This window comes from Salmo salar, unplaced genomic scaffold (assembly GCF_905237065.1).
Source record: "Salmo salar unplaced genomic scaffold, Ssal_v3.1, whole genome shotgun sequence".
NCBI lineage: Eukaryota > Metazoa > Chordata > Actinopteri > Salmoniformes > Salmonidae > Salmo > Salmo salar.
Window position 1 is genome coordinate 23,234 of NW_025550176.1, and position 71,065 is coordinate 94,298.

General features: G+C 48.3%; 2 protein-coding genes, 1 non-coding gene and 1 pseudogene across 3 annotated transcripts in view; 1 reads left to right on the forward strand and 3 right to left on the reverse strand.

Annotated features, from left to right (window-relative positions):
• The window catches only part of LOC106578917 (uncharacterized), a 5,747-nt gene extending 5,204 nt beyond the window's left edge, over positions 1–543 (reverse strand). The window contains exon 1 of the mRNA XM_014158175.2: positions 481–543. Within this exon, the coding sequence (XP_014013650.1) occupies positions 481–493 (13 nt within the window). The 5' untranslated portion in view covers positions 494–543. The remainder of the gene's footprint in view (positions 1–480) is intronic.
• A 1,034-nt stretch (positions 544–1,577) lies between these two features.
• LOC106578918 (uncharacterized) lies at positions 1,578–5,532 on the reverse strand. Its single transcript, XR_006767646.1, has 5 exons — positions 5,379–5,532; positions 3,672–4,202; positions 2,962–3,162; positions 2,753–2,882; positions 1,578–2,674 (listed from the first exon to the last, which is right to left on the reverse strand). It is a non-coding gene; the product is annotated as an uncharacterized protein (transcript).
• A 10,288-nt stretch (positions 5,533–15,820) lies between these two features.
• LOC106592389 (neurotrypsin) lies at positions 15,821–33,996 on the forward strand. The gene is made up of 9 exons (XM_045713691.1): positions 15,821–16,562; positions 19,796–19,838; positions 32,140–32,382; positions 32,613–32,751; positions 32,866–33,044; positions 33,133–33,280; positions 33,413–33,591; positions 33,692–33,834; positions 33,982–33,996. Exons 1-9 carry the CDS (start codon positions 16,491–16,493, stop codon positions 33,994–33,996), a joined length of 1,161 nt encoding a protein of 386 aa, XP_045569647.1. The 5' UTR covers positions 15,821–16,490.
• LOC106592390 (E3 ubiquitin-protein ligase TRIM21-like) lies at positions 24,162–26,785 on the reverse strand (annotated as a pseudogene).
• Positions 33,997–71,065: the final 37,069 nt, after the last annotated feature.

A 71,065-nucleotide genomic window follows, 5' to 3' on the forward strand; every position in this document is an offset into this window, starting at 1 on the left:
CTCCATCTCCTCCCACTGCCGGCCACTGGGCTTCCTTTCATCAGCATGTGGAAACGCCAACCGGATGCTTAAGATTTTTACATCCGGTGAATCTGGATCATTGTTCAAGCTGTGATGTCATCATCATACCCAACAAGCTAGCTAATTAGCGACAACATCATGCTAATAGGCAATAACTAGCATACAGCTAACACATAAATACATGCATTTGAAATGCAAACAGTCACAAACTCGTTCATTTTCTGACTGGCTAGCAAAGCGAAGCAAATCAAAGCAAGCATCACAAACTAGCTATCGCTTGTTAGCTAGCTTGTTAGCTACTTTGCTAGTACTACAGTTAACTAGCAAACACAGATTGTAACGTTAGCTAACAAACACTTTGTGAAATGTAAATAGTTACGTTAATATTTAGTAAATAATATCCATGCACTCCCAATCGCTAGTAAGTCTATGCGAGGGTGAAATAATTTAGCAAGCTACCTGAGGGCTCCATGTTGATGATGCGCTATAAAATAACGTTGATGTGCGGCCAAAAATATCTGCTGTCTGATTGGTTTGACGCTGAAAATAATAGTGCACAGTGATTGGCTTGAATCTACAACGACCCAATCATATATCTTCAAAGTGAATATAAATGTCCCGTTCACATCAACTTCCAACTCCGGAACTCGGAAATCTCTGACTTGGATAAAACTTCGTAAATGTACATATTACCTCGACTAACCGGTGCCCCCGCACATTGACTCTGTACCGGTACCCCCTGTATATAGCCTCGCTGTAGTTATTTTACCGTTGCTCAGGCATGTGACAAATAACGTGATAATTGGGCATCTTGGTGCTTTCAAGACAAAAGGTCAGAAAGATGCCCGAGTACCCAGTTGTTTTAAACGCTCCTTCTTAAAAATAAAAAAAATGGATTTCCCCTTTATTTAACTAGGCAAGTCAGTTAAGAACAAATTCTTATTTTCGATGACAGCCTAGAAACAGTGGGTTAACTGCCTTGTTCAGTGGCAGAACGACAGATTTGTACCTTGTCAGTTCGGGGATTTGAACTTGCAACCTTTCAGTTCTAGTCCAACACTCTTACCACTAGGTTACACTGCCACCCCACTGAGGTTAAGGTTAGGAAAAGGGTTAGGTAAAATGCTACAGTTGTTAATAACGGTTATCCCAGACAACTAGATGGAGCAGTACTGGTAGCCACAACCGTACAAACCACCAGTATCATAAAACCGGCTTGCCCGTATGTCAAGCACGTGGAGTTATGACTTAAGATTCCAAGGTTTCACATGAAAAACATTTTTGCTGTCGTGATAAAAACACATGATGTACTTTATCTGCCTCCTCAATGAAAATTATTTTGAAAAGATGCACCATGTTTCTGAATGCTGCTGCCCTGTTGACAATATGACCGGGCGGCACAGATTACTATTCAATTTGAGATGGGCGCTCCTTCCTTATCGCTTTTTCCCAGTCACGTCACAGGCCACCCCGGTTCAGCTTAGTCAAACTCCCTCAGTGAAATAGATCAGAAACTATGCCATTGATTCTGTCAGAAATAAAGAAATTCATGCTGGTTAATAAAATGAAAGCTTTAATACAAGTATTTCAGCAATCCAGGTTTCAATATAAACATACAATCATTGACAAAGTACTGGCATGATGTGTTCCCCATGTTAGAATCATGGAGATTGAGAGAGGGCTATAACTAGTCCAGTCATGATAGAAATAAACAGGGCTATCAAATACCAGATGAGTAGGTGGAATGAAGGGATTGCCTTAACCAAAGACCAGAATTAAGACTAATTTCTACATTGTAGGTTTTTCAATATAATCACTTATCTTTGGATTGACTTGAATTCCACTTCAACAAAGCTGCGTTCATCACCTCTGTGCTAACTGACAAAAAAACTACATTCAACTGATTGAATTATCAGTAGGCAAGAGCTGCAACACTCAAAAACAAAACTCTAAACTAGAATGCTGTGACATCACTGAATGCCTCCCTCTCAGTGTTTGGGGTTCTGTGGGCCAGAGCAGAGTTGCGTCTAAACATCACAACGTTCCACAATGTTCCACAACGTTACTAAGACAGTTCTGCTCCCAGCTTCCCCATGGGAAAATATTAAGCAAAGTCCGATTCTCGCGTTAAGCATTGTTTGTTCAACCGTTAAACATCTTTAGATCTGCCCTGTGGCATTGAGCCCACTGGAGATGGTCTCGTAACCAACAGAGACGAGTGTGAGAACACTGCTCTCCACATCCTCCGGCTGACAATGCTCTTGATCCTGCTGCTGGGTTGTATCCATGGCAACACCAACTGGAGCTCCAGACTCCTGCAGCCGCATCTTCTTCCTGCCTCTGCCCCTCCCTTTGCCCTTCCCTGACCCTTTGTCTTGACCTTTAACCCCACCCAACGACCGGTGCGGTTTGTCGTTGCCGGTGTCTCGGGGCTTGCGGTGGCGGCGGCGGATGCGTCTCATTGGAGGGCCGGTGTCGACGGGATCGGTTGCCGCAGCACCGGACAGGATGCGAATTTGTTTGTCAATCACCATGGTAATCATGTCGAGGGGCGGCGTCGAGCATCCCGAGGCCCAAGCCATGAGTCACGTTGTCGAACGACGCACTGTTGACCGGGTCACGAAAACACTTTCTCATCGCCTCCAGGTGGCTCCTATCGCAGAACAAAGGTGTGTTAGGGTCTGTCTCACATAGTTAACTCGTGATTACACCGTGCTGTAACCACACTAACCTGGTTTCTATGACCTTGGACCAGTGTTGGACAGTGTTGGTCTCTGGAATAAGCTGCTTTGCCATGTTGCCAAAGTCTATGTAGTCATGGGCAAAGTCCTTCATGTCATTACACAGGGCTTTGGTGTCACCTGGAAAACACAACAATCTATAAAGCACGAGAGATGCTCACACACACACACACACACGCACACGCACACAGACGCTTACCCTCTGTGAGCTTGGAAAAGGAAGAGGACACAGAAGTAGTAGTACCAGGAGTAAGGCCCAGTATATTTAGAGACTCCTGCAGGGTTTTCTTGCTGGCCGGGCCACGGCTGACCCTGGTGTAGGCTGCTAGGGAACGCAGAGACATCTTCTCTGGAGCCTCCAGACGACGCTTGATCTCGTCATAGGGTATCAGGTACTTACCTAGGACCAGAGGAACAACAGACACATTGTGTTGAGTTTTCTACTTATTCCATACTACAGCAGGTGAGGCTAACCTTCCACCTGGAGAGCTACTGGGTGTGCAGGGTTTTGCTCCAGCACTGCTCTAACAACTGATTCAGGTAATTATGGTCCTAAGAATCAGCTGATTAGTAGAACCAGGTGTGTTCGAGTAGTATTTTTTTTATTTTCAATTTAACCTTAATTTAACTAGGCAAGTCAGTTAAGAAAATATTCTTATTTACAATGACAGCCTACCCCGGACGATGCTGGGCCAATTGTGCACCCCCCTATGGGACTCCCCATCACAGCCAGATGTGATACAGCCTGGATTTGAACCAGGGACTGTAGTGACACCTCTTGCACTGAGATGCAGTGCCTTAGACCGCTGCGCCACTCGGGAGCCCAAGAACATCCTGCAGGAAGAGAGGTCTCCAGTAGGAGGGGCTACACCTGGCCTGATTCCCTCCGTCTCTGGCTGTGGTACTTACGGGCCTTGGAACTCTTCATGTTGGGGTCCAAGAGAGACGACACCTCTGCAAACGGAACATGGGGTACGTGGTTGTGGTTCGGAGCGGCAACCTGGGTCTGGGACATGTCCTCTGCCGGGATCTGAATCTGGGCTTGCATCTGGTTCACGTCCCCCATTCGCTGTTGGCCCTGACCCTGTCCATCCCCCAGCACCATGGAGGGGAGGTTGGATAACCCTTGTAACCCCGTCAGCCCCCCAACCATCATCTGCTGCGACCCTCCCTGTCCGACAGAGTTGGTCTGTTCTGAGGACACTTGGAAGATGCCCATGACAGGTTTAACCACTCTGAACACCATGTTGCCCTGGGAGTCCACCCCCGCCAGGCTGGGATTTGATTCCATCTGCTCTGATGTCACTTCCTCTTTAATTCCTGGGTGACTGTTTTGGAGTGTGGAAGAGTTTCTCCTGAACCTTTCTGTATTTGTCGCAGTGTCCGGGGTAGGATGAGAATGAGCTTACACACTGCTCTAAGATCAGTTATGGGTAAAGTCTATAGGACAGAAAAAAACAGACATCAAACTGTAGTCTACAGATTAATAGTCATCATTAATAAGCCATTACAATAATTAAAAAATAGATTCCCCAAGTACCTCACATCCAGAATAGGGTTGTTGTTTTTATGAATCTCTGTCTCATCGAGTCGCTATGCAGTCGATGCATCAAAAATGTGAATTCTTAAACCTTACGTTAGCTCGCCATTTTTTGTTTGCTGAAATCCATACCTTTTAAAACGTTAATAAAATACAACGACCGACTATTTCCTTGTTGATTTTCAATTGGCAAGTTGCCATCTTAGAGGAACAGCAATGAGAAAGCAGTCGGTGGTTGTTTTTGAATAACGGTTTATTAAAAAGTATGTATTTCAGCAAACAAAGGCACGCAGATGAGAAACATAGGTACATAATAAGAGTTTAAGAATTTTCACTTTCGAAGTATCGACTACACAGCGAGTCGGAGGTTCGTTTCAAGAACTCTAGTCTGTGCCCAACTCGTGAATCATCATGGAGTTGAGGTACTCAACTACCAATTAAATAAATCATTCCCACCAGTCGCAGATATTTATCCTCTTTCCCACCCTCTCCAATTCAGCAATGTATATTACTTATATTTAAGATTTTATTCTGGTAAATAATGAATGTCTATAACATTTGTATGACATACTGTGGGCTCGTAATAAGAACGATTTATCGTCATGCAAAAAACAACATTAGGAGTTTTGACGTCACATTCTAAATCGCCCTCTGTTGGTCACCCACGCGCACACCGGAGGCGCTCCGGCCGGACGTTGCCAGCAAGCTAGGTATCTTCTATTTGGCAAGGACACCTGCTTCCTATGTAAATCCGACACAGTGCATTCATTAAAAGCATGTAGCTAGCTATTCAGATGATAGATTGGGCCCAATAAAGTTTGTTATAACTCCACAGTAACTGCTACCGTTGCAAGTTACCCGAACCACAGTCGCAATTCTGTTTAGTGAAAAGTAAACCGTCAAAATTCGCTATTTTCGTCTAAACCTAAACATGGCTGGCTAGGCCTCAAAAGGGGAAGGTTGCGCCTTTGATAAGGCCCAATCGAAATTATAATATAACACATTCAGAACAGGTTGCGCAACATTTTCGCGCAAACCTTCACTGCAGTGCAACTAGTGAGGGTTTTCCGACTCACCACTTTACTGTTTGCGTTTTCCTAACGGCCAGCTGATCCTAGAACGGTGCGTGTGGAGACAGGAGACATTTTCCTTCTTCTCCAGACCTGCTTCGGCGGGTTGCAAATCAGCTCTAGATCTTATTCTTCTTCTTTGATGAGGTTTAACGGTGGTTGGCATCCAATAAAGGTTGCATTACCGCCACCTACTAGACTGGAGAATAACGCCCTTATACTTTGCTTGAAAAAATAAGTGAATATGCAAATACCCTACCATCTAACACAACACTCACAATATATATACATATATTCAGTACCAGTATAACGTTTGGACACACCTACTCATTCAAGGGATTTTCTTTATTTTTACTGTGTTCTACATTGTAGAATAATAGTGAAGACATCAAAACTATGAAATAACACATATGGAATCATATAGTAACCAAAAAATTGTTCAACAAATGAAAATATATTTTAGATTTGAGATTCTTCAAAGTAGCCACCCTTTGCCTGATGACAGCTTTGCACACTCTTGGCATTCTCTCAACCAGCTTCACCTGGAATGCTTTTCTAACAGTCTTGAAGGAGTTCCCACATATGCTGAGCACTTGTTGGCTGCTTTTCCTTCACTCTGCGGTCCAACTCATCCCAAACCATCTCATTTGGTTTGAGGTTGGGTGACTGTTGAGGCCAGGTCATCTGATGCAGCACTCCATCACTCTCATTATTGGTCAAATAGCCCTTACACAGTCCGGAGGTGTGTTGGTTCATTGTCCTGTTGAAAAACAAATGATAGTCCCACTAAGCGCAAACCAGATGGGATGGCGTATCGCTGCAGAATGCTGTGGTGGCCATGCTGGTTAAGTGTTCCTTGAATTCTAAATAAATCACCGACAGTGTCACCAGCAAAGCACCCCCACGCCGTCACACCTCCTCCTCAATGCTTCACGGTGGGAACCACACATGCAGAGATCACCCATTCACCTACTCTGTCTCACAAAGACACAGTGGTTGGAACCAAAAATCTCAAATTTGGACTCATCAGACCAAAGAACACCGGTCTAATGTCCATTGCTTGTGTTTCTTGGCCCAAGCAAGTCTCTTTTTCTTATCGGTGTCCTTTAGTAGTGGTTTCTTTGCAACAATTCGACCATGAAGGCCAGATTAACGCAGTCTCCCCCGAACAGTTGATGTTGAGATGTGTCTGTTACTTGAACTCTGTGAAGCATTTATTTGGGCTGCAATTTCTGAGGCTGGTAACTCTAATGAACTTATCCTCTGCAGTAGAGGTCATTTTGGGTCGTCCTTTCCTGTTGCGGTCCTCATGAGAGCCAGTTTCATCATAGCGCTTGATGGTTTTTGCGACTGCACTTGAAGAAACGTTCAAAATTCTAGAAATTGTCCGCATTGACTGACCTTCATGTCTTAAAGTAATGATGTGCTGTCCTTTCTCTTTGCTTATTTGAGCTGTTCTTGCCATAATATGGACTTGGTCTTTTACCAAATAGGGCTATCTTCTGTATACCAACCCTACCTTGTCACAACACAACTGATTGGCTCAAACACATTAAGAAGGAAAGAAATTCCACAAATTAACTTTTAACAAGGCACACCAATTAATTGAGATGCATTCCAGGTGACTACCTCATGAAAATTGTTTATAGAATGCCAAGAGTGTGCAAAGCTGTCATCAAGGCAAAGGGTGGCTACTTTGAAGAATCTCAAATATAAAATATATTTTGATTTGTTTAACACTTTTTTGGTTACTACATGATTCCACATGTGTTATTTCATTGTTTTGATGTCTTCACTATTTTTCTACAATGTAGAAAATAGTAAAAATAAAGAAAAACCCTTGAATGAGAAGGTGTGTCCAAACTTTTGACTGGTACTGTGTATTTTGGGGGATTTCCATTAACTTTAATACATAGTCCTTCGAAAGAAGTATTGTTCACATTGTTTTTACATTTATATCTAAAAGCACAATAGATATAATTCATATTTTGGCATATTTATGACATTTTGGCAATACCCAGGCCTTCTTTAAGACTCCACAGTATTTCATCTGTAGGTGCTACAAAGCAGATATTGGTCTAATAAATATATATGTAATATGAGTAGCATTTTTATTTCAATAACAATTTTCTTACATTAATTAATGACATATGTCAACAATCCTTCCTCCATATTACCATTCTGTGAATTAGATTTCCTGAAAATCCCCCAAATCATGGTATTTTTTTGTTGTTGTCCTGGTTTCGTGTGGACTCACCCCATTTCCTGTTGTGACTACCTGGGGCTCATAGTACAGTGTTAGTGTGTTGCCCCATAATCATACAGAATTTCCGGTTCAGTCAGAGGTTACATTTGGAAAGTAATGGTTATGTATGACATTGACCTTAAAATGGGTGTGGCCACACTTTAATCTCCACTCACTCAAGCTTACACACACACACACACACACACACACACACACACACACACACACACACACACACACACACACACACACACACACACACACACACACACACACACACACACACACACACACACACACACACCTCTTCTCATCGCTGACTCCATATGGAGGGGGTGGAGATGCCGGTGGAAGAGAGAGTTCCTGTAAACATCTCCTGACAGACACACACTCTGCGGTGGATGATATCGCTGAACACCATCCGTGCCGGTGGCAGGAGATGATAAACGATCTGTCGCTACACAGTGCTGCTGAAGACAAACACCCCCCTCGCTCTCTGTTCATCTCTGTACCTGTCTGTTTTCCTGTCTGACTCTCTATCTGTCTGTCTGTCTGTCTGTCTGTCTGTCTGTCTTTATGTCCCTGTACCGCCTCGCTCTCTGTTCGTCTCTGTACCTGTCTGTTTTCCTGTTTTCCTGTCTGACTCTCTGTCTGTCTGTCTGTACCCCCCTTTCTGTCCCTGTACCCCCTCGCTCTCTTTCTCCCTCTCTCTAGCAGTGCAGCATATTCACACATCCTTACAACCCACACAGGGAGGGTTAGTTCTGTGTGTGTCTGGTTGCCTGAGAGGGAAGGGTGTTAAAAAGGAGAGACTTGGAGTTTTACTGATCCGTTACCATAACAACTGTCTTAGCTGTGGGAGCTGGCTCGTTTTTATGGGACGGTTTGGGGATGGGGTAATGGGATTGGTGTGCTGTCATCACTCAGCCTGTGTGTTAAGTGAAGTTAAATCTTCAAAGCTCCGCCTATTATGGCCCAGTGACTATATCCATCAGAATAGGACAGAAGCCGACTCATGGCCTGATTCCACGTCTAACTCTAATTCTGCCGTCTAATTCTAAATTCTAATTCTAATGTATTCTATACGGGATTATCCCTGGTCACATCCTCCCCTGTCGAAGAGTATGAGTGCTATTGTAGGTTCTCAAATTAGCAATAGGAACTGGAGAGCGCTCTGTCAACCACTCAGACATGTAGTAACCCTTGTGTTGCCATGACAACTGGGAGTTTGTAAAATCAGCACTGTACCATGTGACTCTTGTGTAGTAGGCGAGGTACAAGATGGGTATGGAACAACAGCAACAAAGAAACATGGACAGGTTGTGTGTGTGAGTGTGCCCTGTTTTGCTGAGTAGTAACAAGGTAATAGGTAGTTGTGATTCAGCCCGATTCCAATCCCCTCACTAGCCTCCATCATAAGGAGAGTCAACAAGAGCCAAAGGAAGGGTGCAAATGATATGATTTGAACCATGCCTCTTCTTTGGCTGGAGGAGGTGAAGGAAAGGAGACAAGGAGAGTTGGATGAGAGAGAGAGAAGATAATCATCTACACATTGCATTGGCTTACAGCTCAGCACAGAGCTAACCAGAGAGTCAGCAGTTGCCTTCTCAGTACACACACACACACTCACACAGGCAGAACAGAGATTTGGGTTAGAGATAACAAACCGTTAACAATGAACACCAAACTTCAAAGTCTTGTGAAGACAAAAACACATTTAGCTTTTAATTTCATGAGGGATCTTATGCCCTGAAGTCGGTAGATAAACAAAGTCTAAAAAAGAGGAGTAGTTTTACTAATCTCTCTACAATCTAAGAAAAAAACGTTCCATAAAGAACCGAAAAGGGTTCTATTGCTTGCTTCATACCCCTTAAAGTTCTAGAACCCTTTTGTAGGGTTCTTTCATCAGAACCCTAGGGATTCTTCTTCACTGAACCAAAGGTAGCCCTATTTATAAGTGCAATTTAAATTGCACCTGTATGGTGCAATTTATTAATTAAGGCTACTACTAATGAATAGTAATATTTCTCGCAAAGAATATATTAAAATTAGGACTGTCAAATGATTAAAATGTAATTGAGTTAATCACAGGATTTATTACGATTAATCGCAAATTCTGAAATTAAGATTTTGTTCATATAAAAACATTACACTAATATTGACATATTGATGTTGTCTAAAGAAACGGTTAGCAAAATTAGGTCAATTGAAAAAGCACACTTTCTTTAACCTCAATGTCAACTTGTTTTTACATGGTGTTGTTTTCAGTGTGTTTTCAGTGTGTTTTCAGTGTGTTTTGAACACTTTCAGACAACGTGATTAATCACGATTAAACAAAAATAGTGCACTAAAATTGCAAAAATATAATAAAAAATTAAAGAATGGACAAAAGACTACCAGCATAGTTTTTAGATTGTATTGTCATCACAGTCACATTCAAACACAGATCAGGTAATGCTAACATAATTTGGAAACATGTACTGGTGGCCAGGGAGCCATCTCTTTGTTTGAATGATGGCCCATGCGAATCTTGGTACAAACGCTGGCTGACTTCTTTATGGAACAGTAGGCCTGCAGTATGGGTTGTTGCCTGGCCTGAGAAGAAAAACGGAGCAAAAACATGAGTTAATCTTTAGAAATAAACATGAGTTCATCGGCCAAAATTAAGACAAAATGCCATGCAGATACAGTTGAAGTTGGAAGTTAACATACACCATAGCCAAATTCATTTAAACAACATTTTTCACAATTCCTGACATTTAATCCTAGTACAAATTCTGTCTTGGGTCAGTTAGGATCACCACTTTATTTAAAGAATGTGAAATGTCAGAATAATAGTAGAGAGAATTATTTATTTCAGCATTTATTTCTTTCATCACATTCCCAGTGGGTAAGAAGTTTACATACACTCAATTAGTATTTGGTAGCATTGCCTTTAAATTGTTTAACTTAGGTCAAACGTTTCAGGTAGCCTTCCACAAGCTTCCCACAATAAGTTAGGTGAATTTTGTCCCATTCCTCCTGACAGAGCTGGTGTAACTGAGTCAGGTTTGTAGGCCTCCTTGCTTGCACACACTTTTTCAGTTCTGCCCACAAATGTTCTATGGGATTGAGGTCAGGGCTTTGTGATGGCCACTCCAATATCTTGACTTTGTTGTCCTTAAGCCATTTTGCCACAACTTTGGAAGTATGCTTGGGGTCATTGTCCATTTGGAAGACCCATTTGCGACCAAGCTTTAACTTCCTGACTGATGTCTTGAGATGTTGCTTCAATATATCCACATAATTTTCCTGCCTCATGATGCCACTTATTTTATGAAGTGCACCAGTCCCTCCTGCAGCAAAGCACCCACACAACATGATGCTGCCACCCCCCGTGCTTCACTGTTGGGATGGTGTTTTTCGGGTTGCAAGCCTCCCCCTTTTTTCTCCCAAAATAACTATGGTCATTATGGCCATTATGGCCTATTTTTGTCAATGTAAATTATCCGGTGGTGATTTGTATTAATTGTTCAGCAGTCTAATGGCTTGGGGGTAGAATCTGTTGAGGAGCCTTTTGGTCCTAGACTTGGCGCTCCGGTCCAGCTTGCCGTGTGGTAGCAGACAAAACAGTCTATAACTTGGGTGACTGGAGTCTCTGACAATTTTATGGGCTTTCCTCTGACACCGCCTATTATATACCGTAATTTCCGGACTATAAGCCGCTACTTTTTTCCAACGATTTGAACCTCGCGGCTTAAACAATAACGCGGCTAATATATGGATTTTTCCGCTTTAAAAAAAAAAAATATATATACACATTCTGTGACGTGCTCAGTTTTTTGGCGGCATGAAGCTTTCATTAGACCAATGAAATTGCCGAACGGGTTAAGGTCAAACAACTTTTTGTTTACTGTTTAGATTAAATCAGCGCGCTCAAACTTCCCATCATTCTGATTACAGCAGTCATTTTGTCACCCTCATCATGGCAAAGACACGGAGAAATGCATATGATGCAGCTTTCAAGTTGAAGGCGATTGATCTGGCTGTTGGAAAAGGAAATAGAGCTGCTGCACAGGAGGTTTAAAAATTCAGTGGGTGCAGCTTATATTCAGGTGCGCTCAATAGTCCGGAAATTACGGTAGGTCCTGGATGGCAGGAAACTTGGCCCCGGTGATGTACTGGGCCGTTTGCACTGCCCTCTGTAGCGCCTTACGGTCAGATGCCGAGCAGTTGCCATACCAGGCGGTGATGCAACCGGTCAGGATGCTCTCAATGGTGCAGCTGTAGAACCTTTTGAGGATCTGGGGGCCCATGCCAAATCTTTTCAGTCTCTCCCAAGCCGTTGGGGAGTTGCAGCAATGAGACAAGATCGTAAATACCAATTGACTAAAATGGGGGTAAAATTTTATTTAAAAAAAAATTGAGATAAAATAGGAAAATCATTAAAGTTACACTATCAGAAGTATTACATTTTTCTTTAAGGAAATATTAAAGTTTAGATTGAATTAGCTTCCCCGTTCTTGAAAGGAAATTTGCCTTGAAAATATTAAAACCATAAATCAATGATCAAGTTTAGATGAATAGGAACAGACAAAACATTGTTCTGTAAAACAGTTGAAAAACAACATTGAATGAACATCACAACATTCTATGTGATGTGAAAATTAAAATGTAGGTTCATATCGGATTAGAATTTGGCAAACTTATGTGTGCAGGTGTCTGACTTTGGTTTCAAAATGATTTTCATGTTCTCAACAGACAGGTCATAAAAGTTTCTAATAGTATGGGTACTCAAGTGGCGCAGGGGTCTAGGGGTGCTGCATCTCAGTTCTAGAGGTATCACTACAGTACTTGGTTTGAATCCAGGCTGCATCACATCTGGCTGTGATTGGGAGTCCCACAGGGTGGTGCACAATTGGCTCAGCATCATCCAGGTTTGGCTGGGGTAGGCCGTCATTGTAAATAAGAATTTGTTATTAACTGACTTGCCTGGTTAAATATAAACTTCTAAACCAGTAAGGGTCATGCAACTAAAATGTGTTCAAATCTATTAACAGAAAATAGAGACATTGCTGCATCTTCAAACATGGACTAAATGGTTTCTGTAACCAAGTCACTGTTGTGTTTCTGAAGACAGAGTTGTGGAATGCAACAAACATAACAAAATCACATTCAAAGATATGCAATAAACTTTGGGACTGAGATCCAAACCTCACTGACTGCTTTTGTAAATCAGATATCAATATGAATTCCATAACTTGTAAGTCCTATGTGCCAGGTTCAAGGCAACGCCAATTCATGACAGATATTCATATTTGCATTTTAGTAATTTAGCAGATACTCTTATCAAGCACGACTTTAGGGGTGAAGCAATTAGGGTTAAGTGCCTTGCTCAAGGGCACGTAGACAGATTTGTTTTAGTCGGCTGGGGATTTGAACCAGCGACCTTTCAGTTACTGGCCCAATGCTCTTAACCACTAGGCTACCTAAAGAAGTTAGGCAGTGACAACAGGCAGATTTAACCATATGCACCATTTCAACACAAAGAGATCCTTTGCACATTCCCATATTTGTCTAGCATTGTGTGTGACATCAAAGGGAGAAGAGTATGATTTCATGTGGACACCGCGCATGGATTTTATGTTGTTGTTGGCATCACCTAAAGCAAAACTTGTTAGCTTCTTGTTGAAAAAACGTCAGGGTTATTCTACAAGACAGTACACATTAATCAAGTAAGACATAAGTCAACAAGGAACATATAGCATGGACAACCATAGGCCTATATGGGACATAGAGGAGGAGTTGTCTGGTCAAGGTCTTCTGTAAAAGTCACTTCAAAATGGGGGATAACCTCTCATTCACAATACTAAAATCCAATGGTTTCATTTCAGAGCCGAGTATGGTATAGAAAACCAGCCAGGCTTACATGTTCCCCTACTAATGTGCACATAAACAGGAGCATCGAGCTGATGCCAAGAAATCCATCCAAAGACTCAGCTTTCTGTAGAGCCAGTGACGAGGCATAATGTCAGAAAGAAAACCGACAGTAAAAGGTTGTCACAGAGTTGAAATCGGAAATGATCAGAACAGTTCATCTTCGCTGTGTAAAAGAGTGAATCGTCATTAGAACAACAAGCATACAAATGTTAATATAGTCAATGACATTAGACTATCCTGTGTAGGCTATCAATAAACAGCCACCCAGGTAGCTACTGGCTATCAGAGGGGGTGAGATAGAGACATGCAACATTGTCATAAGAGCGCAAGCTACAAACCAAAGATCATGTAGCCTATAAAACAACGGCAAGTGTGGGTGTTCTAAAGCTAAGATGACGATAATAGGAGTTTATCATCAACATCCTAAGGGCTGTACAGTGCCTAGATCAGGACTGGGGTCAATTCCAATGGTTCCAATTCTAACTCTGCAGTGGTTTATGGGACAGTTCTCAACTGAAAGTGGTGCTCGTCTCCTCAAGGTGCAGTGGTGGTGTGTTATTTGATTAGGATCTCTTTCCGGCCTGTTTTGGACTAATCTTCCAAGAGTCCTTGTGTTTCTGTTCAGTAGAATGGATGTGAGAGGCTCTGGCTCCAAACCCAGTACCACCCCCCACACTCCCCATTCCCAAACCGTCTCATCGAAATGAGCCAATCCCCACGCTAAAACCGTTGGTATGGAAACGGACAAGTAAAGCTCCAAATCTCTCATTTTTAACATCCCCTTACTGGCACACAGGCACGCACACACACAAAAGAACCAAAGAGTTCTATATAGAACACTATATAGTTCTATATAGAACACTATATATACAAAAGTATGTGGACACCACTCCTCTTTCTGTTTACCTGTCATTGATCTGTATATCTTATTTTGTATTATATATATATTTTTTTTACCTATAACTCTCTTTTTCTGTCTTACTGCTCTTTTATGTTTATATAAGAATTGTATACTTGTCTTTACTACAAGGTACCTATACACCATTCTTGTGTGCGTTCAATAAAACATATTTAAGCAAGGCTACTGATCACATACTGTATGCTTGTTTCAGCTCTGTGAAGTCTTCAGCGTCAAGCGTTCTCGTGGCCCTGTAGCTTGGTCCGGGCTGGTAGGCCCTGTAGCTTGGTCCGGGCTGGTAGGCCCTGTAGCTTGGTCCGGGCTGGTAGGCCCTGTAGCTTGGTCCGGGCTGGTAGGCCCTGTAGCTTGGTCCGGGCTGGTAGGCCCTGTAGCTTGGTCCGGGGCTGGTAGGCCCTGTAGCTTGGTCCGGGGCTGGAAGGCCCTGTAGCTTGGTCCGGGCTGGTAGGCCCTGTAGCTTGGTCCGGGCTGGTAGGCCCGAATCCACTAATTTGAAGGGGTGTCGACATACTTTTGTCCTTGCTCCTGAGTGGCGCAGCGGTCTAAGGCACTGCACCTCAGTGCAAGAGGCGTCACTGCAGTTCTTGGTTCGAATCCAGGCTGCATCACATCCAGCCGTGATTGGGAGTCCCATAGGGCGGTGCACAATTGGCCCACTGTCATCTGGGTTTGGCCGTCATTGTAAATAAGAATTTGTTCTTAACTGACTTGCCTAGTTAAATAAATAAAAACATGTGTATGACCTCTGATGTAACCAAATTAACTGTATTTTAGTTCAGCGATTTAAATAAACAGGAATATCAAAGTTATTTGTGACAGGACACTAGCGATATTCATAAAAACAGTGAAATAATACTTTTTTTTTTAAAATCCACTTTTAAAATAAAATAATGTGCAGTACCTCTGTAGACCCCTAGGTGCCCGCGGACCCCTGGTTAAATACCCTTGATTTAGTCACCATAATTCTGGCCATCCTACAAAGGTAAAAACTCCAATAACTTTTGAACTGATTATGATAGAGACATGAGGTTTGGACCGTTGGTTTTCTTAGAGGATTATTTACACAATTAACCAATGGTCAAAATATGCTTTTGTAATTGGACATCCTTTTAATTATTTTGATTCATTCTACGAATATATATTCTCTATGGCATATCTATTGATATTCATTTCCGGAGGGGGCTCTGTGGCTTCATCATAGGCAACTTTAGCCGAAACTCTCACCACAAAACAGTTTTTTACGCCAGAACTGCAAAAGTGATGTGCACCGCAGTGTTCGTCTGGTCCATACTCGGGTCAAAAGGCTGTCCTGATGTTAGGCTAGTCTTCCTTTGAACTGACAGCAGTACCAGTGGTAATAGACCTCACAGCAGTAGGGGTGAGATGTGTTGAGACACTCGAACTCTTTTTCATATTGTCCGCTCACGTCATGTAGTAACCCAGGTACGTATCGTGTCCGTAACCCAGGTATGTCTCGTGGTCCTCGGTCGAGTGTTGTCCTGCAGGGGAAGCGGTGGGAATCGCCGCGGCGACGCTGGATTCAATCGCCTTGTGCTTCACCTTCTTGCCTCCGGTGGCGGCGCAGAGAACGCTCAGGGGGTCCAGGTATATGAGAAGCAGCAGTAGGCGCCGTATCCCCATGGTGTGGTTAACTTGTCAGTTTGAGAGTCAGGATCAACTCATGGAACAATTAGATCTCAACCGAAAGTGGCGCTAGTCGCCTCCTCCACTCAAGGCGCGGAAGTGGTGTGGGTGTGTGTTCACTCGAAGGGTGTGTGTGTTTTTTTCCCCCCGACACCTCATATCATCAGAGAGAGAGAAAAGAAAAGGAGAGGTTTTGGTTGAAACGGGAGATGTTTCTGTCGTATCATTCATAAAACCAGTTTACCAGGCCTACACCTTCGCGCGCTCTCTTGGCATCCTCTGTCGAGTCCGTGCGCGGTGGTGAATAGCGATCCACCTCGCGGTCAGTTTGTGACAGAGATGGGAGAGGGGTGTCATTTCTTTACCAGGCTGTGACACTGACACAGCGGCCAGGATGGATCCAAACACCCGGAAAATGATGCTTCTCATCGGCCTCAGCTGCCTCTGGCTCCAAGTGCTTTCAGAGGTAAGCTACTACGATCAGTAGCCAATTTAGTGGCCCCTATGTGCTATAATTGCGTTCCTTTTCAAGGTGAGCCCTTTTTCCTCACACTTTCATATCCCGTACGTAGACTATGTTTACTCTTGCGGATATCTTGGAAAAAGCATATCTTGCAAAACAGATTTGATCTAAATGAAATTAACCTTGAGAAATACGGTCAAATAAAACAACAGTGCCTCTTTTTGAAGGTGCGCCCCATATTTTCTCCACCGACATAACGGTCATTAGGCTAGGTGCTATAGGCTACGTTTCATAATGGTTGGAATCACATACTTCATTCAAATGGAACATTATTTACGTTTTGTTGCGTTTTTCATTATCATTTCATTCAACAATACTTCGTTTTAGCCTATAGGTACCACAAGGGGTACAGAGAGGCTCATTGTGCTGGACGAAGCAGTTTGAATGTAGGTGCATGCATGCCTTAGCCTTTATTATTAGTCAGGCATTAATAATATACATTATTGTTCTGCGTCAGTGTTTGCACACAGGAGTCTGCTTGATGTCTTTGTCTAATTGAGCGGATAAAGCGAGGCGCGACACACACACACACACACACACACACACACACACACACACACACACACACACAACACTCACGGCGGGGTATCATAGGAACCAGCCCCTGCCTGTTTTCCCCTGGTGGCGCGTGGATGTACAGTTGCACCACGCGCTGTTTCCCGTTGTCGCAGCAATTCAATCACTCCCCCGTCAGCCCTCCTCAGCCCCCCTCACCCCAGTCAGCCCTCCTCAGCCCCCCTCACCTCCGTCAGCCCTCCTCAGCCCCCGTCAGCCCTCCTCAGCCCCCCTCACCCCAGTCAGCCCTCCTCAGCCCCCCTCACCCCAGTCAGCCCCCCTCACCCCCGTCAGCCCTCCTCAGCCCCCCTCACCCCCGTCAGCCCCCCGTCAGCCCCCCTCACTCCGTCAGCCCTCCTCAGCCCCAGTCAGCCCTCCTCAGCCCCCCCTCACCCCCGTCAGCCCCCCTCACCCCCGTCAGCCCTCCTCAGCCCCAGTCAGCCCTCCTCAGCCCCCCCTCACCCCCCGTCAGCCCCCCTCACCTCCCGTCAGCCCCCCTCACCCCCGTCAGCCCCCCCCTCAGCCCTCCTCAGCCCCCGTCAACCCTCCTCAGCCCCCCTCAACCCAGTCAGCCCTCCTCAGCCCCCCCTCACCCCCCGTCAGCCCTCCTCACCCCTGTCAGCCCCCCCTCAGCCCTCCTCAGCCCCCGTCAGCCCCCCCTCACCCCAGTCAGCCCTCCTCAGCCCCCCGTCAGCCCTCCTCAGCCCCCCCTCAGCCCCCCCCGTCAGCCCCCCTCACCCCCGTCAGCCCTCCTCAGCCCCCCTCACCCCTCTTCAGCCCCCCTCATCCCCCGTTAGCCCTCCTCAGCCCCCCCTCACCCCCATCAGCCCTCCTCAGTCCCCCTCACCCCCGTCAGCCCTCCTCAGCCCCCCTCAGCCCCCCTCACCCCCATCAGCCCCCCTCACCCCCGTTAGCCCTCCTCAGCCCCCCTCACCCCCCGTCAGCCCTCCTCAGCCCCCCTCACACCCCGTCAGCCCCCCTCAGCCCCCCTCTCCCCTCCAGCAGAACATCAGCACCATCTGTATCTGCAATATGTATTATGTTGTATTGAGACACAATGTAGCCTATTGCCTATATAGGCTTACGAGTGAATCATTTCTCAAATGGCCTAGAACTGTTGGTCCAGATTCGCAGATAATTCCGAGTTGGTACTATATTACTGTCTCATGGATCCCTCAACAAGCATCTTTAAGTTAAGGAAATTGGACGGGCGAGGTGAGGTGGGTTGTGGCTAGATGGTTTACAGCTATGGATGGAAATGACTTTTCGTAGTAGGTTAGTAGAGCATTTTAGCTAAACCAAATCATTTTCCTAACCTTGACCCAATTCTCCTAACCTGCTGCTTAAGTTCTCCTAACCTGCTACAAATAGTAACTTCTGTCTGTTGAGGTGTGTGTAGGCCACGACTGGTTGTGGGAGGGTCAGGGGGGAAGCCAGTGTGGTGTTAATGATACACAACTGGTTTGGTGAGTCATGTGAACACTCATGTGAAGAGAAACCTTGCCTGAGTCCTGAAGACTTGTGTTAGCTCCCAGAGCTATTGCTTAGGCTTTAGCTTAGCGGGCTCTGCTGACTGTCTTATGGTGGATATCTGTGTGTGTCTGTACCTGTTCTGTAACCCTGTCTCTGTGTGTGGTAGTATACAGGTTTGAGGCTATCGGTTCCAATACCAACACAATTTGACCATTTAGAATGCATGTCCAGTACACTGATTCATTCTAAGTGGCATGTTAGTGTGAAAATTGGATGTGTTGGTTTGGTCTCGGCCGTGCTGTGGTAACATCTGATCTGCTGCTGTAACAGTATGGTAACTGGGAGATTGATATGAGTGGAGAAATCATCAGCATGTTAGGTTTTCATCAGAAACACCTGTTCACTGTGTAATATGATTAGCCAGGGCATTACCACTGGGAGATGATGTGTGTGTGTGTGTGTGTGTGTGCGTGTGTGCGTGTGTGTGTGTGTGTGTGTGTGTGTGTGTGTGTGTGTGTGCCTGTGTGTGCCTGTGTGTGTGTGTGTGTGTGTGCCTGTGTGTGTGTGTGTGTGTGTGCGCCGTGTGTGTGTGTGTGTGTGCGCCTGTGCTTGCATTCTAACTCCCTTGAGTGGAAATGAACTGTCGAAATCAAGGTGAAGAGGATGAAATGTTTATAGATGTTATCTGAGTCCTCTTTTATCCAGTTTCCTCTCCTCTTCTTGTCTCTCCTCTCTGACCTGGTTTCTGTGACTATGAGAAACTGTACTACACAGCATTCTGTCAGATACTATCTGAAACTGTCTAATACTTGCTTCTTCATGACCCAGGTCTCTGTATTCTGCATGTCTGTGTGTCTGAAATGTTTGTACGTGTGACAGGACGGGATTTAACCTGCATCGTCTGCATATCACAAGACAAGCCCACTGAGCTAAAGCCTCTTAGACAAGGTCATTCATCATGCGAGCGGGGTCCAACAAACCACTTTGGTTACTTTTGTCTTTTATTGGTGGTAAACCCAATTTTCCCTCTGAGGGTCAATATAGTATTTATTTGTTGTGTAACAGATATGATGTGAAATGTTGACAGTAGGTTGTGTTATCTGACGTTGTGTGAATCTGAAACAATGTCTGTGTTCTTCTCCTCTCAGGTGATGGCTGATGACAGTTATTTAAACGAGGTGCAAAACGCAGGTAGGCTAACAATCCCTTCTATTCTCTTCTTCCTATTCTCCCCATTCCCTCTCCTATTCCCCTCCCCCTCTCCTATCCCCCTTTCCCTCTCCTATTCCCCTCCCCTCCCCTCTCCTATTCCCCTCCCCCTCTCCTATCACCCTTTCCCTCTCCTATTCCCCTCCTCCTCCCCTCTCCTATTCCCCTCCCCCTCTCCTATCCCCCTTTCCCTCTCCTATGCCCCTCCCCCTCTCCTATGCCCCTCCCCCTCTCCTATCCCCCTTTCCATCTCCTATTCCCCTCCCCCTCCCCTCTCCTATTTCCTCCCCCTTTCCCTCTCCTATTTCCTCCCCCCTTTCCCTCTCCTATTTCCTCCCCCTTTCCCTCTCCTATTTCCTCCCCCTTTCCCTCTCCTATTTCCTCCCCCTTTCCCTCTCGTATTTCCTCCCCCTTTCCCCTCTCGTATTTCCTCCCCCTTTCCCTCTCCTATTTCCTCCCCCTTTCCCTCTCCTATTTCCTCCCCTTTTCCCCTCTCCTATTCCCTCCCCCTTTCCCTCTCCCCATTTCTTTGTGTTCCATAAAATGTCCCACCCCTTCTTCCCCTACTCATATAGTCTCCATTCCTACCCACCCATGTCCTTCTAGACTCTTTTCCCCTCCTCCCATTTACTCCATCCATCTCTATTCCCTCTTTCTCTCTGTGGCTGGTGGTTGTGATGGGGTGGGGTTCTCTCGCTCACTGCAAAGACCAGCTGATTCATCATTTCTGGTCTCACTCCAAGTGTCAAAATCCACAAAGCACACATACTGTATGCACACACACAAGCAGCCAAATCCCTGCAGTGCGAATGATTCATTGAGACCTTTTGATGATAAACCCCTCCCACTGTCCTCTGGCCAATCAGACAGAAGAGTCTTTAAAAATTATTATACTTTTTTTAAAATTAACAATTGTTTATTTACAACACACAACAAATCACACTAAACCAACATCAAAACACACTGCATGTAAACGCATAACAACATTTTTCTCCCTCATCCTGGTCTAAATCATTTTGTTAAATCATGAAGGCATGAGTCTCTAACTGGGCAGGGGATGGTTCTGATTGGATGAAATGTGCGTGAAGATTTGTCTGGGATATGATGATGCAAAAGGCCCTCCTTGGTTTGATTAGCGTCCAGTACATCAGTATGCTTTACTATTGTGTGCACAGACACACACCAACCCCCCCCATATGGTCTCAACTCTCTGTGTGTTAGAGCACAGACACACACCAACCCCCCCCATATGGTCTCAACAGACACACACCAACCCCCCCATATGGTCTCAACAGACACACACCAACCCCCCCCATATGGTCTCAACTATCTGTGTGTTAGAGCACAGACACACACCAACCCCCCCCCATATGGTCTCAACTCTCTGTGTGTTAGAGCACAGACACACACCAACCCCCCCATATGGTCTCAACTCTCTGTGTGTTAGAGCACAGACACACACCAACCCCCCCATATGGTCTCAACTCTCTGTGTGTTAGAGCACAGACACACACCAACCCCCCCATATGGTCTCAACAGACACACACCAACCCCCCCATATGGTCTCAACAGACACACACCAACCCCCCCCATATGGTCTCAACAGACACACACCAACCCCCCATATGGTCTCAACAGACACACACCAACCCCCCATATGGTCTCAACAGACACACACCAACCGCCCCCATATGGTCTCAACAGACACACACCAACCCCCCCCATATGGTCTCAACAGACACACACCAACCCCCCCCATATGGTCTCAACAGACACACACCAACCCCCCACATATGGTCTCAACAGACACACACCAACCCCCCCATATGGTCTCAACAGACACACACCAACCCCCCCCATATGGTCTCAACAGACACACACCAACCCCCCACATATGGTCTCAACAGACACACACCAACCGCCCCCATATGGTCTCAACAGACACACACCAACCCCCCCATATGGTCTCAACAGACACACACCAACCCCCCCATATGGTCTCAACAGACACACACCAACCCCCCCACATATGGTCTCAACAGACACACACCAACCCCCCCATATGGTCTCAACAGACACACACCAACCCCCCCCCCATATGGTCTCAACAGACATACACCAACCCCCCATATGGTCTCAACAGACACACACCAACCCCCCCCCCCCATATGGTCTCAACAGACATACACCAACCCCCTATATGGTCTCAACAGACACACACCAACCCCCCCCCCCATATGGTCTCAACAGACACACACCAACCCCCCCATATGGTCTCAACAGACACACACCAACCCCCCATATGGTCTCAACAGACACACAACAACCCCCCCAAATGGTCTCAACAGACACACACCAACCCCCCCATATGGTCTCAACTCTCTGTGTGTTAGAGCACAGACACACACCAGCCCCCCCATGTGGTCTCAACTCTCTGTGTGTGTTTGTGAACCGTGTCAAATGCTCATTGAGAACGTTAAATGGATTATGGGAGCTGAGAGAATGGTGATGGTTCCCGTAGCGATGGAGGAGAGTGTGGTTGTCGTAGCAACGCAGTATTGTTGTCGTAGCGATGGTGTGTATAGCAGGCTAGAGAGTAGAAGTTTTTAGTCATTTAGCAGACGCTCTTATCCAGAGCAACTAAGGTTAATAAGTGCCTTGCTCAAGGGCACGTCGATGATTTTTCACCTAGTCGGATCAACGTTTTGAACCACAGATCCTTCCAATGGGGCTATCATTGTACCGTAATAATTATCACAGGGATTGAAATACGGATAAAGTTTCTCAGTGAAGGTGTAGCCAGTAAAATAGTAGATATAAGACCTGGCCTCCACATTTATAGTTATATAGTCATATTTCAACCCAGTACATACCCATTTATCTATAGACTATAAACAGTTGAAGTCGGAAGTTTACATACACTTAGGTTGGAGTCATTAAAACTTGTTTACCAACCACTCCACAAATTTCTTGTTAACAAACTATAGTTTTGGCAATTTGGTTAGGACATCTACTTTGTGCATGACACAAGTAATGTTTCCAACAATTGTTTACAGACAGATTATTTCACTTATAATTCACTGTATCACAATTCCAGTGGGTCAGAAGTTTACATACACTAAGTTGACTGTGCCTTTAAAAAGCTCAGAAAATTCCAGAAAATGATGTCATGGCTTAATAAGCTTCTGATAGGCTAATTGACATCATTTGAGTCAATTGGAGGTGTACCTGTGAATGTATTTCAAGGCCTACCTTCAAACTCAGTGCCTCTTTGCTTGACATCATGGGAAAATCAAAAGAAATCAGCCAAGACCCCAGAAAAAGAATTGTAGACCTCCAAAAGTCTGGTTCATCCTTGGGAGCAATTTCCAAACGCCTGAAGGTACCACGTTCATCTGTATGAACAATAGTACGCAAGTATAAACACCATGGGACCACGCAGCCGTCATACCGCTCAGGGAGGAGACGCGTTCTGTCTCCTAGAGATTAACGTACATTGGTGCGAAAAGTGCAAATCAATCCCAGAACAACAGCAAATGACCTTGTGAAGATGCTGGAGGAAACAGGTACAAACGTATCTATATCCACAGTAAAAAGAGCCATATATCGACATAACCTGAAAGGCCGCTCAGCAAGGAAGAAGCCTCTGCTCCAAAACCGCCATGAAAAAGCCAGACTATGGTTTGCAACTGCACATGGGGACAAAGATCGTACTTTTTGGAGAAATGTCCTCTGGTCTGATGAAACAAAAATAGAACTGTTTGGCCATAATGACCATCATTATGTTTGGAGGAAAAAGGGGGAGGCTTGCAAGCCGAAGAAAACCATCCCAACCGTGAAGCATGGGGATGGCAGTATCATGTTTTGGGGGTGCTTTGCTGCAGGAGGGACTGGTGCACTTCACAAAATAGATGGCATCATGTGGAAGAAAAATTATGTGGATATATTGAAGCTACGTCTCAAGACATCAGTCAGGAAGTTAAAGCTTGGTCGCAAATGGGTCTTCCAAGTGGACAATGACCCCAAGCATACTTCCAAAGTTGTGGCAAAATGGCTTAAGGACAACAAAGTCAAGATATTGGAGTGGCCATCACAAAGCCCTGACCTCAATCCTATAGAAAATTTGTGGGCAGAACTGAAAAAGTGTGTGCGAGCAAGGAGGCCTACAAACCTGACTCAGTTACACCAGCTCTGTCAGGAGGAATGGGCCAAAATTCACCAAACTTATTGTGGAAAGCTTGTGGAAGGCTACCCGAAACGTTTGACCCAAGTTCAACAATTTAAAGGCAATGCTACCAAATACTAATTGAGTGTATGTAAACTTCTGACCCACTGGGAATGTGATGAAAGAAATAAAAGCTGAAATAAATCATTCTCTCTACTATTATTCTGACATTTCACATTCTTAAAATAAAGTGGTGATCCTAACTGACCTAAAACAGGGAATTTTTACTAGGATTAAATGTCAGGAATTGTGAAAAACTGGGTTTAAATGTATTTGGCTAAGGTGTATGGTAACTTCCGACTTCAACTGTACATAACACCATATTACTCCAGATGTTATTTCTTCTCATCATTGCGCCATGGGATTACATGTCCATACTAATTACAGATAATATCATGTGCTAAAGTACAACATTACATTCAGTCTGTGTGATTGACAGGACAGATTACGAATGGGGCTAAGTTTGGACCAAGTTCATTGTCACAGGTGTTGAAGTATGGATAGAGTTTCTCAGCGAAGGTGCAGCCAATGAAAGAGTAGATATGAGCCCTGGTCTCCACATTGTAGAAGGAGACCCGACCCCCCTCATAATCCACAAACACCCCCACTTTCTGGGGCTTCTCTCTCAGGGAGAGAGGGACATGGGGAGAGGTGTAGGCCTCATAGATATCCTCACCCCTCATATACACAGTCCAGAGGCCATCGACAGGGCTCATATTTATGTCAGCCTTCCTGTTGATGGACTCCCTGGCCACTCCTAAAAGCCACTCAGCTTTTCCCTTCACCTGCACCTCATAGTAGAATCTCCCTGAAGAGAAACTCTCTTTTCCCAGGACAGAGAGGTGATTCAAGAACCTCTCTGGGTTACAGAATTTCTTTGCGTTGTCAGGGAGTTTCTGCCATGTGCTTCCATATCTCACTTGTTTCCGGTCCCTAGACAAGATGAGGAATGGATGGGCTGTATCAGGGTCCAGGGTCACATCCGCTGACCACTGCTGAATTGTCTTCAGCTCAACATCACACAACCTCTTCACCGCTCTGTCTAGTTCTTCCTGAAGTGTCCGCTCCAGCTCAGACACAGCCCTCCTCAGTCCCCCCCAAACACATATCACTGTGAACACTGACCTCAGACCAGTCCTTTGTGTGTTTCGGGTACACAGGGATGGGAAGCTCTGGAGGAGGTGGAGGTGGTCCTCAGTGTGTGAGTGCTGCTCCAGCTCAGTGCTTGTCCTCTGTAGCTCAGTCATTTCCTGCTCCAGCTCTTTAATGAGCCCATCAGCACGACTCTCTGCTGCTTTCTGCTTCTCCTCAACCACTTCCATGAAATCAGCCTGGCTTCTCTGAATGGAATACACCAGAGCAGTGAAGACCTGCAGGCCGTCCGCTATTTCTCTCTCTGCGTCTCTCTTGTTGAGCTCTACTGAATGTTTGACCTCCTGAACCTTCTGCATTCGCTCCTGGATCATCTGCCGTATCTGTCGCCCGTCTTCCCCAGCTGAACCTTCCTCTCTCCACACTCTTCCTCTAGAGGGACAGTGTGGTGATTCTTGTGGTCTGTCTCAATGCAGAACTGACACACACACGTCTGGTCGGTCCTACAGAACAGCTCCAGCAGTCTGTCATGCTTCTTACACATCCTGTCTTCCAGATTCTCCACGGGGTCTATTAACTTGTGCCTTTTCAGGCCGGTGACTCTCTGATGAGGCTGCAGGTGAGTCTCACAGAAAGAGGTCAGACACTCCAGGCAGGACTTCAGGGCCTTGAGCCTTGTCCCAGTGCAGACGTCACAGGACACTTCTCCAGCCTCGGCAGGGGACTCGTCTGTGTCTCTGATTCTGATCATCTTAAAATGCTCTACAACATCTCTGAATGCTGTGTTGGTTTTTAGCTCTGGTCTTTGGTGGAATATTTGTTTACACATTGGACACGGGCACAGGTCAGTGCTATCCCAGTATCCGCTGATACAGGCCTTGCAGAAGTTGTGTCCACATGGAGTGGAGACAGGCTCAGTGAACACATCCAGACAGATAGAGCACTGGAACTGCTCTTCAGACAGGAGACGGCTAGGGGACGCCATTTCTGGAGCACAATAACAGAGCAAACACAAGTCCTAGAATGAGTCAGCATTTAGACCGTAAACTGGTGCGGTTTTTTTCTCACTCTCACAGTGACCTCGGTATCCTGAATGGTAGTTGTGGTCCTGTTGTCAAGGTTTTTCCATCTCCCTCTGTCTCTATTTCTCTTACTCACCTAAAAATCTTATATTTTCCTTTAATTTCTCTACAAAGGTAGACTCTTAAGCTCCAATGTTGTCTTTCTGAGGAACAGGATAATGGTTGTTTCTGTGTGCAGTTTCCTCATCTATATTTAACTTTCACTTCAGCAAAGCGATGTCAGTCAACTCTTTCCTTATCTGCTCTTTGCATATCTTTGCTCTTAAAGGGACAGCGTTGATATTTCATATGCCTGTCTAAAGTCTCTGCTGAGGGTTTTCACGTTCTAGCACGTTCTAGCATTCTGGGGGCCCTACGTGACATTTGGTTGGGGGCGGGGCAAACTCGTGGCAAATTTTACAGTAGAAAGAAACATTTCCAGTTTGAGTTGATTTCCTGCAATTCTACACATTCTCCCATGGGGCGTAGAGAAAACTGCAGTTGTATAACACATTTCATAAAATTCAAGTCATTTTGCCATAGTAAGTTGAGAACCCGACTGAGTTTTCTAGACAGTCTACTTAAACGGAGCTGACGGAGGTCCGTTGGCATCGCGTTCCAAAAATTCAGCCGCACAAACGTACATAGAACTACGTAGAGAGTGATGCAAACGGATCTCCGCCGGCTACGTTTGTATAGATTGTCTAGACCCCTTAAGCAACCGCTTATGCCTGCAACCGGCTCTGTCAGATTCTCAGAAACCAAGGTTAACGTGTCAATTGCTTTAATAAGCCATTGACGTTTTGAGGAATACAGTCGGAAAAATAAAACAGAATCTCTGTTACTGACAAGATGATGGTTTAGCTTCTAACATAACAGGCCGTTTTCCTGGATACAGATCAAGCCTAGTCTTGGACTAAGAATCACTTTCAATGGAGAGTCCATGTCTCTCTATTCCAGGGCTCTTTATTCCAGGGCTCTTTATTCAATGGCTTTTTATTCAATTTATTTTATTCCGGGGCTCATTATTCCAGGACTCTTTAGTCCGGGGCTCTTTAGTCCGGGGCTCTTTAGTCCGGAGCTCTTTAGTCCGGGGCTCTTTAGTCCGGGGCTCTTTAGTCCGGGGCTCTTTAGTCCGGGGCTCTTTAGTCCGGGGCTCTTTAGTCCGGGGCTCTTTAGTCCGGAGCTCTTTAGTCCGGGGCTCTTTAGTCCGGGGCTCTTTAGTCCGGGGCTCTTTAGTCCGGAGCTGTTTAGTCCGGGGCTCTTTAGTCCGGGGCTCTTTAGTCCGGGGCTCTTTAGTCCGGGGCTCTTTAGTCCGGGGCTCTTTAGTCCGGGGCTCTTTAGTCCGGGGCTCTTTAGTCCGGGGCTCTTTAGTCCGGAGCTGTTTAGTCCGGGGCTCTTTAGTCCGGGGCTAGGCTGCTTTTTCTTTGACTCCCCTTGCTCTTTCTCTCTTCCTCTTTCACTCTCTTCCTCTTTCTTCCTCTTTCTCTCGCTTCCTCTCCCTCTTTTGCTCTCTTCATCTATCTTCCTCTTCCAGATTGGAATGAGGTATGAGGGGTACAGCCTCTGGGAAAGACTGTGTGTGTGTTTAGCATGGTTAGATGATGTTCAAGGAAAGCCAAGCTGTGTTTTTGTGAGAGATAACTATTGCAGCTCCTCTCTCTGCCCTGGCCATTAATCACAGGGTGTGTGTGCGTGTGCACGTGTAAGTGTGTCAGCCTGCATGTGTGTGTGTCTGGCAGAGTGTGTGCTGCATGAACTCTGTAGTCAGATTCAGCTCAGTGACAATAGAGTCTGATCCTGCTACTCTATGGAACGTCTGCTACATCTCTCCCTGTCTCTCTCTGCCTCTCTCTCTCTCTCCCTGCCTCTCTCTGCCTCTCTCTCTCTCTCTCTCCCTGCCTCTCTCTGCCTCTCTCTCTCTGCCTCTCTCTCTCTCCCTGCCTCTCTCTGCCTCTCTCTCTCTGCCTCTCTCTCTCTCTCCCTGCCTCTCTCTGCCTCTCTCTCTCTGCCTCTCTCTCTCTCTCTCTCTCCCTGCCTCTCTCTGCCTCTCTCTCTCTGCCCCTCTTTCTCTCTCGCTCTCTACCCCCCTCTTTCTCTCTCTCTCAATTCAAGGGCATTATTTACATGGGAAACATGTTAACATTGCCAAAGCAAGTGAAATAGATAATAAACAAAAGTGAAATAAACAGTAAAAATTAACAGTAAACATTACACTCACAGAAGTCAGAAAATAGTAAAGATATTTCAAATGTCACATTATGTCTATATATACAGTGTTGTAACGATGTACAAATGGTTAAAGTACAAAAGGGAAAATAAATAAACAAATATGGGTTGTATTTACAATGGTGTTTGTTCTTCACTGGTTGCCCTTTTCTTGTAGCAACAGGTCACAAATATTGCTGCTGTGATGGCCTACTGTGGTATTTCACCCAGTAAATATGGGAGTTTATCAAAATAGGGTTTGTTTTCGAATTCTTTGTGGATCTGTGTAATCTGAGGGAAATATGTGTCTCTAATATGGTCATACATTTGGCAGGAGGTTAGGAAGTTCAGCTCAGTTTCCACCTCATTTTGTGGGCAGTGTACACATGGCCTGTCTTCTCTTGAGAGCCAGGTCTGCCTACGGCGGCCTTTCTCAATAGCAAGGCTATGCTCACTGAGTCCGTACATAGTCAAAGCGTTCCTTAAGTTTGGGTCAGTCACAGTGGTCAGGTATTCTGCCACTGTGTACTCTCTGTTTAGAGCCAAATAGCATTCTAGTTCGCTCAGTTTTTTTTGTTAATACTTTCCAATGTGTCAAGTAATTATCTTTTTGTTTTCTCATGATTTGATTGTGTCTAATTGTGTTGCAGTCCTAGGGCTCTGTGGGGTCTGTTTGTGTTTGTGAACAGAGCCCAAGGACCAGCTTGCTCAGGGGACTCTTCTCCAGGTTCATCTCTCTGTCGGTGATGGCTTTGTTATGGAAGGTTTGGGAGTCACTTCCTTTATTTAGGTGGTTGTAGAATTGAACACTTATTTTCTGGATTTTGATAATTAGCTAGGTATCGGCCTAATTCTGCTTTGCATGCATTATTTGTTTTTTACGTTGTACACGGTGAATTCTGCATGTAGAATTCTGCATACAGAGTCTCAATTTGGTGTTTGTCCCATTTTGTGAATTCTTGGTTGGTGAGCGGAACCCAGACCCAACAACCATAAAGGGCAATGGGTTCTGTAACTGATTCAAGTATTTTTAGCCAGATCCTAATTGGTATGTCAAATTTCTGTTCCTTTTGATGGCGTTGAATGCCCTTTCTGCCATGTCTCTCAGATCGTTCACAGCTTTGTGGAAGTTACCTGTGGCGCTGATGTTTAGGCCGAGGTATGTATCGTTTTTTGTGTGTGTTAATGACAATGCAGAGGATTTTCCCAAGGTTGCTGTTGCTGACGCATATCCCACAGTAGTTATTGGGGTCAAATCTGTCTCCACTTTTGTGGATTCGGGTGATCAGGCCTTGGCTCCAAATATTGGGGAAGATGCCAGAGCTGAGGATGATGTTAAGGAGTTTAAATATTGCTGATTGGAATTTGTATGTGTGTGGGGGGGGGGTGTATTTTGAGAGAATTCCAAGAGTGTGCAAAACTGTCATCAAGGCAAAGGGTGAATACTTTGAAGAATCTAAAAGCTAAAATATATTTTGATGTGTTTAACACTTTTTGGTTACTACATGATTCCATATGTGTTATTTCATAGTTCTGATGTCTTCACTATTATTCTACAATGTAGAAAGGTTTTTCTGTATTTCTGTATTGTTTTAGTGATTCACCATAGTGAAGGCGTAGACTCAGGTTTTCTGGGTATCTGTTTTTGGTTGGACAGGTTTCTCAAATTCTTTCTTAGGTTTTTGCATTCATCAAACTATTTGTCATTGTTGTTAATTTTCTTAGGTTGTCTACTTGACATTTTTAGATTTGATAGGGAAGCTGAGAGGTCAAATATACTGTTGAGGCTTTCTACTGCCAGGTTTACACCTTCACTATTACAGTGGAACGTTTTGTTCAGGAAGTTGTCTAAAAGGCTTGAATTTGTTGTTTTTTGGTAGGTTTCTACACTGCTTTACTTCCATCTATAGCATTTGTTAATATTATTCAGTTCCTTTGGCTTTGATGCTTCTCTCTCGGCCCTTCTCTCTCTCTCTCTCTCTCGGCCCCCCTCTCTTTCTCGGCCCCCCCTCTCTCTCTCTCTCTCTCTCTCTCTCTCTCTCGCTCTCTCTGTCTCTCTCTCTTTCTCTTCTCTCTCTCTGCCTCTCTTTCTCTCTCATCCTCTCTTTCTCTCTGTCTCTCTCTCTCTCTGCCCCATCCTACTCTCGGCCTCTCTTACTCTCTCTCTCTAGGGACACTCTCTCTTTCGGGCCTCTCTCTCTGGGCCTCCCTCTTGGGCCTCTCTTTCTTGGCTTCTCTCTATCTCGGCCTCTGTCTGACTCGCTCTCGCTCTCTGCCTTGCTCTCTCTCTCTCTTTGCCTCTCTCTCTCTGCCTCTCTCTCAGCCTCAGCCTCTCTCTCTCTCTCGGGCCTCTTTCTCTGTCTCTCTTTCTCTGCCTCTCTGTCTCTCTATGTCTCTCTCTCTCTCGGCCTCTCTCTCTCGTCCTCTCTCAGCCTTTCTCTCTCTGCCTCTCTCTCTCTCTCTCGGCCTTTCTCTTTCTCGGTCTCGCTCAGCCTATCCCTCGCTCTCTCTCTGCCTCTCTCACGGGCCTCTCTCTCTCTCTCTCGGGCCTCCCTCTATTTCTCTCGGCCTCTCTCTCTGCCTTGCTCTCGCTCTCTGCCTCTCTCTCTCTCTCTTTACCTTTCTTTCTCTCTCTCAGACTCTCTCTCGGGCCTCCCTCTCTCTTTCTCTTTCTCTGCCTCTCTCTCTTTGCTCTCTCTCTGTCTCTCTCTTTCTCGGTCTCTCTCCCGGACTCTCTCTGACTCGCTCTCTCTCTCTCGCTTCCTCTCTCTCTGCCTCTCTCTCAGCCCCTCTGTCTCTCTCTTTCTCTGCCTCTCTCTTTCTCTGCCTCTTTCTCTCTCTTCCTCTCTCTCTTTCGCTGTCTCTTTCTCTCTCAGGCCTCTCTCTGCCTCTCTCTTGCTCTCTCTCTGCCTCGCTCTTGCTCTCTTTCTGCCTCTCTCTCTCTCTCTCTGCCTCTCTCTCTCTGCCTCTCACTCTCTGCCCCTCTTGCTGCCTGTGTGTGTGTATGTGTGTGTGTGTGTGTGTGTCTTTGGTTCAGCATTATGTTTGCATCAGCAGCAGTTTCATTTAGCCTTTGTTTGTTGTTTATGCCTCCTCCACTAATTCCACCTGTAAAGTACAGAGTGTTTACTCCTAAGGGATTCTCAGACTACAGAGTGTATAGGGTGTATAGGGTGGGAGTGGGAGGTAGTGTGTTATAGACGTCTCCTGCTGTGTCCATTTGATAGTATGTATTAATACGTAACTGTCTGTACATGAATATAGAGGAACCAAGGGGATTTTGAATAAGGACATTTTCACTCTTCTCCTGACTCTCCTCCTATGCTTTTCTCCTTATCTCCTCTCCTTATCTCCTCTCCATATCTCCTCTCCATATCTCCTCTCCTTATCTCCTCTCCTTATCTCCTCTCCTTATCTCCTCTCCATATCTCCTCCCCATATCTCCTCCCCATATCTCCTCTCCATATCTCCTCTCCATATCTCCTCTCCATATCTCCTCTCTTGCTATAAACCTCCCATCCCATCTGTCTCTCTTGTTCAGAGGGAGTCATAGTTATGACAGTATCCTCTCTCTCTCTCTCTCTCTCTCTCTCCTGTTTTGAAGGGTTTCCAGATAGAGTTGAGAGAAAGAACAATGTTACACTCTCTGTCTTCATTAATTTTCTCTTTCTCTCTCTCTCTCTCTCTGTCTTGTCAGCCCCTCTCTCCTGTTCGGAGGGTTTTACAGAGCTGGGTTTCTATAATGGCTCTGTGTCTCAGACGGACTCTGGCGCCCCCTGCCTGCGGTGGGCAGAGTTTCCAGACTACGTGCTGCAGTACCCTGGTCGAGGCCTTGGGGAGCACAGCTACTGCCGTAACCCTGACAGAGAGTCCAACCCCTGGTGCTTCTTCAGACAGACCTCTGGGGCCATCGGCTGGGCCTACTGCGACTGCCACCAGGGTAGGTTTATAGCAAACATACTTTATGTATACATCAAGACAATATACTAAGCAAATCCAGTATTATATGCTGGGCCTATGGCGACTGCCAGGGTAGCCCTGTAGTAATAACACTGAGCCCGTCCTCCTAGAGCTCCTCCCATCAGCCTCCTCTGCTGTGTACAGAGTATCTACTCTATTTTTCCAGACTATTGATTGGCTGATGTACCTGTCCTTCTCCCCCTCTCTTAGGTGCAGCTCGGCTGGTGGGCGGGACATCGTCAGGAAGTGGACGTGTGGAGGTGTACCTGAATGGTCAGTGGGGGGCGGTGTGTGACTCTCATTGGACAGACAGAGATGCCAGTGTGATCTGCAGACAGCTGGGGTTGGGGTAAGAGAGTTGTAGGAGTGTGTATGTTTGTGTGTGTGTGCGCCTCCTCATTGAGATTGGCATTGTAGCATCGCAGCATTTCCGTTTCAACTGTAAGACTGTGTGTGTCCTCAGTGAGATCGGCACTGCTTTGCAGCAGTCCAGGTTCGGCTCGGGCTCTGGCCTCTTCCATTACGAGCGGCTGAGTTGCCGTGGTGATGAGAGCTCCGTCAGCCAATGCCAGAGCAGGACATTTGTTACCGGGGACTGTAGCCATGGAAACGAGGCGGGAGTTGTGTGTGCTCCACCAGAAGGTCAGTAGGAAGCTAGAGAGAAGGAAACACAGTGTGTACCTCGTGCCCCTACTCAGCATGCATATTGTGCTATTGTTTCCTCCCCCAGGCAGTGGTCTTCCTCTACGATTAGTTGGAGGAGAAGAATACTTTGAGGGGCGTGTGGAGGTGTTCCACAGTGGTAGGTGGGGCTCTGTCTGCGATGACCAATGGGACGACAGAGATGCAGAGGTGATCTGTCGACAGCTGGGCTTCGGGTGAGTGTGTGTGTGTGTGTGTGTGTGTGTGTGTGTGTGTGTGTGTGTGTGTGTGTGAGAGACACTGTAGGAGTAAATATATTGAAGCTGGAGGAAGAGTCATTATTGTTGTTTTGACCCATGTGTGTTTAGGGGTGTGGCGAAGGCCTGGTCGTGGGCCCACTTCGGACAGAGCTCAGGTCCCATCCTATTGGACGCCGTGAGGTGTACAGGAAATGAAGTCTTCCTGGACCAGTGTCTTCATGGAGACTGGGAACAACACAACTGTGACCATATGGAAGACGCTGGGGTATCCTGCAGCCCCTACACAGGTACACACACACATAATTCATCCACGCACGCATGCACACACACACATCCCAAAAACGGATATAACGTGCACACATATGATTTAACGTGTGTGTGTTCCAGACGGTGTGGTGCGGTTGGTAGGAGGAGATAGTCCATGGGAGGGTCGTGTTGAAGTGTTCCACTCTGGGTACTGGGGTACGGTGTGTGACGACCACTGGACTCAACAACACACACAGGTGGTCTGTCGACAGCTCGGATACAGTGTGTGTGTGTGTGTGTGTGTGTACTTTTCCCTGCGGGCATGATATGGGCTGTTGTGGTGACCATATAACCGCCACACCGGCTATCATGAGTCATGACCGCAGTAAAATTTCACGTGACAGTTATGCACTCTGGACATGTGTTGGTAGTACCCATCTCGCTAATCGATCATAAGATCCTAATGGCTTGGTACTTAGGGCTCTATTGTCCCTCCATCAGGTACTAATGGCCTGGTACTCAGGGCTCTATTGTCCCTCCATCAGGTTCTAATGGCCTGGTACTCAGGGCTCTATTGTCCCTCCATCAGGTCCTAATGGCCTGGTACTCAGGGCTCTATTGTCCCTCCATCAGGTCCTAATGACCTGGTACTTAGGGCTCTATTGTCCCTCCATCAGGTGCTAATGGCCTGGTACTCAGGGCTCTATTGTCCCTCCATCAGGTTCTAATGGCCTGGTACTCAGGGCTCTATTGTCCCTCCATCAGGTCCTAATGGCCTGGTAATCAGGGCTCTATTGTCCGGCTCCATCAGGTCCTAATAACTTGCTCTTGTCCCTCAATCAGGTGGCTCAGGGCTCTATTGTCCCTCCATCAGGTGCTAATGGCCTGGTAATCAGGGCTCTATTGTCCCTCCATCAGGTCCTAATGGCCTGGTACTCAGAACGGTCTATTGTCCCTCCATCAGGTCCTAATGGCCTGGTAATCAGGGCTCTATTGTCCCTCCATCAGGTCCTAATGGCCTGGTACTCAGGGGGCCTCTCTATTGTCCCTCTAACCACTCTGACATCAATACAGATGCTTTTGAAAATCACATCAAACACTTATTGAAAACAGTATCATGCTTTTAGAACTCACCTCGACTTGATCAATTTGAAATTTGAACAGGTTGAAACTGAGTGCAAAAACATGGTTATGTGGATGTTCTTTTCAAAACCTTAACACAACGAAATGGACTGCACTTTCTAAGGTGATGATTAATAGACTAATGATGAATGGACTCCATGAATGGGGATCCTAATAAAATACCTAATAAAATATCAAATACGAAAAATTCTAAACAGCCAGAACATATTAGAGTTTACCCATAGGCCTATATGTGAACCCAAGCCCAAAAAGAAAATCTGAATTAAAATAATTATTGTGCCGTTATACAATACATATCCTTCACGGCCGAAAAACATTTAAAAAAATGTATTTTGTTAGAGAGCTCTCATGGCATACAGAGTTAGTACAAAGTTATAGCGCTCTCACGGCATACAGCGTTAGTACAGAGTTAGAGCGCTCTCGTGGCGACAGCGTTAGTACAGAGTTAGAGCGCTCTCACGGCATACAGCTTTAGTACAGAGTTAGAGCGCTCTCACGGCGTACAGCGTTAGTACAGTGTTAGAGCGCTCTCACGGCATACAGCTTCAGTACAGTGTTAGAGCGCTCTCATGGCGTACAGCGTTAGTTCAGCGTTAGAGCGCTCTCATGGCGTACAGCTTCAGTACAGTGTTAGAGCGCTCTCATGGCGTACAGCGTTAGTACAGAGTTAGAGCGCTCTCACGGCATACAGAGTTAGTACAGCGTTAGTACAGAGTTAGACCGCTCTCATGGCGTACAGAGTTAGTACAGAGTTAGAGCGCTCTCATGGCGTACAGAGTTAGTACAGAGTTAGAGCGCTCTCATGGCGTACAGAGTTAGAGCGCTCTCACGGCGTACAGCGTTAGTACAGTGTTAGAGAGCTCTCACGGCATACAGCGTTAGTACAGTTAGAGCGCTCTCACGGCATACAGCTTCAGTACAGTGTTAGAGCGCTCTCATGGCGTACAGCGTTAGTACAGAATTAGAGCGCTCTCACGGCATACAGCGTTAGTACAGCGTTAGAGCGCTCTCACGGCGTACAGCGTTAGTACAGCGTTAGAGCGCTCTCATGGCGTACAGCGTTAGTACAGTGTTAGAGCGCTCTCACGGCGTACAGCGTTAGTACAGAGTTAGAGCGCTCTCACGGCGTACAGAGTTAGTACAGAGTTAGAGCGCTCTCACGTGCATACAGAGTTAGAACAGAGTTAGAGCACTGTCACGGCGTACAGCATTAGTACAGAGTTAGAGCGCTCTCACGGCATACAGCGTTAGTACAGTGTTAGAGCGCTCTCACGGCATACAGCTTCAGTACAGTGTAGGAGCGCTCTCACGGCGTACAGCGTTAGTACAGCGTTAGTACAGCGTTAGAGCGCTCTCATGGCATACAGCGTTAGTACAGTGTTAGAGCGCTCTCACGGCGTACAGCGTTAGTACAGAGTTAGAGCGCTCTCATGGCGTACAGCATTAGTACAGAGTTAGAGCGCTCTCACGGCGTACAGAGTTAGTACAGAGTTAGAGCGCTCTCACGGCGTACAGCGTTAGTACAGAGTTAGTACAGAGTTAGAGCGCTCTCACGGCATACAGAGTTAGTACAGAGTTAGTACAGAGTTAGTACAGAGTTAGTACAGAGTTAGTACAGAGTTAGTACAGAGTTAGAGCGCTGTCACGGCGTACAGCGTTTGTACGGAGTTAGAACGCTCTCATGGCGTACAGCGTTAGTACGGAGTTAGAGCGCTCTCATGGCGTACAGCGTTAGTACAGAGTTAGAGCGCTCTCATGAAATACAGCGTTAGTACAGAGTTAGAGCGCTCTCATGGCGTACAGCGTTAGTACAGAGTTAGAGCGCTCTCATGGCGTACAGCGTTAGTACAGAGTTAGAGCGCTCTCATGGCGTACAGCGTTATTACAGAGTTAGAGCGCTCTCATGGTGTACAGCGTTAGTACAGAGTTAGAGCGCTCTCACGGCCTACAGCATTAGTACAGAGTTAGAGCGCTCTCACAGCGTACAGCGTTAGTACAGAGTTAGAGCGCTCTCACGGCATACAGAGTTAGTACAGAGTTAGTACAGAGTTAGAGAGCTCTCACGGCGTACAGCGTTTGTACAGAGTTAGAGCGCTCTCACGGCGTACAGCGTTAGTACAGAGTTAGAGCGCTCTCATGGCGTACAGCGTTAGTACAGAGTTAGAGCGCTCTCATGGCGTACAGCGTTAGTACAGAGTTAGAGCGCTCTCACGGCATAAAACATTAGTACAGAGTTAGAGCGCTCTCACGGCGTACAGCATTAGTACAGTGTTAGAGTGCTCTCACGGCATACAGCTTTAGTACAGAGTTAGAGCGCTCTCACGGCGTACAGCGTTAGTACAGTGTTAGAGCGCTCTCACGGCATACAGCTTCAGTACAGTGTTAGAGCGCTCTCATGGCGTACAGCGTTATTACAGCGTTAGAGCGCTCTCATGGCGTACAGCTTCAGTACAGTGTTAGAGCGCTCTCATGGCGTACAGCGTTAGTACAGAGTTAGAGCGTTCTCATGGCGTACAGCGTTAGTACAGAGTTAGAGCGCTCTCGCGGCGTACAGCGTTAGTACAGTGTTAGAGAGCTCTCACGGCATACAGCGTTAGTACAGTGTTAGAGCGCTCTCACGGCGTACAGCGTTAGTACAGTGTTAGAGCGCTCTCACGGCATACAGCTTCAGTACAGTGTTAGTGCGCTCTCATGGCGTACAGCGTTAGTACAGAATTAGAGCGCTCTCACGGCATACAGTGTTAGTACAGTTTCAGAGCGCTCTCACGGCGTACAGCGTTAGTACAGCGTTAGAGCGCTCTCATGGCGTACAGCGTTAGTACAGTGTTAGAGCGCTCTCATGGCGTACAGCGTTAGTACAGAGTTAGAGCGCTCTCACGGCGTACAGAGTTAGTACAGAGTTAGAGCGCTCTCACGGCATACAGAGTTAGTACAGAGTTAGAGCGCTGTCACGGCGTACAGCATTAGTACAGAGTTAGAGCGCTGTCACGGCGTACAGCGTTAGTACAGAGTTAGAGCGCTCTCACGGCGTACAGAGTTAGTACAGAGTTAGAGCGCTGTCACGGCGTACAGCATTAGTACAGAGTTAGAGCGCTGTCACGGCATACAGCGTTAGTACAGAGTTAGAGCGCTCTCACGGCGTACAGCGTTAGTACAGTGTTAGAGCGCTCTCACGGCGTACAGTGTTTGAGCGCTCTCACGGCGTACAGCGTTAGTACAGTGTTAGAGCGCTCTCATGGCGTACAGCGTTAGTACAGTGTTAGAGCGCTCTCACGGCATACAGCTTCAGTACAGTGTTAGAGCGCTCTCATGGCGTACAGCGTTAGTACAGACTTAGAGCGCTCTCACGGCATACAGCGTTAGTACAATGTTAGAGCGCTCTCACGGCGTACAGCGTTAGTACAGCGTTAGTACAGCGTTAGAGCGCTCTCATGGCATACAGCGTTAGTACAGCGTTAGAGCGCTCTCCTGGCATACAGCGTTAGTACAGTGTTAGAGCGCTCTCATGGCATACAGCGTTAGTACAGAGTTAGAGCGCTCTCACAGCATACAGAGTTAGTACAGAGTTAGAGCGATGTCATGGCGTACAGCGTTAGTACAGAGTTAGAGCGCTGTCACGGCGTACAGAGTTAGTACAGAGTTAGAGCGCTCTCACGGCGTACAGAGTTAGAGCGCTCTCACGGCGTACAGCGTTAGTAGAGTTAGAGCGCTCTCACGGAATACAGAGTTAGAGCGCTCTCACGGCGTACATTAGAGCGCTCTCACGGCGTACAGCGTTAGTACAGAGTTAGAGCGCTCTCACGGCGTACAGAGTTAGTACAGAGTTAGTACAGAGTTAGATCGCTCTCATGGCGTACAGCATTAGTACAGAGTTAGAGCGCTCTCACGGCATACAGAGTTAGTACAGAGTTAGTACAGAGTTAGAGCGCTGTCATGGCGTACAGCGTTTGTACAGAGTTAGAGCGCTCTCATGGCGTACAGCGTTTGTACAGAGTTAGAGCGCTCTCATGGCGTACAGCGTTTGTACAGAGTTAGAGCGCTCTCATGGCGTACAGCGTTGGTACAGAGTTAGAGCGCTCTCATGGCGTACAGCATTAGTACAGAGTTAGAGCGCTCTCATGGCTTACAGCGTTAGTACAGTGTTAGAGTGCTCTCACGGCATACAGCTTTAGTACAGAGTTAGAGCGCTCTCACGGCGTACAGCGTTAGTACAGTGTTAGAGCGTTCTCATGGCGTACAGCGTTAGTACAGTGTTAGAGTGCTCTCACGGCATACAGCTTCAGTACAGTGTTAGAGCGCTCTCATGGCGTACAGCGTTAGTACAGAGTTAGAGCGTTCTCATGGCGTACAGCGTTAGTACAGAGTTAGAGCGCTCTCGCGGCGTACAGCGTTAGTACAGTGTTAGAGAGCTCTCACGGCATACTGCGTTAGTACAGTGTTAGAGCGCTCTCACGGCGTACAGCGTTAGTACAGTGTTAGAGCGCTCTCACGGCATACAGCTTCAGTACAGTGTTAGTGCGCTCTCATGGCGTACAGCGTTAGTACAGAATTAGAGCGCTCTCACGGCATACAGCGTTAGTACAGTGTTAGAGCGCTCTCACGGCGTACAGCGTTAGTACAGCGTTAGAGCGCTCTCATGGCGTACAGCGTTAGTACAGTGTTAGAGCGCTCTCATGGCGTACAGCGTTAGTACAGAGTTAGAGCGCTCTCACGGCGTACAGAGTTAGTACAGAGTTAGAGCGCTCTCACGGCATACAGAGTTAGTACGGAGTTAGAGCGCTGTCACGGCGTACAGCATTAGTACAGAGTTAGAGCGCTGTCACGGCGTACAGCATTAGTACAGAGTTAGAGCGCTCTCACGGCGTACAGCGTTAGTACAGTGTTAGAGCGCTCTCACGGCGTACAGCGTTAGTACAGTGTTTGAGCGCTCTCACGGCGTACAGCGTTAGTACAGTGTTAGAGCGCTCTCACGGCGTACAGCGTTAGTACAGTGTTAGAGCGCTCTCATGGCATACAGCGTTAGTACAGTGTTAGAGCGCTCTCATGGCATACAGCGTTAGTACAGTGTTAGAGCGCTCTCACGGCGTACAGCGTTAGTACAGTGTTAGAGCGCTCTCACGGCGTACAGCGTTAGTACAGTGTTAGAGCGCTCTCATGGCATACAGCGTTAGTACAGTGTTAGAGCGCTCTCATGGCATACAGCGTTAGTACAGAGTTAGAGCTCTCTCATTTCATACAGAGTTAGTACAGAGTTAGAGCGATGTCATGGCGTACAGCGTTAGTACAGAGTTAGAGCGCTGTCACGGCGTACAGAGTTAGTACAGAGTTAGAGGGCTCTCACGGCGTACAGAGTTAGAGCGCTCTCACGGCGTACAGAGTTAGAGCGCTCTCACGGCGTACAGCGTTAGTAGAGTTAGAGCGCTCTCACGGAATACAGAGTTAGAGCGCTCTCACGGCGTACATTAGAGCGCTCTCACGGCGTACAGCGTTAGTACAGAGTTAGAGCGCTCTCACGGCGTACAGAGTTAGTACAGAGTTAGTACAGAGTTAGATCGCTCTCATGGCGTACAGCGTTAGTACAGAGTTAGTACAGAGTTAGAGCGCTCTCACGGCATACAGAGTTAGTACAGAGTTAGTACAGAGTTAGAGCGCTGTCATGGCGTACAGCGTTTGTACAGAGTTAGAGCGCTGTCATGGCGTACAGCGTTTGTACAGAGTTAGAGCGCTCTCATGGCGTACAGCGTTTGTACAGAGTTAGAGCGCTCTCATGGCGTACAGCGTTTGTACAGAGTTAGAGCGCTCTCATGGCGTACAGCGTTAGTACAGTGTTAGAGTGCTCACACGGCATACTGCTTTAGTACAGAGTTAGAGCGCTCTCACGGCGTACAGCGTTAGTACAGTGTTAGAGCGCTCTCACGGCATACAGCTTCAGTACAGTGTTAGAGCGCTGTCACGGCGTACAGCGTTATTACAGCGTTAGAGCGCTCTCATGGCGTACAGCTTCAGTACAGTGTTAGAGCGCTCTCATGGCGTACAGCGTTAGTACAGAGTTAGAGCGTTCTCATGGCGTACAGCGTTAGTACAGAGTTAGAGCGCTCTCGCGGTGTACAGCGTTAGTACAGTGTTAGAGAGCTCTCACGGCATACAGCGTTAGTACAGTGTTTGAGCGCTCTCACGGCGTACAGCGTTAGTACAGTGTTAGAGCGCTCTCACGGCATACAGCTTCAGTACAGAGTTAGAGCGCTGTCACGGCGTACAGCATTAGTACAGAGTTAGAGCGCTGTCACGGCATACAGCGTTAGTACAGAGTTAGAGCGCTCTCACGGCGTACAGCGTTAGTACAGTGTTAGAGCGCTCTCACGGCGTACAGCGTTAGTACAGTGTTTGAGCGCTCTCACGGCGTACAGCGTTAGTACAGTGTTAGAGCGCTCTCACGGCGTACAGCGTTAGTACAGTGTTAGAGCGCTCTCACGGCATACAGCTTCAGTACAGTGTTAGAGCGCTCTCATGGCGTACAGCGTTAGTACAGAATTAGAGCGCTCTCACGGCATACAGCGTTAGTACAATGTTAGAGCGCTCTCACGGCGTACAGCGTTAGTACAGCGTTAGTACAGCGTTAGAGCGCTCTCATGGCATACAGCGTTAGTACAGTGTTAGAGCGCTCTCATGGCATACAGCGTTAGTACAGAGTTAGAGCGCTCTCACAGCATACAGAGTTAGTACAGAGTTAGAGCGATGTCATGGCGTACAGCGTTAGTACAGAGTTAGAGCGCTGTCACGGCGTACAGAGTTAGTACAGAGTTAGAGGGCTCTCACGGCGTACAGAGTTAGAGGGCTCTCACGGCGTACAGAGTTAGAGCGCTCTCACGGCGTACAGAGTTAGAGCGCTCTCACGGCGTACAGCGTTAGTAGAGTTAGAGCGCTCTCACGGCATACAGAGTTAGAGCGCTCTCACGGCGTACAGCGTTAGTACAGAGTTAGAGCGCTCTCACGGCGTACAGATTTAGTACAGAGTTAGTACAGAGTTAGAGCGCTCTCATGGCGTACAGCGTTAGTACAGAGTTAGTACAGAGTTAGAGCGCTGTCATGGCGTACAGCGTTTGTACAGAGTTAGAGCGCTCTCATGGCGTACAGCGTTTGTACAGAGTTAGAGCGCTCTCATGGCGTACAGCGTTGGTACAGAGTTATAGCGCTCTCATGGCGTACAGCATTAGTACAGAGTTAGAAACGCTCTCATGGCGTACAGCGTTAGTACAGAGTTAGAGCGCTCTCATGGCGTACAGCGTTAGTACAGAGTTAGAGCGCTCTCATGAAATACAGCGTTAGTACAGAGTTAGAGCGTTCTCATGGCGTACAGCGTTAGTACAGAGTTAGAGCGCTCTCACGGCATACAGAGTTAGTACAGCGTTAGAGCGCTTTCATGGCGTACAGAGTTAGTACAGAGTTAGAGCGCTCTCATGGCGTAAAGAGTTAGAGCGCTCTCACGGCGTACAGCGTTAGTACAGTGTTAGAGAGCTCTCACGGCATACAGCGTTAGTACAGTGTTAGAGCGCTCTCACGGCGTACAGCGTTAGTACAGTGTTAGAGCGCTCTCACGGCGTACAGCGTTAGTACAGAGTTAGAGCGCTCTCATGGCGTACAGCGTTAGTACAGAGTTATAGCGCTCTCACGGCGTACAGCGTTAGTACAGTGTTAGAGCGCTCTCACGGCATACAGCTTCAGTACAGTGTTAGAGCGCTCTCATGGCGTAAAGCGTTAGTACAGAATTAGAGCGCTCTCATGGCATACAGCGTTAGTACAGTGTTAGAGCGCTCTCACGGCGTACAGCGTTAGAGCGCTCTCATGGCGTACAGCGTTAGTACAGTGTTAGAGCGCTCTCATGGCGTACAATGTTAGTACAGAGTTAGAGCGCTCTCACGGCATACAGAGTTAGTACAGAGTTAGAGCGCTCTCACGGCATACAGAGTTAGTACAGAGTTAGAGCGCTGTCACGGCGTACAGCATTAGTACAGAGTTAGAGCGCTGTCACGGCGTACAGCATTAGTACAGAGTTAGAGCGCTGTCACGGCGTACAGAGTTAGTACAGAGTTAGAGCGCTCTCACGGAGTACAGCATTAGTACAAAGTTAGAGCGCTCTCACGGCATACAGCGTTAGTACAGAGTTAGAGCGCTCTCACGGCGTACAGCATTAGTACAGAGTTAGAGCGCTCTCACAGCGTACAGCGTTAGTACAGTGTTAGAGCGCTCTCACGGCATACAGCGTTAGTACAGTGTTAGAGCGCTCTCACGGCATACAGCGTTAGTACAGTGTTAGAGCGCTCTCATGGCGTACAGCGTTAGTACAATGTTAGAGCGCTCTCACGGCGTACAGCGTTAGTACAGCGTTAGTACAGCGTTAGTACAGCGTTAGAGCGCTCTCATGGCGTACAGAGTTAGTACAGAGTTAGAGCGCTCTCACGGCATACAGAGTTAGTACAGAGTTAGAGCGCTGTCATGGCGTACAGCGTTAGTACAGAGTTAGAGCGCTGTCACGGCGTACAGAGTTAGTACAGAGTTAGAGCGCTCTCACGGCGTAGAGTTAGAGCGCTCTAACACTGTACAGCCGTTAGTACAGTGTTAGAGCGCTCTCACGGAATACAGCTTCAGTACAGTGTTAGAGCGCTCTCATGGCGTACAGCGTTAGTACAGCGTTAGAGCGCTCTCATGGCGTACAGCGTTAGTACAGTGTTAGAGCGCTCTCACGGCGTACAGCGTTAGTACAGTGTTAGAGCGCTGTCACGGCATACAGCTTCAGTACAGTGTTAGAGCGCTCTCATGGCGTACAGCGTTAGTACAGAATTAGAGCGCTCTCACGGCATACAGCATTAGTACAGCGTTAGAGCGCTCTCATGGCGTACAGCGTTAGTACAGAGTTAGAGCGTTCTCATGGCGTACAGCGTTAGTACAGAGTTAGAGCGCTCTCACGGCATACAGAGTTAGTACAGCGTTAGTACAGAGTTAGAGCGCTCTCATGGCGTACAGAGTTAGTACAGAGTTAGAGCGCTCTCATGGCGTACAGAATTAGAGCTCTCTCACGGCATACAGCGTTAGTACAGTGTTAGAGCGCTCTCACGGCGTACAGCGTTAGTACAGCGTTAGAGCGCTCTCATGGCGTACAGCGTTAGTACAGTGTTAGGGCGCTCTCATGGCGTACAGCGTTAGTTCAGAGTTAGAGCGCTCTCACGGCATACAGAGTTAGTACAGAGTTAGAGCGCTGTCACGGCGTACAGCATTAGTACAGAGTTAGAGCGCTCTCACGGCATACAGCGTTAGTACAGAGTTAGAGCGCTCTCACGGCGTACAGCGTTAGTACAGCTTTAGAGCGCTCTCAGGGCATACAGTGTTAGAGCGCTCTCACGGCGTACAGCGTTAGTACAGTGTTAGAGCGCTCTCACGTCATACAGCGTTAGTACAGTGTTAGAGCGCTCTCACGGCGTACAGCATTAGTACAGTGTTAGAGCGCTCTCATGGCGTACAGCGTTAGTACAGAATTAGAGCGCTCTCACGGCATACAGCGTTAGTACAATGTTAGAGCGCTCTCACGGCGTATAGCGTTAGTACAGCGTTAGTACAGAGTTAGAGCGCTCTCACAGCATACAGAGTTAGTACAGAGTTAGAGCGCTCTCACGGCGTAGAGTTAGAGCGCTCTCACTGCGTACAGCGTTAGTAGAGTTAGAGCGCTCTCACGGCATACAGAGTTAGAGCGCTCTCACGGCGTACGTTAGAGCGCTCTCACGGCGTACAGCGTTAGTACAGAGTTAGTACAGAGTTAGAGCGCTCTCACGGCGTACAGCGTTAGTACAGAGTTAGTACAGAGTTAGAGCGCTCTCACGGCATACAGAGTTAGTACAGAGTTAGTACAGAGTTAGAGCGCTCTCATGGCGTACAGCGTTTGTACAGAGTTAGAGCGCTCTCATGGCGTACAGCGTTTGTACAGAGTTAGAGCGCTCTCATGAAATACAGCGTTAGTACAGAGTTAGAGCGCTCTCATGGCGTATAGCGTTAGTACAGAGTTAGAGCGCTCTCATGGCGTTCAGCTTCAGTACAGTGTTAGAGCGCTCTCATGGCGTACAGCGTTAGTACAGAGTTAGAGCGCTCTCACGGCATACAGCGTTAGTACAGAGTTAGAGCGCTCTCACGGCGTACAGCGTTAGTACAGCTTTAGAGCGCTCTCAGGGCATACAGTGTTAGAGCGCTCTCATGGCGTACAGCGTTAGTACAGTGTTAGAGCGCTCTCACGGCGTACAGCATTAGTACAGTGTTAGAGCGCTCTCACGGCGTACAGCGTTAGTACAGTGTTAGAGCGGTCTCACGGCATACAGCTTCAGTACAGTGTTAGAGCGCTCTCATGGCGTACAGCGTTAGTACAGAATTAGAGCGCTCTCACGGCATACAGCGTTAGTACAATGTTAGAGCGCTCTCACGGCGTACAGCGTTAGTACAGCGTTAGTACAGAGTTAGAGCGCTCTCACGGCATACAGAGTTAGTACAGCGTTAGTACAGAGTTAGAGCGCTCTCATGGCGTACAGAGTTAGTACAGAGTTAGAGCGCTCTCATGGCGTACAGAGTTAGAGAGCGCTCTCACGGCGTACAGCGTTAGTACAGTGTTAGAGAGCTCTCACGGCATACAGCGTTAGTACAGTGTTAGAGCGCTCTCACGGCGTACAGCGTTAGTACAGTGTTAGAGCGCTCTCACGGTGTACAGCGTTAGTACAGAGTTAGAGCGCTCTCATGGCGTACAGCGTTAGTACAGAATTAGAGCGCTCTCACGGCATACAGCGTTAGTACAGTGTTAGAGCGCTCTCACGGCGTACAGCGTTAGAGCGCTCTCATGGCGTACAGCGTTAGTACAGTGTTAGAGCGCTCTCATGGCGTACAGCGTTAGTACAGAGTTAGAGCGCTCTCACGGCATACAGAGTTAGTACAGAGTTAGAGCGCTCTCACGGCATACAGAGTTAGTACAGAGTTAGAGCGCTGTCACGGCGTACAGCATTAGTACAGAGTTAGAGCGCTGTCACAGCGTACAGCATTAGTACAGAGTTAGAGCGCTCTCACGGCGTACAGAGGTAGTACAGAGTTAGAGCGCTCTCACGGAGTACAGCATTAGTACAAAGTTAGAGCGATGTCACGGCGTACAGCGTTAGTACAGAGTTAGAGCGCTCTCACGGCGTACAGAGTTAGAGCGCTCTCACGGCGTACAGAGTTAGAGCGCTCTAACACTGTACAGCGTTAGTACAGCGTTAGTACAGCGTTAGTACAGCGTTAGAGCGCTCTCATGGCATACAGCGTTAGTACAGTGTTAGAGCGCTCTCACGGCGTACAGCGTTAGTACAGTGTTTGAGCGCTCTCACGGCGTACAGCGTTAGTACAGTGTTAGAGCGCTCTCACGGCGTACAGCGTTAGTACAGTGTTAGAGCGCTCTCACGGCATACAGCTTCAGTACAGTGTTAGAGCGCTCTCATGGCGTACAGCGTTAGTACAGAATTAGAGCGCTCTCATGGCATACAGCGTTAGTACAATGTTAGAGCGCTCTCACGGCGTACAGCGTTAGTACAGTGTTAGAGAGCTCTCACGGCATACAGCGTTAGTACAGTGTTAGAGCGCTCTCACGGCGTACAGCGTTAGTACAGTGTTAGAGCGCTCTCACGGCATACAGCTTCAGTACAGAGTTAGAGCGCTGTCACGGCGTACAGCATTAGTACAGAGTTAGAGCGCTGTCACGGCATACAGCGTTAGTACAGAGTTAGAGCGCTCTCACGGCGTACAGCGTTAGTACAGTGTTAGAGCGCTCTCACGGCGTACAGCGTTAGTACAGTGTTTGAGCGCTCTCACGGCGTACAGCGTTAGTACAGTGTTAGAGCGCTCTCACGGCGTACAGCGTTAGTACAGTGTTAGAGCGCTCTCACGGCATACAGCTTCAGTACAGTGTTAGAGCGCTCTCATGGCGTACAGCGTTAGTACAGAATTAGAGCGCTCTCACGGCATACAGCGTTAGTACAATGTTAGAGCGCTCTCACGGCGTACAGCGTTAGTACAGCGTTAGTACAGCGTTAGAGCGCTCTCATGGCATACAGCGTTAGTACAGTGTTAGAGCGCTCTCATGGCATACAGCGTTAGTACAGAGTTAGAGCGCTCTCACAGCATACAGAGTTAGTACAGAGTTAGAGCGATGTCATGGCGTACAGCGTTAGTACAGAGTTAGAGCGCTGTCACGGCGTACAGAGTTAGTACAGAGTTAGAGGGCTCTCACGGCGTACAGAGTTAGAGGGCTCTCACGGCGTACAGAGTTAGAGCGCTCTCACGGCGTACAGAGTTAGAGCGCTCTCACGGCGTACAGCGTTAGTAGAGTTAGAGCGCTCTCACGGCATACAGAGTTAGAGCGCTCTCACGGCGTACAGCGTTAGTACAGAGTTAGAGCGCTCTCACGGCGTACAGATTTAGTACAGAGTTAGTACAGAGTTAGAGCGCTCTCATGGCGTACAGCGTTAGTACAGAGTTAGTACAGAGTTAGAGCGCTGTCATGGCGTACAGCGTTTGTACAGAGTTAGAGCGCTCTCATGGCGTACAGCGTTTGTACAGAGTTAGAGCGCTCTCATGGCGTACAGCGTTGGTACAGAGTTAGAGCGCTCTCATGGCGTACAGCATTAGTACAGAGTTAGAACGCTCTCATGGCGTACAGCGTTAGTACAGAGTTAGAGCGCTCTCATGGCGTACAGCGTTAGTACAGAGTTAGAGCGCTCTCATGAAATACAGCGTTAGTACAGAGTTAGAGCGTTCTCATGGCGTACAGCGTTAGTACAGAGTTAGAGCGCTCTCACGGCATACAGAGTTAGTACAGCGTTAGAGCGCTTTCATGGCGTACAGAGTTAGTACAGAGTTAGAGCGCTCTCATGGCGTAAAGAGTTAGAGCGCTCTCACGGCGTACAGCGTTAGTACAGTGTTAGAGAGCTCTCACGGCATACAGCGTTAGTACAGTGTTAGAGCGCTCTCACGGCGTACAGCGTTAGTACAGTGTTAGAGCGCTCTCACGGCGTACAGCGTTAGTACAGAGTTAGAGCGCTCTCATGGCGTACAGCGTTAGTACAGAGTTATAGCGCTCTCACGGCGTACAGCGTTAGTACAGTGTTAGAGCGCTCTCACGGCATACAGCTTCAGTACAGTGTTAGAGCGCTCTCATGGCGTAAAGCGTTAGTACAGAATTAGAGCGCTCTCATGGCATACAGCGTTAGTACAGTGTTAGAGCGCTCTCACGGCGTACAGCGTTAGAGCGCTCTCATGGCGTACAGCGTTAGTACAGTGTTAGAGCGCTCTCATGGCGTACAATGTTAGTACAGAGTTAGAGCGCTCTCACGGCATACAGAGTTAGTACAGAGTTAGAGCGCTCTCACGGCATACAGAGTTAGTACAGAGTTAGAGCGCTGTCACGGCGTACAGCATTAGTACAGAGTTAGAGCGCTGTCACGGCGTACAGCATTAGTACAGAGTTAGAGCGCTGTCACGGCGTACAGAGTTAGTACAGAGTTAGAGCGCTCTCACGGAGTACAGCATTAGTACAAAGTTAGAGCGCTCTCACGGCATACAGCGTTAGTACAGAGTTAGAGCGCTCTCACGGCGTACAGCATTAGTACAGAGTTAGAGCGCTCTCACAGCGTACAGCGTTAGTACAGTGTTAGAGCGCTCTCACGGCATACAGCGTTAGTACAGTGTTAGAGCGCTCTCACGGCTACAGCGTTAGTACAGTGTTAGAGCGCTCTCATGGCGTACAGCGTTAGTACAATGTTAGAGCGCTCTCACGGCGTACAGCGTTAGTACAGCGTTAGTACAGCGTTAGTACAGCGTTAGAGCGCTCTCATGGCGTACAGAGTTAGTACAGAGTTAGAGCGCTCTCACGGCATACAGAGTTAGTACAGAGTTAGAGCGCTGTCATGGCGTACAGCGTTAGTACAGAGTTAGAGCGCTGTCACGGCGTACAGAGTTAGTACAGAGTTAGAGCGCTCTCACGGCGTAGAGTTAGAGCGCTCTAACACTGTACAGCGTTAGTACAGTGTTAGAGCGCTCTCACGGAATACAGCTTCAGTACAGTGTTAGAGCGCTCTCATGGCGTACAGCGTTAGTACAGCGTTAGAGCGCTCTCATGGCGTACAGCGTTAGTACAGTGTTAGAGCGCTCTCACGGCGTACAGCGTTAGTACAGTGTTAGAGCGCTGTCACGGCATACAGCTTCAGTACAGTGTTAGAGCGCTCTCATGGCGTACAGCGTTAGTACAGAATTAGAGCGCTCTCACGGCATACAGCATTAGTACAGCGTTAGAGCGCTCTCATGGCGTACAGCGTTAGTACAGAGTTAGAGCGTTCTCATGGCGTACAGCGTTAGTACAGAGTTAGAGCGCTCTCACGGCATACAGAGTTAGTACAGCGTTAGTACAGAGTTAGAGCGCTCTCATGGCGTACAGAGTTAGTACAGAGTTAGAGCGCTCTCATGGCGTACAGAATTAGAGCTCTCTCACGGCATACAGCGTTAGTACAGTGTTAGAGCGCTCTCACGGCGTACAGCGTTAGTACAGCGTTAGAGCGCTCTCATGGCGTACAGCGTTAGTACAGTGTTAGGGCGCTCTCATGGCGTACAGCGTTAGTTCAGAGTTAGAGCGCTCTCACGGCATACAGAGTTAGTACAGAGTTAGAGCGCTGTCACGGCGTACAGCATTAGTACAGAGTTAGAGCGCTCTCACGGCATACAGCGTTAGTACAGAGTTAGAGCGCTCTCACGGCGTACAGCGTTAGTACAGCTTTAGAGCGCTCTCAGGGCATACAGTGTTAGAGCGCTCTCACGGCGTACAGCGTTAGTACAGTGTTAGAGCGCTCTCACGTCATACAGCGTTAGTACAGTGTTAGAGCGCTCTCACGGCGTACAGCATTAGTACAGTGTTAGAGCGCTCTCATGGCGTACAGCGTTAGTACAGAATTAGAGCGCTCTCACGGCATACAGCGTTAGTACAATGTTAGAGCGCTCTCACGGCGTATAGCGTTAGTACAGCGTTAGTACAGAGTTAGAGCGCTCTCACAGCATACAGAGTTAGTACAGAGTTAGAGCGCTCTCACGGCGTAGAGTTAGAGCGCTCTCACTGCGTACAGCGTTAGTAGAGTTAGAGCGCTCTCACGGCATACAGAGTTAGAGCGCTCTCACGGCGTACGTTAGAGCGCTCTCACGGCGTACAGCGTTAGTACAGAGTTAGTACAGAGTTAGAGCGCTCTCACGGCGTACAGCGTTAGTACAGAGTTAGTACAGAGTTAGAGCGCTCTCACGGCATACAGAGTTAGTACAGAGTTAGTACAGAGTTAGAGCGCTCTCATGGCGTACAGCGTTTGTACAGAGTTAGAGCGCTCTCATGGCGTACAGCGTTTGTACAGAGTTAGAGCGCTCTCATGAAATACAGCGTTAGTACAGAGTTAGAGCGCTCTCATGGCGTATAGCGTTAGTACAGAGTTAGAGCGCTCTCATGGCGTTCAGCTTCAGTACAGTGTTAGAGCGCTCTCATGGCGTACAGCGTTAGTACAGAGTTAGAGCGCTCTCACGGCATACAGCGTTAGTACAGAGTTAGAGCGCTCTCACGGCGTACAGCGTTAGTACAGCTTTAGAGCGCTCTCAGGGCATACAGTGTTAGAGCGCTCTCATGGCGTACAGCGTTAGTACAGTGTTAGAGCGCTCTCACGTCATACAGCGTTAGTACAGTGTTAGAGCGCTCTCACGGCGTACAGCATTAGTACAGTGTTAGAGCGCTCTCACGGCGTACAGCGTTAGTACAGTGTTAGAGCGGTCTCACGGCATACAGCTTCAGTACAGTGTTAGAGCGCTCTCATGGCGTACAGCGTTAGTACAGAATTAGAGCGCTCTCACGGCATACAGCGTTAGTACAATGTTAGAGCGCTCTCACGGCGTACAGCGTTAGTACAGCGTTAGTACAGAGTTAGAGCGCTCTCACGGCATACAGAGTTAGTACAGCGTTAGTACAGAGTTAGAGCGCTCTCATGGCGTACAGAGTTAGTACAGAGTTAGAGCGCTCTCATGGCGTACAGAGTTAGAGCGCTCTCACGGCGTACAGCGTTAGTACAGTGTTAGAGAGCTCTCACGGCATACAGCGTTAGTACAGTGTTAGAGCGCTCTCACGGCGTACAGCGTTAGTACAGTGTTAGAGCGCTCTCACGGTGTACAGCGTTAGTACAGAGTTAGAGCGCTCTCATGGCGTACAGCGTTAGTACAGAATTAGAGCGCTCTCACGGCATACAGCGTTAGTACAGTGTTAGAGCGCTCTCACGGCGTACAGCGTTAGAGCGCTCTCATGGCGTACAGCGTTAGTACAGTGTTAGAGCGCTCTCATGGCGTACAGCGTTAGTACAGAGTTAGAGCGCTCTCACGGCATACAGAGTTAGTACAGAGTTAGAGCGCTCTCACGGCATACAGAGTTAGTACAGAGTTAGAGCGCTGTCACGGCGTACAGCATTAGTACAGAGTTAGAGCGCTGTCACAGCGTACAGCATTAGTACAGAGTTAGAGCGCTCTCACGGCGTACAGAGGTAGTACAGAGTTAGAGCGCTCTCACGGAGTACAGCATTAGTACAAAGTTAGAGCGATGTCACGGCGTACAGCGTTAGTACAGAGTTAGAGCGCTCTCACGGCGTACAGAGTTAGAGCGCTCTCACGGCGTACAGAGTTAGAGCGCTCTAACACTGTACAGCGTTAGTACAGCGTTAGTACAGCGTTAGTACAGCGTTAGAGCGCTCTCATGGCATACAGCGTTAGTACAGTGTTAGAGCGCTCTCACGGCGTACAGCGTTAGTACAGTGTTTGAGCGCTCTCACGGCGTACAGCGTTAGTACAGTGTTAGAGCGCTCTCACGGCGTACAGCGTTAGTACAGTGTTAGAGCGCTCTCACGGCATACAGCTTCAGTACAGTGTTAGAGCGCTCTCATGGCGTACAGCGTTAGTACAGAATTAGAGCGCTCTCATGGCATACAGCGTTAGTACAATGTTAGAGCGCTCTCACGGCGTACAGCGTTAGTACAGCGTTAGTACAGCGTTAGAGCGCTCTCATGGCATACAGCGTTAGTACAGTGTTAGAGCGCTCTCATTGCGTACAGCGTTAGTACAGAGTTAGAGCGCTCTCACGGCATACAGAGTTAGTACAGAGTTAGAGCGCTGTCATGGCGTACAGCGTTAGTACAGAGTTAGAGCGCTGTCACGGCATACAGCTTCAGTACAGTGTTAGAGCGCTCTCATGGCATACAGCGTTAGTACAGAATTAGAGCGCTCTCACGGCATACAGAGTTAGTACAGAGTTAGAGCGCTCTCATGGCGTACAGCGTTAGTACAGAGTTAGAGCACTCTCACGGCATACAGCGTTAGTACAGTGTTAGAGCGCTCTCACGGCGTACAGCGTTAGTACAGAGTTAGAGCGCTCTCACGGCGTACAGCGTTAGTACAGTGTTAGAGCGCTCTCACGGCATACAGCGTTAGTACAGAGTTAGAGCGCTCTCATGGCGTACAGCGTTAGTACAGAATTAGAGCGCTCTCACGGCGTACAGCGTTAGTACAGAGTTAGAGCGCTCTCACGGCGTACAGCGTTAGTACAGTGTTAGAGAGCTCTCACGGCATACAGCGTTAGTACAGTTAGAGCGCTCTCACGGCATACAGCTTCAGTACAGTGTTAGAGCGCTCTCATGGCGTACAGCGTTAGTACAGAATTAGAGCGCTCTCACGGCATACAGCGTTAGTACAGCGTTAGAGCGCTCTCACGGCGTACAGCGTTAGTACAGCGTTAGAGCGCTCTCATGGCGTACAGCGTTAGTACAGTGTTAGAGCGCTCTCACGGCGTACAGCGTTAGTACAGAGTTAGAGCGCTCTCACGGCGTACAGAGTTAGTACAGAGTTAGAGCGCTCTCACGGCATACAGAGTTAGTACAGAGTTAGAGCACTGTCACGGCGTACAGCATTAGTACAGAGTTAGAGCGCTCTCACGGCATACAGCGTTAGTACAGTGTTAGAGCGCTCTCACGGCATACAGCTTCAGTACAGTGTAGGAGCGCTCTCACGGCGTACAGCGTTAGTACAGCGTTAGTACAGCGTTAGAGCGCTCTCATGGCATACAGCGTTAGTACAGTGTTAGAGCGCTCTCACGGCGTACAGCGTTAGTACAGAGTTAGAGCGCTCTCATGGCGTACAGCATTAGTACAGAGTTAGAGCGCTCTCACGGCGTACAGAGTTAGTACAGAGTTAGAGCGCTCTCACGGCGTACAGCGTTAGTACAGAGTTAGTACAGAGTTAGAGCGCTCTCACGGCATACAGAGTTAGTACAGAGTTAGTACAGAGTTAGTACAGAGTTAGTACAGAGTTAGTACAGAGTTAGTACAGAGTTAGAGCGCTGTCACGGCGTACAGCGTTTGTACGGAGTTAGAACGCTCTCATGGCGTACAGCGTTAGTACGGAGTTAGAGCGCTCTCATGGCGTACAGCGTTAGTACAGAGTTAGAGCGCTCTCATGAAATACAGCGTTAGTACAGAGTTAGAGCGCTCTCATGGCGTACAGCGTTAGTACAGAGTTAGAGCGCTCTCATGGCGTACAGCGTTAGTACAGAGTTAGAGCGCTCTCATGGCGTACAGCGTTATTACAGAGTTAGAGCGCTCTCATGGTGTACAGCGTTAGTACAGAGTTAGAGCGCTCTCACGGCCTACAGCATTAGTACAGAGTTAGAGCGCTCTCACAGCGTACAGCGTTAGTACAGAGTTAGAGCGCTCTCACGGCATACAGAGTTAGTACAGAGTTAGTACAGAGTTAGAGAGCTCTCACGGCGTACAGCGTTTGTACAGAGTTAGAGCGCTCTCACGGCGTACAGCGTTAGTACAGAGTTAGAGCGCTCTCATGGCGTACAGCGTTAGTACAGAGTTAGAGCGCTCTCATGGCGTACAGCGTTAGTACAGAGTTAGAGCGCTCTCACGGCATAAAACATTAGTACAGAGTTAGAGCGCTCTCACGGCGTACAGCATTAGTACAGTGTTAGAGTGCTCTCACGGCATACAGCTTTAGTACAGAGTTAGAGCGCTCTCACGGCGTACAGCGTTAGTACAGTGTTAGAGCGCTCTCACGGCATACAGCTTCAGTACAGTGTTAGAGCGCTCTCATGGCGTACAGCGTTATTACAGCGTTAGAGCGCTCTCATGGCGTACAGCTTCAGTACAGTGTTAGAGCGCTCTCATGGCGTACAGCGTTAGTACAGAGTTAGAGCGTTCTCATGGCGTACAGCGTTAGTACAGAGTTAGAGCGCTCTCGCGGCGTACAGCGTTAGTACAGTGTTAGAGAGCTCTCACGGCATACAGCGTTAGTACAGTGTTAGAGCGCTCTCACGGCGTACAGCGTTAGTACAGTGTTAGAGCGCTCTCACGGCATACAGCTTCAGTACAGTGTTAGTGCGCTCTCATGGCGTACAGCGTTAGTACAGAATTAGAGCGCTCTCACGGCATACAGTGTTAGTACAGTTTCAGAGCGCTCTCACGGCGTACAGCGTTAGTACAGCGTTAGAGCGCTCTCATGGCGTACAGCGTTAGTACAGTGTTAGAGCGCTCTCATGGCGTACAGCGTTAGTACAGAGTTAGAGCGCTCTCACGGCGTACAGAGTTAGTACAGAGTTAGAGCGCTCTCACGGCATACAGAGTTAGTACAGAGTTAGAGCGCTGTCACGGCGTACAGCATTAGTACAGAGTTAGAGCGCTGTCACGGCGTACAGCATTAGTACAGAGTTAGAGCGCTCTCACGGCGTACAGAGTTAGTACAGAGTTAGAGCGCTGTCACGGCGTACAGCATTAGTACAGAGTTAGAGCGCTGTCACGGCATACAGCGTTAGTACAGAGTTAGAGCGCTCTCACGGCGTACAGCGTTAGTACAGTGTTAGAGCGCTCTCACGGCGTACAGCGTTAGTACAGTGTTTGAGCGCTCTCACGGCGTACAGCGTTAGTACAGTGTTAGAGCGCTCTCATGGCGTACAGCGTTAGTACAGTGTTAGAGCGCTCTCACGGCATACAGCTTCAGTACAGTGTTAGAGCGCTCTCATGGCGTACAGCGTTAGTACAGAATTAGAGCGCTCTCACGGCATACAGCGTTAGTACAATGTTAGAGCGCTCTCACGGCGTACAGCGTTAGTACAGCGTTAGTACAGCGTTAGAGCGCTCTCATGGCATACAGCGTTAGTACAGCGTTAGAGCGCTCTCCTGGCATACAGCGTTAGTACAGTGTTAGAGCGCTCTCATGGCATACAGCGTTAGTACAGAGTTAGAGCGCTCTCACAGCATACAGAGTTAGTACAGAGTTAGAGCGATGTCATGGCGTACAGCGTTAGTACAGAGTTAGAGCGCTGTCACGGCGTACAGAGTTAGTACAGAGTTAGAGCGCTCTCACGGCGTACAGAGTTAGAGCGCTCTCACGGCGTACAGCGTTAGTAGAGTTAGAGCGCTCTCACGGAATACAGAGTTAGTACAGAGTTAGTACAGAGTTAGATCGCTCTCATGGCGTACAGCATTAGTACAGAGTTAGAGCGCTCTCACGGCATACAGAGTTAGTACAGAGTTAGTACAGAGTTAGAGCGCTGTCATGGCGTACAGCGTTTGTACAGAGTTAGAGCGCTCTCATGGCGTACAGCGTTTGTACAGAGTTAGAGCGCTCTCATGGCGTACAGCGTTTGTACAGAGTTAGAGCGCTCTCATGGCGTACAGCGTTGGTACAGAGTTAGAGCGCTCTCATGGCGTACAGCATTAGTACAGAGTTAGAGCGCTCTCATGGCTTACAGCGTTAGTACAGTGTTAGAGTGCTCTCACGGCATACAGCTTCAGTACAGTGTTAGAGCGCTCTCATGGCGTACAGCGTTAGTACAGAGTTAGAGCGTTCTCATGGCGTACAGCGTTAGTACAGAGTTAGAGCGCTCTCGCGGCGTACAGCGTTAGTACAGTGTTAGAGAGCTCTCACGGCATACTGCGTTAGTACAGTGTTAGAGCGCTCTCACGGCGTACAGCGTTAGTACAGTGTTAGAGCGCTCTCACGGCATACAGCTTCAGTACAGTGTTAGTGCGCTCTCATGGCGTACAGCGTTAGTACAGAATTAGAGCGCTCTCACGGCATACAGCGTTAGTACAGTGTTAGAGCGCTCTCACGGCGTACAGCGTTAGTACAGCGTTAGAGCGCTCTCATGGCGTACAGCGTTAGTACAGTGTTAGAGCGCTCTCATGGCGTACAGCGTTAGTACAGAGTTAGAGCGCTCTCACGGCGTACAGAGTTAGTACAGAGTTAGAGCGCTCTCACGGCATACAGAGTTAGTACGGAGTTAGAGCGCTGTCACGGCGTACAGCATTAGTACAGAGTTAGAGCGCTGTCACGGCGTACAGCATTAGTACAGAGTTAGAGCGCTCTCACGGCGTACAGCGTTAGTACAGTGTTAGAGCGCTCTCACGGCGTACAGCGTTAGTACAGTGTTTGAGCGCTCTCACGGCGTACAGCGTTAGTACAGTGTTAGAGCGCTCTCACGGCGTACAGCGTTAGTACAGTGTTAGAGCGCTCTCATGGCATACAGCGTTAGTACAGTGTTAGAGCGCTCTCATGGCATACAGCGTTAGTACAGTGTTAGAGCGCTCTCACGGCGTACAGCGTTAGTACAGTGTTAGAGCGCTCTCACGGCGTACAGCGTTAGTACAGTGTTAGAGCGCTCTCATGGCATACAGCGTTAGTACAGTGTTAGAGCGCTCTCATGGCATACAGCGTTAGTACAGAGTTAGAGCTCTCTCATTTCATACAGAGTTAGTACAGAGTTAGAGCGATGTCATGGCGTACAGCGTTAGTACAGAGTTAGAGCGCTGTCACGGCGTACAGAGTTAGTACAGAGTTAGAGGGCTCTCACGGCGTACAGAGTTAGAGCGCTCTCACGGCGTACAGAGTTAGAGCGCTCTCACGGCGTACAGCGTTAGTAGAGTTAGAGCGCTCTCACGGAATACAGAGTTAGAGCGCTCTCACGGCGTACATTAGAGCGCTCTCACGGCGTACAGCGTTAGTACAGAGTTAGAGCGCTCTCACGGCGTACAGAGTTAGTACAGAGTTAGTACAGAGTTAGATCGCTCTCATGGCGTACAGCGTTAGTACAGAGTTAGTACAGAGTTAGAGCGCTCTCACGGCATACAGAGTTAGTACAGAGTTAGTACAGAGTTAGAGCGCTGTCATGGCGTACAGCGTTTGTACAGAGTTAGAGCGCTGTCATGGCGTACAGCGTTTGTACAGAGTTAGAGCGCTCTCATGGCGTACAGCGTTTGTACAGAGTTAGAGCGCTCTCATGGCGTACAGCGTTTGTACAGAGTTAGAGCGCTCTTATGGCGTACAGCGTTAGTACAGTGTTAGAGTGCTCACACGGCATACTGCTTTAGTACAGAGTTAGAGCGCTCTCACGGCGTACAGCGTTAGTACAGTGTTAGAGCGCTCTCACGGCATACAGCTTCAGTACAGTGTTAGAGCGCTGTCACGGCGTACAGCGTTATTACAGCGTTAGAGCGCTCTCATGGCGTACAGCTTCAGTACAGTGTTAGAGCGCTCTCATGGCGTACAGCGTTAGTACAGAGTTAGAGCGTTCTCATGGCGTACAGCGTTAGTACAGAGTTAGAGCGCTCTCGCGGTGTACAGCGTTAGTACAGTGTTAGAGAGCTCTCACGGCATACAGCGTTAGTACAGTGTTAGAGCGCTCTCACGGCGTACAGCGTTAGTACAGTGTTAGAGCGCTCTCACGGCATACAGCTTCAGTACAGAGTTAGAGCGCTGTCACGGCGTACAGCATTAGTACAGAGTTAGAGCGCTGTCACGGCATACAGCGTTAGTACAGAGTTAGAGCGCTCTCACGGCGTACAGCGTTAGTACAGTGTTAGAGCGCTCTCACGGCGTACAGCGTTAGTACAGTGTTTGAGCGCTCTCACGGCGTACAGCGTTAGTACAGTGTTAGAGCGCTCTCACGGCGTACAGCGTTAGTACAGTGTTAGAGCGCTCTCACGGCATACAGCTTCAGTACAGTGTTAGAGCGCTCTCATGGCGTACAGCGTTAGTACAGAATTAGAGCGCTCTCACGGCATACAGCGTTAGTACAATGTTAGAGCGCTCTCACGGCGTACAGCGTTAGTACAGCGTTAGTACAGCGTTAGAGCGCTCTCATGGCATACAGCGTTAGTACAGTGTTAGAGCGCTCTCATGGCATACAGCGTTAGTACAGAGTTAGAGCGCTCTCACAGCATACAGAGTTAGTACAGAGTTAGAGCGATGTCATGGCGTACAGCGTTAGTACAGAGTTAGAGCGCTGTCACGGCGTACAGAGTTAGTACAGAGTTAGAGGGCTCTCACGGCGTACAGAGTTAGAGGGCTCTCACGGCGTACAGAGTTAGAGCACTCTCACGGCGTACAGAGTTAGAGCGCTCTCACGGCGTACAGCGTTAGTAGAGTTAGAGCGCTCTCACGGCATACAGAGTTAGAGCGCTCTCACGGCGTACAGCGTTAGTACAGAGTTAGAGCGCTCTCACGGCGTACAGATTTAGTACAGAGTTAGTACAGAGTTAGAGCGCTCTCATGGCGTACAGCGTTAGTACAGAGTTAGTACAGAGTTAGAGCGCTGTCATGGCGTACAGCGTTTGTACAGAGTTAGAGCGCTCTCATGGCGTACAGCGTTTGTACAGAGTTAGAGCGCTCTCATGGCGTACAGCGTTGGTACAGAGTTAGAGCGCTCTCATGGCGTACAGCATTAGTACAGAGTTAGAACGCTCTCATGGCGTACAGCGTTAGTACAGAGTTAGAGCGCTCTCATGGCGTACAGCGTTAGTACAGAGTTAGAGCGCTCTCATGAAATACAGCGTTAGTACAGAGTTAGAGCGTTCTCATGGCGTACAGCGTTAGTACAGAGTTAGAGCGCTCTCACGGCATACAGAGTTAGTACAGCGTTAGAGCGCTTTCATGGCGTACAGAGTTAGTACAGAGTTAGAGCGCTCTCATGGCGTAAAGAGTTAGAGCGCTCTCACGGCGTACAGCGTTAGTACAGTGTTAGAGAGCTCTCACGGCATACAGCGTTAGTACAGTGTTAGAGCGCTCTCACGGCGTACAGCGTTAGTACAGTGTTAGAGCGCTCTCACGGCGTACAGCGTTAGTACAGAGTTAGAGCGCTCTCATGGCGTACAGCGTTAGTACAGAGTTATAGCGCTCTCACGGCGTACAGCGTTAGTACAGTGTTAGAGCGCTCTCACGGCATACAGCTTCAGTACAGTGTTAGAGCGCTCTCATGGCGTAAAGCGTTAGTACAGAATTAGAGCGCTCTCATGGCATACAGCGTTAGTACAGTGTTAGAGCGCTCTCACGGCGTACAGCGTTAGAGCGCTCTCATGGCGTACAGCGTTAGTACAGTGTTAGAGCGCTCTCATGGCGTACAATGTTAGTACAGAGTTAGAGCGCTCTCACGGCATACAGAGTTAGTACAGAGTTAGAGCGCTCTCACGGCATACAGAGTTAGTACAGAGTTAGAGCGCTGTCACGGCGTACAGCATTAGTACAGAGTTAGAGCGCTGTCACGGCGTACAGCATTAGTACAGAGTTAGAGCGCTGTCACGGCGTACAGAGTTAGTACAGAGTTAGAGCGCTCTCACGGAGTACAGCATTAGTACAAAGTTAGAGCGCTCTCACGGCATACAGCGTTAGTACAGAGTTAGAGCGCTCTCACGGCGTACAGCATTAGTACAGAGTTAGAGCGCTCTCACAGCGTACAGCGTTAGTACAGTGTTAGAGCGCTCTCACGGCATACAGCGTTAGTACAGTGTTAGAGCGCTCTCACGGCATACAGCGTTAGTACAGTGTTAGAGCGCTCTCATGGCGTACAGCGTTAGTACAATGTTAGAGCGCTCTCACGGCGTACAGCGTTAGTACAGCGTTAGTACAGCGTTAGTACAGCGTTAGAGCGCTCTCATGGCGTACAGAGTTAGTACAGAGTTAGAGCGCTCTCACGGCATACAGAGTTAGTACAGAGTTAGAGCGCTGTCATGGCGTACAGCGTTAGTACAGAGTTAGAGCGCTGTCACGGCGTACAGAGTTAGTACAGAGTTAGAGCGCTCTCACGGCGTAGAGTTAGAGCGCTCTAACACTGTACAGCGTTAGTACAGTGTTAGAGCGCTCTCACGGAATACAGCTTCAGTACAGTGTTAGAGCGCTCTCATGGCGTACAGCGTTAGTACAGCGTTAGAGCGCTCTCATGGCGTACAGCGTTAGTACAGTGTTAGAGCGCTCTCACGGCGTACAGCGTTAGTACAGTGTTAGAGCGCTGTCACGGCATACAGCTTCAGTACAGTGTTAGAGCGCTCTCATGGCGTACAGCGTTAGTACAGAATTAGAGCGCTCTCACGGCATACAGCATTAGTACAGCGTTAGAGCGCTCTCATGGCGTACAGCGTTAGTACAGAGTTAGAGCGTTCTCATGGCGTACAGCGTTAGTACAGAGTTAGAGCGCTCTCACGGCATACAGAGTTAGTACAGCGTTAGTACAGAGTTAGAGCGCTCTCATGGCGTACAGAGTTAGTACAGAGTTAGAGCGCTCTCATGGCGTACAGAATTAGAGCTCTCTCACGGCATACAGCGTTAGTACAGTGTTAGAGCGCTCTCACGGCGTACAGCGTTAGTACAGCGTTAGAGCGCTCTCATGGCGTACAGCGTTAGTACAGTGTTAGGGCGCTCTCATGGCGTACAGCGTTAGTTCAGAGTTAGAGCGCTCTCACGGCATACAGAGTTAGTACAGAGTTAGAGCGCTGTCACGGCGTACAGCATTAGTACAGAGTTAGAGCGCTCTCACGGCATACAGCGTTAGTACAGAGTTAGAGCGCTCTCACGGCGTACAGCGTTAGTACAGCTTTAGAGCGCTCTCAGGGCATACAGTGTTAGAGCGCTCTCACGGCGTACAGCGTTAGTACAGTGTTAGAGCGCTCTCACGTCATACAGCGTTAGTACAGTGTTAGAGCGCTCTCACGGCGTACAGCATTAGTACAGTGTTAGAGCGCTCTCATGGCGTACAGCGTTAGTACAGAATTAGAGCGCTCTCACGGCATACAGCGTTAGTACAATGTTAGAGCGCTCTCACGGCGTATAGCGTTAGTACAGCGTTAGTACAGAGTTAGAGCGCTCTCACAGCATACAGAGTTAGTACAGAGTTAGAGCGCTCTCACGGCGTAGAGTTAGAGCGCTCTCACTGCGTACAGCGTTAGTAGAGTTAGAGCGCTCTCACGGCATACAGAGTTAGAGCGCTCTCACGGCGTACGTTAGAGCGCTCTCACGGCGTACAGCGTTAGTACAGAGTTAGTACAGAGTTAGAGCGCTCTCACGGCGTACAGCGTTAGTACAGAGTTAGTACAGAGTTAGAGCGCTCTCACGGCATACAGAGTTAGTACAGAGTTAGTACAGAGTTAGAGCGCTCTCATGGCGTACAGCGTTTGTACAGAGTTAGAGCGCTCTCATGGCGTACAGCGTTTGTACAGAGTTAGAGCGCTCTCATGAAATACAGCGTTAGTACAGAGTTAGAGCGCTCTCATGGCGTATAGCGTTAGTACAGAGTTAGAGCGCTCTCATGGCGTTCAGCTTCAGTACAGTGTTAGAGCGCTCTCATGGCGTACAGCGTTAGTACAGAGTTAGAGCGCTCTCACGGCATACAGCGTTAGTACAGAGTTAGAGCGCTCTCACGGCGTACAGCGTTAGTACAGCTTTAGAGCGCTCTCAGGGCATACAGTGTTAGAGCGCTCTCATGGCGTACAGCGTTAGTACAGTGTTAGAGCGCTCTCACGTCATACAGCGTTAGTACAGTGTTAGAGCGCTCTCACGGCGTACAGCATTAGTACAGTGTTAGAGCGCTCTCACGGCGTACAGCGTTAGTACAGTGTTAGAGCGGTCTCACGGCATACAGCTTCAGTACAGTGTTAGAGCGCTCTCATGGCGTACAGCGTTAGTACAGAATTAGAGCGCTCTCACGGCATACAGCGTTAGTACAATGTTAGAGCGCTCTCACGGCGTACAGCGTTAGTACAGCGTTAGTACAGAGTTAGAGCGCTCTCACGGCATACAGAGTTAGTACAGCGTTAGTACAGAGTTAGAGCGCTCTCATGGCGTACAGAGTTAGTACAGAGTTAGAGCGCTCTCATGGCGTACAGAGTTAGAGCGCTCTCACGGCGTACAGCGTTAGTACAGTGTTAGAGAGCTCTCACGGCATACAGCGTTAGTACAGTGTTAGAGCGCTCTCACGGCGTACAGCGTTAGTACAGTGTTAGAGCGCTCTCACGGTGTACAGCGTTAGTACAGAGTTAGAGCGCTCTCATGGCGTACAGCGTTAGTACAGAATTAGAGCGCTCTCACGGCATACAGCGTTAGTACAGTGTTAGAGCGCTCTCACGGCGTACAGCGTTAGAGCGCTCTCATGGCGTACAGCGTTAGTACAGTGTTAGAGCGCTCTCATGGCGTACAGCGTTAGTACAGAGTTAGAGCGCTCTCACGGCATACAGAGTTAGTACAGAGTTAGAGCGCTCTCACGGCATACAGAGTTAGTACAGAGTTAGAGCGCTGTCACGGCGTACAGCATTAGTACAGAGTTAGAGCGCTGTCACAGCGTACAGCATTAGTACAGAGTTAGAGCGCTCTCACGGCGTACAGAGGTAGTACAGAGTTAGAGCGCTCTCACGGAGTACAGCATTAGTACAAAGTTAGAGCGATGTCACGGCGTACAGCGTTAGTACAGAGTTAGAGCGCTCTCACGGCGTACAGAGTTAGAGCGCTCTCACGGCGTACAGAGTTAGAGCGCTCTAACACTGTACAGCGTTAGTACAGCGTTAGTACAGCGTTAGTACAGCGTTAGAGCGCTCTCATGGCATACAGCGTTAGTACAGTGTTAGAGCGCTCTCACGGCGTACAGCGTTAGTACAGTGTTTGAGCGCTCTCACGGCGTACAGCGTTAGTACAGTGTTAGAGCGCTCTCACGGCGTACAGCGTTAGTACAGTGTTAGAGCGCTCTCACGGCATACAGCTTCAGTACAGTGTTAGAGCGCTCTCATGGCGTACAGCGTTAGTACAGAATTAGAGCGCTCTCATGGCATACAGCGTTAGTACAATGTTAGAGCGCTCTCACGGCGTACAGCGTTAGTACAGTGTTAGAGAGCTCTCACAGCATACAGCGTTAGTACAGTGTTAGAGCGCTCTCACGGCGTACAGCGTTAGTACAGTGTTAGAGCGCTCTCACGGCATACAGCTTCAGTACAGAGTTAGAGCGCTGTCACGGCGTACAGCATTAGTACAGAGTTAGAGCGCTGTCACGGCATACAGCGTTAGTACAGAGTTAGAGCGCTCTCACGGCGTACAGCGTTAGTACAGTGTTAGAGCGCTCTCACGGCGTACAGCGTTAGTACAGTGTTTGAGCGCTCTCACGGCGTACAGCGTTAGTACAGTGTTAGAGCGCTCTCACGGCGTACAGCGTTAGTACAGTGTTAGAGCGCTCTCACGGCATACAGCTTCAGTACAGTGTTAGAGCGCTCTCATGGCGTACAGCGTTAGTACAGAATTAGAGCGCTCTCACGGCATACAGCGTTAGTACAATGTTAGAGCGCTCTCACGGCGTACAGCGTTAGTACAGCGTTAGTACAGCGTTAGAGCGCTCTCATGGCATACAGCGTTAGTACAGTGTTAGAGCGCTCTCATGGCATACAGCGTTAGTACAGAGTTAGAGCGCTCTCACAGCATACAGAGTTAGTACAGAGTTAGAGCGATGTCATGGCGTACAGCGTTAGTACAGAGTTAGAGCGCTGTCACGGCGTACAGAGTTAGTACAGAGTTAGAGGGCTCTCACGGCGTACAGAGTTAGAGGGCTCTCACGGCGTACAGAGTTAGAGCGCTCTCACGGCGTACAGAGTTAGAGCGCTCTCACGGCGTACAGCGTTAGTAGAGTTAGAGCGCTCTCACGGCATACAGAGTTAGAGCGCTCTCACGGCGTACAGCGTTAGTACAGAGTTAGAGCGCTCTCACGGCGTACAGATTTAGTACAGAGTTAGTACAGAGTTAGAGCGCTCTCATGGCGTACAGCGTTAGTACAGAGTTAGTACAGAGTTAGAGCGCTGTCATGGCGTACAGCGTTTGTACAGAGTTAGAGCGCTCTCATGGCGTACAGCGTTTGTACAGAGTTAGAGCGCTCTCATGGCGTACAGCGTTGGTACAGAGTTAGAGCGCTCTCATGGCGTACAGCATTAGTACAGAGTTAGAACGCTCTCATGGCGTACAGCGTTAGTACAGAGTTAGAGCGCTCTCATGGCGTACAGCGTTAGTACAGAGTTAGAGCGCTCTCATGAAATACAGCGTTAGTACAGAGTTAGAGCGTTCTCATGGCGTACAGCGTTAGTACAGAGTTAGAGCGCTCTCACGGCATACAGAGTTAGTACAGCGTTAGAGCGCTTTCATGGCGTACAGAGTTAGTACAGAGTTAGAGCGCTCTCATGGCGTAAAGAGTTAGAGCGCTCTCACGGCGTACAGCGTTAGTACAGTGTTAGAGAGCTCTCACGGCATACAGCGTTAGTACAGTGTTAGAGCGCTCTCACGGCGTACAGCGTTAGTACAGTGTTAGAGCGCTCTCACGGCGTACAGCGTTAGTACAGAGTTAGAGCGCTCTCATGGCGTACAGCGTTAGTACAGAGTTATAGCGCTCTCACGGCGTACAGCGTTAGTACAGTGTTAGAGCGCTCTCACGGCATACAGCTTCAGTACAGTGTTAGAGCGCTCTCATGGCGTAAAGCGTTAGTACAGAATTAGAGCGCTCTCATGGCATACAGCGTTAGTACAGTGTTAGAGCGCTCTCACGGCGTACAGCGTTAGAGCGCTCTCATGGCGTACAGCGTTAGTACAGTGTTAGAGCGCTCTCATGGCGTACAATGTTAGTACAGAGTTAGAGCGCTCTCACGGCATACAGAGTTAGTACAGAGTTAGAGCGCTCTCACGGCATACAGAGTTAGTACAGAGTTAGAGCGCTGTCACGGCGTACAGCATTAGTACAGAGTTAGAGCGCTGTCACGGCGTACAGCATTAGTACAGAGTTAGAGCGCTGTCACGGCGTACAGAGTTAGTACAGAGTTAGAGCGCTCTCACGGAGTACAGCATTAGTACAAAGTTAGAGCGCTCTCACGGCATACAGCGTTAGTACAGAGTTAGAGCGCTCTCACGGCGTACAGCATTAGTACAGAGTTAGAGCGCTCTCACAGCGTACAGCGTTAGTACAGTGTTAGAGCGCTCTCACGGCATACAGCGTTAGTACAGTGTTAGAGCGCTCTCACGGCATACAGCGTTAGTACAGTGTTAGAGCGCTCTCATGGCGTACAGCGTTAGTACAATGTTAGAGCGCTCTCACGGCGTACAGCGTTAGTACAGCGTTAGTACAGCGTTAGTACAGCGTTAGAGCGCTCTCATGGCGTACAGAGTTAGTACAGAGTTAGAGCGCTCTCACGGCATACAGAGTTAGTACAGAGTTAGAGCGCTGTCATGGCGTACAGCGTTAGTACAGAGTTAGAGCGCTGTCACGGCGTACAGAGTTAGTACAGAGTTAGAGCGCTCTCACGGCGTAGAGTTAGAGCGCTCTAACACTGTACAGCGTTAGTACAGTGTTAGAGCGCTCTCACGGAATACAGCTTCAGTACAGTGTTAGAGCGCTCTCATGGCGTACAGCGTTAGTACAGCGTTAGAGCGCTCTCATGGCGTACAGCGTTAGTACAGTGTTAGAGCGCTCTCACGGCGTACAGCGTTAGTACAGTGTTAGAGCGCTGTCACGGCATACAGCTTCAGTACAGTGTTAGAGCGCTCTCATGGCGTACAGCGTTAGTACAGAATTAGAGCGCTCTCACGGCATACAGCATTAGTACAGCGTTAGAGCGCTCTCATGGCGTACAGCGTTAGTACAGAGTTAGAGCGTTCTCATGGCGTACAGCGTTAGTACAGAGTTAGAGCGCTCTCACGGCATACAGAGTTAGTACAGCGTTAGTACAGAGTTAGAGCGCTCTCATGGCGTACAGAGTTAGTACAGAGTTAGAGCGCTCTCATGGCGTACAGAATTAGAGCTCTCTCACGGCATACAGCGTTAGTACAGTGTTAGAGCGCTCTCACGGCGTACAGCGTTAGTACAGCGTTAGAGCGCTCTCATGGCGTACAGCGTTAGTACAGTGTTAGGGCGCTCTCATGGCGTACAGCGTTAGTTCAGAGTTAGAGCGCTCTCACGGCATACAGAGTTAGTACAGAGTTAGAGCGCTGTCACGGCGTACAGCATTAGTACAGAGTTAGAGCGCTCTCACGGCATACAGCGTTAGTACAGAGTTAGAGCGCTCTCACGGCGTACAGCGTTAGTACAGCTTTAGAGCGCTCTCAGGGCATACAGTGTTAGAGCGCTCTCACGGCGTACAGCGTTAGTACAGTGTTAGAGCGCTCTCACGTCATACAGCGTTAGTACAGTGTTAGAGCGCTCTCACGGCGTACAGCATTAGTACAGTGTTAGAGCGCTCTCATGGCGTACAGCGTTAGTACAGAATTAGAGCGCTCTCACGGCATACAGCGTTAGTACAATGTTAGAGCGCTCTCACGGCGTATAGCGTTAGTACAGCGTTAGTACAGAGTTAGAGCGCTCTCACAGCATACAGAGTTAGTACAGAGTTAGAGCGCTCTCACGGCGTAGAGTTAGAGCGCTCTCACTGCGTACAGCGTTAGTAGAGTTAGAGCGCTCTCACGGCATACAGAGTTAGAGCGCTCTCACGGCGTACGTTAGAGCGCTCTCACGGCGTACAGCGTTAGTACAGAGTTAGTACAGAGTTAGAGCGCTCTCACGGCGTACAGCGTTAGTACAGAGTTAGTACAGAGTTAGAGCGCTCTCACGGCATACAGAGTTAGTACAGAGTTAGTACAGAGTTAGAGCGCTCTCATGGCGTACAGCGTTTGTACAGAGTTAGAGCGCTCTCATGGCGTACAGCGTTTGTACAGAGTTAGAGCGCTCTCATGAAATACAGCGTTAGTACAGAGTTAGAGCGCTCTCATGGCGTATAGCGTTAGTACAGAGTTAGAGCGCTCTCATGGCGTTCAGCTTCAGTACAGTGTTAGAGCGCTCTCATGGCGTACAGCGTTAGTACAGAGTTAGAGCGCTCTCACGGCATACAGCGTTAGTACAGAGTTAGAGCGCTCTCACGGCGTACAGCGTTAGTACAGCTTTAGAGCGCTCTCAGGGCATACAGTGTTAGAGCGCTCTCATGGCGTACAGCGTTAGTACAGTGTTAGAGCGCTCTCACGTCATACAGCGTTAGTACAGTGTTAGAGCGCTCTCACGGCGTACAGCATTAGTACAGTGTTAGAGCGCTCTCACGGCGTACAGCGTTAGTACAGTGTTAGAGCGGTCTCACGGCATACAGCTTCAGTACAGTGTTAGAGCGCTCTCATGGCGTACAGCGTTAGTACAGAATTAGAGCGCTCTCACGGCATACAGCGTTAGTACAATGTTAGAGCGCTCTCACGGCGTACAGCGTTAGTACAGCGTTAGTACAGAGTTAGAGCGCTCTCACGGCATACAGAGTTAGTACAGCGTTAGTACAGAGTTAGAGCGCTCTCATGGCGTACAGAGTTAGTACAGAGTTAGAGCGCTCTCATGGCGTACAGAGTTAGAGCGCTCTCACGGCGTACAGCGTTAGTACAGTGTTAGAGAGCTCTCACGGCATACAGCGTTAGTACAGTGTTAGAGCGCTCTCACGGCGTACAGCGTTAGTACAGTGTTAGAGCGCTCTCACGGTGTACAGCGTTAGTACAGAGTTAGAGCGCTCTCATGGCGTACAGCGTTAGTACAGAATTAGAGCGCTCTCACGGCATACAGCGTTAGTACAGTGTTAGAGCGCTCTCACGGCGTACAGCGTTAGAGCGCTCTCATGGCGTACAGCGTTAGTACAGTGTTAGAGCGCTCTCATGGCGTACAGCGTTAGTACAGAGTTAGAGCGCTCTCACGGCATACAGAGTTAGTACAGAGTTAGAGCGCTCTCACGGCATACAGAGTTAGTACAGAGTTAGAGCGCTGTCACGGCGTACAGCATTAGTACAGAGTTAGAGCGCTGTCACAGCGTACAGCATTAGTACAGAGTTAGAGCGCTCTCACGGCGTACAGAGGTAGTACAGAGTTAGAGCGCTCTCACGGAGTACAGCATTAGTACAAAGTTAGAGCGATGTCACGGCGTACAGCGTTAGTACAGAGTTAGAGCGCTCTCACGGCGTACAGAGTTAGAGCGCTCTCACGGCGTACAGAGTTAGAGCGCTCTAACACTGTACAGCGTTAGTACAGCGTTAGTACAGCGTTAGTACAGCGTTAGAGCGCTCTCATGGCATACAGCGTTAGTACAGTGTTAGAGCGCTCTCACGGCGTACAGCGTTAGTACAGTGTTTGAGCGCTCTCACGGCGTACAGCGTTAGTACAGTGTTAGAGCGCTCTCACGGCGTACAGCGTTAGTACAGTGTTAGAGCGCTCTCACGGCATACAGCTTCAGTACAGTGTTAGAGCGCTCTCATGGCGTACAGCGTTAGTACAGAATTAGAGCGCTCTCATGGCATACAGCGTTAGTACAATGTTAGAGCGCTCTCACGGCGTACAGCGTTAGTACAGCGTTAGTACAGCGTTAGAGCGCTCTCATGGCATACAGCGTTAGTACAGTGTTAGAGCGCTCTCATGGCGTACAGCGTTAGTACAGAGTTAGAGCGCTCTCACGGCGTACAGCGTTAGTACAGTGTTAGAGCGCTCTCACGGCATACAGCTTCAGTACAGTGTTAGAGCGTTCTCATGGCGTACAGCGTTAGTACAGAATTAGAGCGCTCTCATGGCGTACAGCGTTAGTACAGTGTTAGAGCGCTCTCACGTCATACAGCGTTAGTACAGTGTTAGAGCGCTCTCACGGCGTACAGCATTAGTACAGTGTTAGAGCGCTCTCACGGCGTACAGCGTTAGTACAGTGTTAGAGCGGTCTCACGGCATACAGCTTCAGTACAGTGTTAGAGCGCTCTCATGGCGTACAGCGTTAGTACAGATTTAGAGCGCTCTCACGGCATACAGCGTTAGTACAATGTTAGAGCGCTCTCACGGCGTACAGCGTTAGTACAGCGTTAGTACAGAGTTAGAGCGCTCTCACGGCATACAGAGTTAGTACAGCGTTAGTACAGAGTTAGAGCGCTCTCATGGCGTACAGAGTTAGTACAGAGTTAGAGCGCTCTCATGGCGTACAGAGTTAGAGCGCTCTCACGGCGTACAGCGTTAGTACAGTGTTAGAGAGCTCTCACGGCATACAGCGTTAGTACAGTGTTAGAGCGCTCTCACGGCGTACAGCGTTAGTACAGTGTTAGAGCGCTCTCACGGTGTACAGCGTTAGTACAGAGTTAGAGCGCTCTCATGGCGTACAGCGTTAGTACAGAATTAGAGCGCTCTCACGGCATACAGCGTTAGTACAGTGTTAGAGCGCTCTCACGGCGTACAGCGTTAGAGCGCTCTCATGGCGTACAGCGTTAGTACAGTGTTAGAGCGCTCTCATGGCGTACAGCGTTAGTACAGAGTTAGAGCGCTCTCACGGCATACAGAGTTAGTACAGAGTTAGAGCGCTCTCACGGCATACAGAGTTAGTACAGAGTTAGAGCGCTGTCACGGCGTACAGCATTAGTACAGAGTTAGAGCGCTGTCACAGCGTACAGCATTAGTACAGAGTTAGAGCGCTCTCACGGCGTACAGAGGTAGTACAGAGTTAGAGCGCTCTCACGGAGTACAGCATTAGTACAAAGTTAGAGCGATGTCACGGCGTACAGCGTTAGTACAGAGTTAGAGCGCTCTCACGGCGTACAGAGTTAGAGCGCTCTCACGGCGTACAGAGTTAGAGCGCTCTAACACTGTACAGCGTTAGTACAGCGTTAGTACAGCGTTAGTACAGCGTTAGAGCGCTCTCATGGCATACAGCGTTAGTACAGTGTTAGAGCGCTCTCACGGCGTACAGCGTTAGTACAGTGTTTGAGCGCTCTCACGGCGCACAGCGTTAGTACAGTGTTAGAGCGCTCTCACGGCGTACAGCGTTAGTACAGTGTTAGAGCGCTCTCACGGCATACAGCTTCAGTACAGTGTTAGAGCGCTCTCATGGCGTACAGCGTTAGTACAGAATTAGAGCGCTCTCATGGCATACAGCGTTAGTACAATGTTAGAGCGCTCTCACGGCGTACAGCGTTAGGTACAGCGTTAGTACAGCGTTAGAGCGCCTCATGGCATACAGCGTTAGTACAGTGTTAGAGCGCTCTCATGGCGTACAGCGTTAGTACAGAGTTAGAGCGCTCTCACGGCGTACAGCGTTAGTACAGTGTTAGAGCGCTCTCACGGCATACAGCTTCAGTACAGTGTTAGAGCGTTCTCATGGCGTACAGCGTTAGTACAGAATTAGAGCGCTCTCACGGCATACAGCGTTAGTACAGCGTTAGTACAGCGTTAGAGCGCTCTCATGGCATACAGCGTTAGTACAGAGTTAGAGCGCTCTCACAGCATACAGAGTTAGTACAGAGTTAGAGCGATGTCATGGCGTACAGCGTTAGTACAGAGTTAGAGCGCTGTCACGGCGTACAGAGTTAGTACAGAGTTAGAGGGCTCTCACGGCGTACAGAGTTAGAGCGCTCTCACGGCGTACAGAGTTAGAGCGCTCTCACGGCGTACAGCGTTTGTAGAGTTAGAGCGCTCTCACGGCATACAGAGTTAGAGCGCTCTCACGGCGTACGTTAGAGCGCTCTCACGGCGTACAGCGTTAGTACAGAGTTAGAACAGAGTTAGTACAGAGTTAGAGCGCTCTCACGGCGTACAGCGTTAGTACAGAGTTAGTACAGAGTTAGAGCGCTCTCACGGCATACAGAGTTAGTACAGAGTTAGTACAGAGTTAGTACAGAGTTAGAGCGCTGTCATGGCGTACAGCGTTTGTACAGAGTTAGAGCGCTGTCATGGCGTACAGCGTTTGTACAGAGTTAGAGCGCTCTCATGGCGTACAGCGTTTGTACAGAGTTAGAGCGCTCTCATGGCGTACAGCGTTTGTACAGAGTTAGAGCGCTCTCATGGCGTACAGCGTTTGTACAGAGTTAGAGCGCTCTCATGGCGTACAGCGTTGGTACAGAGTTAGAGCGCTCTCATGGCGTACAGCATTAGTACAGCGTTAGTACAGAGTTAGAGCGCTCTCATGAAATACAGCGTTAGTACAGAGTTAG

What these genes read in the sequence shown, in the direction of transcription:
- LOC106592389 (XM_045713691.1), top strand. Translation starts at nt 16,491, where the DNA reads ATGGATCCAAACACCCGGAAAATGATGCTTCTCATCGGCCTCAGCTGC. An exon ending in TGTCGACAGCTGGGCTTCGG is followed by an intron (nt 33,281 to 33,412) that starts GTGAGTGTGTGT and finishes ATGTGTGTTTAG; the next exon opens with GGGTGTGGCGAAGGCCTGGT. An exon ending in ATCCTGCAGCCCCTACACAG is followed by an intron (nt 33,592 to 33,691) that starts GTACACACACAC and finishes TGTGTGTTCCAG; the next exon opens with ACGGTGTGGTGCGGTTGGTA.